This window comes from Nicotiana sylvestris, chromosome 2 (genome assembly GCF_000393655.2).
Source record: "Nicotiana sylvestris chromosome 2, ASM39365v2, whole genome shotgun sequence".
In the NCBI taxonomy this organism is placed as follows: domain Eukaryota; kingdom Viridiplantae; phylum Streptophyta; class Magnoliopsida; order Solanales; family Solanaceae; genus Nicotiana; species Nicotiana sylvestris.
This window is the reverse complement of record NC_091058.1, coordinates 52,634,025-52,706,113: the sequence shown is the minus strand read 5'-3', so window position 1 is coordinate 52,706,113 and position 72,089 is coordinate 52,634,025. Positions and strand designations below refer to the sequence as shown.

The 72,089-nt window shown below is 36.1% G+C and overlaps 3 protein-coding genes across 3 annotated transcripts; all 3 read left to right on the top strand.

Moving 5' to 3' along the window:
* The first annotated feature begins 16,423 nt into the window (after positions 1 to 16,423).
* Positions 16,424 to 17,146, top strand: LOC104229222 (uncharacterized). Its single transcript, XM_009781821.2, has one exon. It carries the CDS (start codon positions 16,543 to 16,545, stop codon positions 17,002 to 17,004), a length of 462 nt encoding a protein of 153 aa, XP_009780123.1. The 5' UTR covers positions 16,424 to 16,542; the 3' UTR covers positions 17,005 to 17,146.
* Positions 17,147 to 49,083: 31,937 nt separating this feature from the next.
* LOC104246563 (proteasome subunit alpha type-5-like) lies at positions 49,084 to 53,960 on the top strand. The gene is made up of 9 exons (XM_009802376.2): positions 49,084 to 49,279; positions 49,386 to 49,467; positions 49,553 to 49,633; positions 50,059 to 50,172; positions 50,271 to 50,372; positions 51,641 to 51,699; positions 52,684 to 52,786; positions 53,473 to 53,538; positions 53,620 to 53,960. Exons 1-9 carry the CDS (start codon positions 49,266 to 49,268, stop codon positions 53,710 to 53,712), a joined length of 714 nt encoding a protein of 237 aa, XP_009800678.1. The 5' UTR covers positions 49,084 to 49,265; the 3' UTR covers positions 53,713 to 53,960.
* Positions 53,961 to 55,556: 1,596 nt separating this feature from the next.
* Positions 55,557 to 56,009, top strand: LOC104246562 (uncharacterized). Its single transcript, XM_009802375.2, has one exon. The coding sequence runs from the start codon at positions 55,557 to 55,559 to the stop codon at positions 56,007 to 56,009; it is 453 nt and encodes a 150-aa protein (XP_009800677.1).
* Positions 56,010 to 72,089: the final 16,080 nt, after the last annotated feature.

Below are 72,089 nucleotides of genomic sequence, written 5' to 3'. Positions count from 1 at the left end.
TCAGCAGGGTTCTGGCGTAGTTTCAGCAGTGATTTGCCATTTAATTAATTATTAAATAATTAAATAAATTTTGTCCAAAAAATAATCTTATCGATCATTTGACGAAGTCGAGCCGAAGCCGAGCGAGCGACGACGATGGCGCGAGGGTTCATTCTCTTCAACTCCTTTTAAGAGCTTTAAGAAGTGAATCTATATATAAGCACACAAATGTGATTTCCCCTCACCAATGAGGGACAAAATGCAAGACAAAAGTCCACTTCTTCAAATTTTTATTTTCCCTCCATTTTATTTCCCTCCATTTCCAATTCACACTTCTTCTACTTTAAAGCCCAATGGCTTAAAGTCCAACAATCCCCCACATGAATGGGAATGGCTGTATCAAGAAAGATCATAGATGAAAGCTATGTGATTTTGCAAGTAAGGATTAATTGCATCTGGATAAGTAGGTTTCCCTTTGAACTTTCCGTAGTGAACATATGTCGGATATACTCGGTCAATCGGTAGATTTGATATCTTTGAACCGTCGAACTTTAGTGTATACCTAGACAGCCATATGTCACACAACCAACCCTTAACCGTCTTTTGGTTCTCATTGTTGTGTTCGTTTTAGCCATGAACACCGCCTGGTCTCATAAGTGCGTAGAGAATTGGCCTTACAGAATTCTCCTTGAAGCGGCTTACACTTCACACTTACGTAGGTGATTCCTAAACGTGTAATCCTTTAGATTGACACTATTTGATAGATACCTCATCAAACTTTGGTAATCATTAAAGAACGTGTAAAGTTCTATCCTTGTTACTGAACATTGTCTTCATCACGAGAATGGACCAAAGATTTTGTTTTCACAATGTTGAACCGGTCAATCACAACTTTTTTTGAGCTCCTTGAACCTAGATCTCGGAACATCCAAAATTCTAGGTAGAGTTACCGCCATGTTGACTTGTCCTTGGCCATAGTCCCATTCCCTTAGATGATTTCTCAACTCCCTCTCTAGTTAAGCCTTTTGTAAGTGGATCCGCAACATTATCCTTTGATCTTACATAATCAATAGTGATAATTCCACTAGAAAGTAGTTGTCTAACGGTATTATGTCTTCGTCGTATATGACGAGACTTTCCGTTATACATAACGCTCCCTGCCCGTCCTATTGCAGCCTCACTATCGCAATGTATGCAAATAGGAGCCAAAGGTTTTGGCCAGAACGGAATGTCTTCTAAAAAATTCCGAAGCCATTCAGCTTCTTCACCGGCTTTATCCAATGCTATAAACTCTGATTCCATTGTAGAGCGAGCGATACATGTCTGTTTGGAAGACTTCCAAGATACTGCTCATCCACCAACAGTAAACACATATCTACTTGTGGACTTTGTTTCTGATGAGCCGGTTATCCAATTAGCATCACTATATCCTTCAACAACAGCAGGATATTTATTGTAGTGCAAAGCGTAGTCTTGGGTATACTCCAAATATCCCAGAACTCGTTTCATAGCCACCCAGTGATGCTTGTTGGGATTACTTGTGAATCGACTAAGTTTACTTATTGCACAAGCTATATCGGGTCGTGTACAGTTCATGATGTACATTAGACTTCCCAACACACGAGCATACTCCAATTGAGACGTACTTTCGCCTTTATTCTTCATAAGATGATGGTTTAAGTCAATTGGAGTCCTTGCACTTCTAAATTCCAAGTGTTTGAATTTTTCAAGTACCATTTTCACGTAATGTGATTGAGACAAAGCTAGACCTTGAGGAGTCCTCTGGATTTTAATTCCTAGAATTACATCGGCAACTCCTAAGTCTTTCATATCAAACTTACTAGCAAGCATACGCTTAGTAGCTTGAATGTCGGCAATGTCTTTGCTCATTATTAGCATATCATCAACATATAAGCAAACAATGACTACATGATTTTGAACGTTCTTAATGTAAACACACTTATCACATTCATTAATCTTAAAACCATTTGACAACATTGTTTGGTCAAATTTCGCATGCCATTGTTTGGGTGCTTGTTTTAGTCCATAAAGAGACTTAACAAGTCTACACACCTTCTTTTCTTTTCCCGGAACCACAAACCCTTCAGGTTGGTTCATGTAAATTTCTTCCTCAAGATCACCATTTAAGAAGGCTGTTTTTACATCCATTTGATGGATTTGAAGACCATACAAGGCGGCTAACGCTATTAGCATCCGAATAGATGTAATTCTTGTTACCGGCGAGTATGTGTCAAAATAGTCAAGACCTTCTCGTTGTCTAAATCCTTTGACAACAAGTCTTGCCTTGTATTTGTCAATAGTACCATCGTCTTTCATTTTCTTCTTGAAAATCCATTTAGAACCCAACGTTTTGTTACCCGGAGGAAGATCAACCAATTCCCAAGTATGGTTGCTCAATATGGATTCTATTTCACTATTGACAGCTTCTTTCCAATATTGTGCTTCTGAGGAAGACATTGCTTCCTTGAAGGTACGAGGTTCATTTTCTAACAGAAAAGTCAGAAAATCTGGACCGAATGAAGTAGATATCCTTTGACGTTTACTTCTTCTTGGATTTTCTTCATTAGGCATACCATCTGTTATTTCCTCCCGAGGTCGTTTTGACTTTTGGCAGGTCACTTCACTTTCCTTTTTATACGGATAAATAGTTTCAAAGAATTCAGCATTATCTGATTCTATTATCGTATTAATGTGAATCTCAGGATTTTCTGATTTATGAACCAGAAAACGATATGCCTTGCTATTGGTTACATATCCAATAAACACACAATCAACCGTTTTTGGACCTATCTTAACCCTTTTAGGTTTAGGAACTTGTACCTTAGCTAAACACCCCCACACTTTGAAGTATTTCAAGCTAGGCTTCCTTCCTTTCCACTTTTCATAAGGAATGGACTGTGTTTTACTATGAGGTATACGGTTGATTATCTGGTTAGCTGTAAGTATAGCTTCCCCCCACAAGTTCTGTGGTAAGCCAGAACTTATTAGCAATGCATTCATCATCTCCTTCAATGTTCGATTCTTCCTCTCCGCAATTCCATTAGATTGTGGAGAGTAAGGGGAAGTTGTTTGGTGAATAATGCCATTTTCCAAACAAATTTCTTCAAAAGGATATTCATATTCGCCACCCTTATCACTTCTTATCATTTTGATCTTTTTGTTTAGTTGCGTTTCAACTTCATTCTTGTATTGCTTGAAAGCATCAATTGCCTCATCTTTACTATTAAGTAAATAAACATAGCAGTATCTCGTGCTATCGTCAATAAAAGTAATAAAATACTTTTTCCCACCGCGAGATGGTGTTGACTTCATGTCGCAAATATCTGTGTGAATTAAGTCTAAAGGACTTGAATTCCTTTCAACGGACTTATAAGGATGCTTAGCATACTTTGATTCCACACATATTTGACATTTGGAATTAATGCAATCAAATTTTGGCAATACTTCTAGATTTATCATCTTCCGCAATGTTTTGAAGTTTACGTGACCTAAACGCGAATGCCATAAAGTGTTTGACTCAAGTAAGTAAGAAGAAACATTCACTTTATTGATAGGAACTGCTATTACATTTAGCTTAAAAAGGCCCTCATTTAGGTAACCTTTTCCTACATATACATCGTTCTTACTAAGTACAACACTATTAGAAACAAAAATACATTTGAATCCATTCTTGACAAGAAGTGAGGTAGACACAAGATTCTTGCGAATTTCTGGAACATGGAGGACTTGATTTAGAGTCACTATTTTTCCCGACGTCATCTTCAACGCAATCTTGCCAACTCCTTCAATTTTGGCCGTAGATGAATTTCCCATGAAGATTGTCTCGTTGGGACCTGCGGGGGCATAAGAAGAAAATAACTCCTTGTTAGCACAAACATGGCGGGTGGCTCCAGAATCTATCCACCATTCTTTTGGATTTCCTACCAAATTGCATTCAGACAACATGGCACATAAGTCCTCCGTTTCATCTTCAACCATGTTAGCTTGATTCTTTTTCTTCTTATCATTCTTGGGCGCACGACAATCCACGGCCTTATGCCCAGATCTTCCACAGTTGTGGCAATTACCCTTGAACTTTTTCTTGCTTGGGTAATTCTTTTGTCCGGAAGCCTTCTTCCTCTTCTTATTTTGTGGCGCCTCCTCAACAACGTTTTCTCCCATTATTGTCGAGTTTCCACGTTACTTCTTTTCAGCATTTTTGTTGTCTTCTTCTATCCTCAAACGAACAATCAAGTCTTCTAGTGTCATCTCCTTCCGCTTGTGTTTAAGATAGTTCTTAAAATCCTTCCACAACAGAGGTAACTTTTCAATGAAAGCAACGACTTGAAAGGCCTCATTTATGACCATACCTTCAATAACAATCTCATAATTAGTAATAAGATAAATCTTATTAATAAAATTATTGACTCGGGTAATACTTTCAGCAAGGAGGTCATGCACAATGACTTGTAATTCTTGGACTTGGGTTATGACTGGCCTAGTGTCAATCATCTTGAAATCCAAAAACCTTGGAGCCACGAACTTCTTAAGTCCAGCATCCTCAGTCTTGTACTTCTTCTCAAGTGCATTCCATAACGCTTTTGAAGTTTCCATGACATTATAGACATTGTACAAGTCATCTTCCAAACAACTCAATATGTAGTTTTTGCACAAGAAATCAAAATGTTTCCATGCTTCAGTTACAACAAGTCGTTCATCATCCGGAATATTCTCAGCCATGACCGGAGGATCCTCCTTGATGAAACGTTGCAAACTCAACGTAGTAAGATAGAAGAGCATCTTCATTTGCCAGCGTTTGAAGTCAATACCGGAAAACTTTCCGGGTTTTTCTGACGGTGCCATAGCATGAGCAGGAGTAGAACGGCTTGATGAGGCAGCAACACTCGTAACAGTAGCACCCGTTCCCGCAACACTTCCATTAGTTTGGTTTTCATTCGTCATATTTCTGTAAAGTTGAAAACAATACAGAACTTGTTAAATCAGTGAAGTTTTGATATATTCAAACTGAATACCAAACCAAACATAGAACACGTAACAATGGTGAAGTTTTTATATACTTCAAATCCGTACGTTTATTATTCCGACAAAGTTTTTATGTACTTTAAACCGGACAGAAATAATTATAGGAGTAGAAAGCAACAAGGCTTTAGTCTCCAACAAAGTATATAGAAAACAGTTTAATAATCAACATATAAATGTTAGTAAAAGAAAATTCCTTAAGCTTGTGAGCGTAACTGTGTTAAAACAAAAATCAGAAACTGTTAGAAGAATAAAGAAATGTATAAAATAGTAAAGAATCGGAAATATTCCGAGTCCACAATTTTTCTTGTGCGTTCTTAAGGAATTTTAACCCCCTCACACGTTGCCAAGGTAATGGATTAAATCCTCCCAGGATAAAACGGAATAAACTTTCCTGCAACAGTGGCAATACAAACTGCAGGATACCAACGAACTCAAAGAACGGAGCAAAATCACACTTACGAATTTGAGAGAGAGACTGCGAATTAGGATGAAGTATATTCAGAAAGAAAGAAGTTCTGGAGTGTTTTTCGTGTCAAGAAGATGCAGCCTTGCCTCAGAATTTATAGGCAAATATCAGAAGAGGTGTCTGGAAAGGTGCTTTTTCAGAAAATACGCGACCTGCCGCGGTTCTACCGCGATCGCGGCAGAACCGCGGCTAGAGAGGCTCTCTGAATCTGACTGTCGCGATTCTACCGCGGTCGCGGCAGAACCGCGGCCAGCGAGGCCCTCTGAACTTTCAGCAGGGTTCTGGCGTAGTTTCAGCAGTGATTTGGCATTTAATTAATTATTAAATAATTAAATAAATTTTGTCCAAAAAATAATCTTATCGGTCATTTGACGAAGCCGAAGCCGAGCGAGCGACGACGGCGTGAGGGTTCATTCTCTTCAACTCCTTTTAAGAGCTTTAAGAAGTGAATCTATATATAAGCACATAAATGTGATTGTCCCTCACCAATGAGGGACAAAGTGCAAGACAAAAGTTCACTTCTTCAAATTTTCATTTTCCCTCCATTTTATTTCCCTCCATTTTCAATTCACACTTCTTTTACTTTAAAGCTCAATGACTTAAAGTCCAACAGCATAAACTTCTACTATATTAATGATTTGGTATTTCAATTAATTTGGTCACCTAGCAAAAAGGTTCACTAGCAAACCAGATTATCTTGAATAGAACAGATATGTGTTTGACATCATTCCTAGCCACATTACTTCAGGGCAATTGTTGTAACTACTACAAAAATAAATAGACAGCTACCCGTGTGCGAAGCTATAATTTCAAATTTATGGGTTCGAATTTTAATTTTTTTAATTTATGGATTTTAAATTAATATTTGTACATAATTAATGAATTTTTAAAAAATAAATACAAAATTTGAATCAAAATTATTGGGTACTCCCATCCCGTCGTTTACAAGGTTCCAAAATGCATCTTCAAGTGAAAATTGAAAATTTTATGAACAAATATTGATTTCGAAAAAAAAAAATCCAGAAAAAGAGGAAAAATTTTATTATGTCCAAACGGGCTCGTAGTATACTCCCGTCCCGTCGTTTTTTTTTAAACAAAAAAACTGATGATAGGTAGAGAACGACTGAATCTAAGTTGTTTTACTGCTCCTTAATGTTTCTTGCCGGATTAGGCGAAAAGGAAAACGTACCTACTCCAATGATAGGGAGAAACTCTTGAATACTTTTGAATTCTTGGAGTTAGAAACTGATAAGCAAATTCTATATATATTCCAATTTGATTAAAGAAGAAAAAAAACGAGTGAAATAGATACTTGGCTCGCCCACTTACTCGAATGAGTGAAGTAATGAGCAAAAAAGAAATAATGCGTTTTAATACGGAAAAAAAGTTTCAGAATACACTCTCCACTTTTTCTTTAAAGGAAAATAGAGTTATCGGCAATAAACTTTCACTTTAAGTAAAATTTTAGATTTGAGAATAACTATTACTTCAAGAAGCTATACCATAAAGCAACGAATTTATATTTTTGGTAAAGAATACTTATGCGAAACCAAAAGTAAATGTATTTTCGTTCTTTCTCTAAAGGTTCAGCTTCAGCATCTGAAATATTCACATATAAAACGTGTTTGTCTCTAATTGAAGAAATTTGAATAATTTATTAAATAGTTTTCTTCACGTTATATATGCACAGAGCATAACAATTTTCATATAGATTGAATTATGGGAGTAAACTGTCAATTCGATGCGAAGAAACATTTAGATAGTGGAACTACGTACAGCATTTTTCCATGAAAAGAATTAATCTTGAGAATGCTATTATTTTTAACTAAAATAAATTTTACATTCGCACCCATATCATGAAGCAAACATGTGAACTGTCCAACAATTGTGTGGCTTTCTGTAGTTGTTGGATTAGAAAAAGGATTAAAATGTTACAATATTAATATTATAACCTTGAAAATTTCAAATACTATAATATCATAAATTTCAAAAGGTATATTGTCCCTGTTATTTCAAAGTTACAGAATTACTTTTATAAGCTTTTACCCCACTGTTTTTAATTACTTTCGTTGTTGCGCTTGACAGACTGACATCCCATTTGGCCAAGCTGTAAAAATCTGCTTATTTTGAAAAGTATTTTTTTTCAAAAGTACTTTTAATAAAATAGTTTATGTTTGGCCAATTCATTTAAGAAGTACTTTTTGCAATATTTGATAAACAATTTGTGTTTGGCCAATCTTTCTAAAAGTACTTTTGAGCGTCAAATTACCAAAAAAGATATTACCAAGGTCTTATAATTCTCTTAAAGAGAAAAATGAACTCAAATATTTATCATAAGAGACTTTTATTATTTTTTATTTTATTTAATATAAAACATAAAGTAAACAAATATATTAAAGATTTAAATTAATTTTACATATATAGTTATACCAAAGCATATATTATTATATAGTATAATTACTTATTGTTACATGATGATTTGAATAATCAAAATACATCATTCAATTTGAATTAGAAGTCTATTCCACAAATTACTATATATTGATAATCTACCATGAAATAATAAGCAAAGTCACTCACACATGATAATATTTCTCAACAATTTCGTCTTTACGTCTATCACACAACGCCTCCATATTAGTAGAAGACTTGCCTTGCATTTCTAAAGGAATATCAGAAGGCCAACTCCTTCCTCAATCTCTGAAGTAATATTTCATTAGCATAGTTGTCACACCTCCTTTTTGCGCGCCCGGCCCCGAGGGGTTAGATGCGCGGGCGGAGTTTTTCCAATTTAAGTGACAATATTCGAAATGGGATTATTTATTTAATTCAGAGTCGCCACTTGGGAAAGGTTTGGCTTTTGGTGTCCCAAGTCACCGGTTTATCTTGAATCCCAAATCGAGGAAATTTTCGACTTTTCCGAATGAAGTCTGCGAACCAGAAATTCTAAGTAAGGAATTCTGTTGACCCGAGGGAAGGTGTTAGGCACCCTCGAATCCCGTGGTTCTAGCACGGTCGCTTAAATTGTTATAATGGCTAAATATCTGATTTAAATACATGTTATGACTTACGTGCTTTTATTAAGTTTAAACCGCTTTATTATTATTACTTATTTTTTATAGAATTGCAACGTCGTGAAAATGCATCTCGAACCACGTCACAATCAATGCACCCGTGATCGTCGACACATTTGGACTTCGTTGAGATTCGGATTTGGGTCACATCAATGTGCACCCGAATTTAAGAATGTGATTTAATTAAGCCGCGCCAACAGAGTCTAACGCGTTATTATCTTTGTAGAAGGCCATGAAATTTATTAAATGGCCTATCTTGAATTCTAAATAATTATCATGGTTATTTATTGAGGGCCCCGCAATTTTGCATCTTTATTTGGCGAGGCTCATCTCTATTTTAGAAAAGGATATCCTAAAATGGCTACATTTCTAATGCATTTGTCTTTAAAACTAGAAGAAAAGGTACATGCTAATTCAATTATAGGCTTTTGCCTAATCCGGATTTTTGTCAGTTTCTGATTAACTACTTATAAAGTAAAACGCCATGCCTTGCGAGGACGTTTCAGTCGAACAAAAGACTACATATGAGATTGATGAAATGCAATACCTAATCCGAACATTTCTTGAGTTGAACTAAACTGAACTTATTTGGACTAGATTAAAGGATAACTGGCAAAGTAAAATACTTTAGTTTGGCAAGGAATCATGTACGAGCTAAACGAAATACAACACTTAATCCGAACACTTCTCGAGTTGAACTTAACTAAACTTATGTGGACTAGTCTTAACTAAACAAAAAAAAACTAAATGAAACAAGAACAGTATTGTATAAAGTCGAAATATACATGCCCCTACTGACAAACAACTACAGAGTTAAAATACAACAGGGTAAACTCAGTCAAATATCAATACATACTTTCGAACTGTTGAATCATAAACTAAATCAACTTTCACAGGCCTGCTAATGTATTATGAATACTACAACAAATACTTGAACTTCTTCAACCTTTTTTCATTTCATGCTTTCCAACTGTTTTAATTACATCTATATGAGACTTGAAATGTGTACCTGGAAATGCTGAAAATGCAAAGGAGAAGAAGAAGAAGATGTGGAAATCAGCAGCAGAAAGAAGCAGGACTAGAAGTAGCAGCAGGACAGGGCAACAACAACAGTGAGCAGAATAGCAACAACAATCAGAACAGCACAAAAGAAAAGGATTCTGATGCGATGTGGAACTAGAGTTGAAGGAAAATAACAGCCAAACGAAATAGCACACAGTGTGATGGCAACAATGCTCCAGACAATCCAATTCCGGAATATACCAAATGCCACAAAATACTAACAATAATCTCGATTGAATTTTAGAAGAAGCAACACTGCCTAATGTATTGACAATAGATGAAGTTCAGACAAACGAGACCAAATTTCTGATTTCCTAATCTGTTTTCTCTCTTTCTTGCTCTCTTTCTATTCCTGTCAACTCTCTCTTTTCTTTCTATCTTCACAGTGTGTGTGTGTTTCTTTTCTAATCCCTCTGCCTCTAATTCTGTATATCCTCCTCAGTCAGATGCCTGCCCCTTTTATATGCCTTCCTTAAACCTTTAACAGCCTGTTTTTTTAGAGTATCCCAGTACCCTCCCATGTGCCTTTAACCTTTTTTCAGTTCCACTTTAGTTAATTAAGTATTAAACCCCATCATTCCCTGGTAGATTTAACTTTTCCATTTTATTTAACTAAAAGCAAGTATGGGCAGTAGGATATGTTGACAGCATATGCTGTCGAACCATTTTAAAATTAAACAAAAACCTTTATGCAGGCCACAGGCTGTGCACCAATGCACATGAGGTGCACCAATGCACATGCTGTGCAAGAGTGCACATGCCCTCCAATTCAGCATTTAAACCAAACATCCCTTTTACATTACTGATCCAAATCAACAGCTATAAGTAAACAAATTTGGTTTTTAATTGGTTCAACAAATGTTCAACAGAAGCAAGTTGATTTACTATGCTCAGACAGTTGAAACTAATTGACGACTCATGTCGACTCGACTATATTAGCATTAACATACACAATCGTAGCCAAAAATCAGACATTCAGAAGTGTGGGACACATGACTCGACTTATACTGATTAAAACAGAATTGTACTTCGAGGAATTAGTTAGTCAGTACAAATTTGGAATACAACCAATACACATGCCTCATCAGAATAGGAGGGGAGGGATTCAGACAAACACAGAGGTTCAAACAAAGTGGACAAACAAAAGTTGATAAAATTAAAACAAATATGAACAGTCTTTTAAAACAAATCACACGGGCTAAAAACAAATAAAGGAAAAGAAAGCAGACTCACCTTAAACTTGAAAAGTTAAAAGTTTGAACCCGGATTTGGACAGACCTTTCTTAAGGCTGAACGGACTTTAATCGAAGTGTTTCTCAGATGAGAAACACTTCGATTAAGGTCCATTAGACCTTAATCTCTTTGGTTTGAACCGTTTTGAACCAGTGACGAGGGACCTTGTGGTTTCAAAACTCAGATCTAATATTCGTGCTTCCCTGGTTAGATTCGGACCAAACCAAGTATGGTTTGGTCACGAGGAGGGTCCGGGGAGTGTCTGGTATGAAGCTGGGGTTGGTTGGTGTAGATCGAGTTTTGACTCGAATCTTCAAATGAAGATTCGAGGACCTGGGGGGTGATTCGAAGTGTGTGGTTGGTAGATTTAGGTTCAGGATGGCATGGGGGTTCTATGGTGTTCAGGTGGAGGTCACCGGCGTTCAGGCCGCCGGGTTTCTGGTGAAGGTGTGCAGGGGCGGCTAGGGTTTGAAGGGGATGGGTTTGGTGAAGACGAAGGCGGGGGTGTTGGCTAGGGGGGGCAGGGTAAGGATCTAGGCTTATATAGTTAGTGGGTGGGTTGATCTCAACCGTTAGATCAATCTAGATCTACGGTTTGGATCTGATGGTCTTAAATGAAACGGTGTCGTTTTGAGGGTTGAGGGTTGGGGTCGGTCCGGGTGAGACGGGTCGGGTTTATTGGTGGGTTATGGGGAATTGATCTTGGCCGTTGATCAATTTGAGATCAACGGCCCAGATCAGGCACGACTCAAACGACGTCGTTTGGACACCCTGGGTATCAGGTGGTCTGGACCGGGCAGGCCTGGGTCTTGGGCTGTTCGTTTGGGCCAATTTTGTTAAAATTGGCCCAAGTCCGGAAGGGAAGGGGTCCTTTTTTTTTTTTTTTTTATTTCTTTTTCTCTTTTTTTTTCTTATTTATTTTAAAACAAAACTAAGCCAAAAAATCAAATTAAAATTAAATACACACTCAATACAATTATTTGCACACACACTAAAATATTTCAAAACAGGTAAAGTCAAACAAAATAAAATCACGGACGAAGATGCCTATTCATGATTTTCTATTTAACGACCGGATTACGGTTCGAATTATGCAGGACACATATTTTTTAAATTTTGTTTTAATAAAGTAAATAAATAAAAACGGGCCGAAGTCACAAACAAATCAACAAGGTGCCGCACAGAAATCCAAAAATTGTGCAGCAGGGCCAATTATTATTATTTTTTATTTCTTTTTGGAGCGATTGTCGTGCGAAACAAAAATCACGTGCTCACAATAGTAATTGAATTCCTTATCGGTAGAAGAATATCATCGGATGGAATTATGTATAGCCATGATAATTGTAACTAGATGATTCTGAGTGTCAAACTTGAAAGATGGCATTGAGCGTAAAATAAAAATAATTTTAAATATATAAAAATAAATAGTTAAGTATGTTTAAATTCAGATTCAAAAAGAGTAACTAATTATTAACAACACATAATGTATAATTTAAGTTTTTTTAAAATTTAAATTCAACTAATTAGTATTACCTAACCTTACTAACTTTGTCCTAAATTGCCAAGTGGTCTACTGTCACTTGGCTTAATGTGTGATGTTTTTTCTTCTTCTTTTAATAATATATAAATAGACTATACGATGCAATTGTGAATTTATTATCTATTTATAGGTAATTTTCACAAATTAAGTTTGATAACTGTTTTAAAGATTCGGGAACTAATAACATATAACAAAAGAAATTATAAATGATTATTTGTAGGAAGAGAATTGATAATCCAAAAAGTATGTAGATATTTGCTTTAGTGTGAAAAAAGAAGACGATAATTTGGAAAGTTACAAGACATTACATAAAAAAAATTAAAAACAAAAAGTGTCAATAAAGAATTTAGAAGGTTACAATATGATTCATGTATGTGATATCTTTAATTCTAAAAGAATGATAAAAACTAGAAACAAAAATGAAAAAAAAAAACTTAAATTAATAAGGGATAATTTGGAAAATATAAATGCATGGTGAGGATAGTTTTGTCTTGAATAAATTAATTTTCCATTTCTGCTTTTGCTTCTTGGAAGAAGCTAGAATTTTCTGCTTCTTCCCAAAAACAGAAAGACTGCTTCTGTTGCTGGTCAAAAGTATTTCTTTATATTGGCCAAACATTTTAAATTTATTAAAAAGATTTTTTTTGGAGAAAAAAAGTATTTTTGGCCTCTCAGTAGCAAATTCCATCTTCATTGCATCGTGTTGGGGGAACACGTGTTGACCACGTGACATGCTTAAATAAATGTTCACTTGTAAGTGGTTGGCAGACCTAAAATATAATTAAATCACTATTGAATATTGACAAATAAAAGCGGGCAAGTTCCATAAATATCAATCTTCTCCACCAGCCTGCTCCCAACCTCCTACTCCTCCCTCTTCAAAAATCCAACGGTTTTCATTTTTCTTTTTACTTTTGGAAGGGGAGAGTGGGGTAGAGCACACAAAGCAATTTCAGATTCTAAAGCATGCAATTATTGGTAAATACTGATACAATATTTATTGATTGTTTGTCTAAGCTTTTAAAATCAATTTATTTTAAGAAGTATTTTTAATGAGAAACAGTTTGTATTTGACAAATTAATTTGAAAAGTACTTCTGAGCAGCAATTAGTGTTTGACCAAATATTTAAAAAATATACTCGAAAGTACTTCTCAAAAAATGCTTTCGGGGAGAAGATGTTTTTTCCCGATTATCCAAAACTGCTTTTGCTTCTATTCAAAAATATTTTTTTTCCTTCTAAACGCTTGGCCAAACACTTCAACTTTGAAAAAAATATATATTTTGGACTAGGAGAAGCTTGGCCAAACAAGCTACTATTAATATTTACACGAAATAAAATAATTCAAATATAAAATTAAAAATTAAAATTAAAATACATGTCATTTAATTATAATTAAGTGACAAATATTTATAAGAAATATGCATATCTTGTACTTAGGCCTCATTTGTTTTTTCAAAGATTAAGACGTCTAAATTTGAACACACATCTGAATATCAAGATGTGTATTAAGATTAAGACATCTGAATCTGAATACACATCTGAATATATTAAGATGTGTACTAAGATCTGAATAGAAATAAATAAGACTGTTTGATTTTTAACATCTAAATGTATAAAATTTATTTTTATTTGAAAATTAATAAACATAAAATTCAAATGAAATACTAACCAATCTAATATTCTATCAATAAAATATATAGTTTTCTAAAATACAATAGTTGTTGGTGGTGATGGCTAACATGTGAATGCCGACTAGAGACGGTGGTTGGTGGTAGTTTTGATTGATGATGGTGGTTCATGCTATAGCTAGTACTGATTGGTAGTGGTGGCGATTATAATTAAGGATGGTGATGGTGGGTGGTGATAGTTAATAATGGTGGGTGGTGATAGTAGTTGTGACTGAGGAAGGTGGTGGGTGGGTGGTGGTAGGTTATAATGATGGGCCGACTGTGGTTGTTGATGGTGATGAGGTGGTCAGTTGTGGTAGTTGAGGTGGATGAGTGTTGATTGTGGGTGAGAATGATATATGGTAGTCGGAGTGGTGGGGATAGTAGGTGGTGATGGTCGATAATAATAGCGGCTATGATTGAGGATGATAGTGGCGTGGTAGTGGTGGTGGTGGAGGTGGAGGTGGTGATGGTGGGGATGGTGGTGGTAGTGGTGGTTGAGTATGGTGGTGGTGGTGGTTGAGTATGGTGTTGGTGGTGGCATAGTGCTAGTTGATAATGGTAGGCGGCGTCGACAGTTAATAATGAATATGTGATAGCATCTTAATGAAATTAAGTTTCTGTTATAGATCTTGATCATACATACCTATTCAGACCCAATAAGTGGTTGTGAAGTAAAAAAATAAACACACTTAATGATTAAGATCTGAATAATTAAGATTCAGGCGTTAAAAACAAAAAATACTTAATATCTGAAATCTAAATAATTAAGATTCAGACCTCCATTAAGCCCAAACAAATGAGGCCTCAGTATTTTTATGCAAACATTAAACACGGAGAAATATTACTTTAACTTGCAAACGTCCTCCTTCATGTCTTAAAATCTTGTGGTACATAACGATGTGTAGGCCTTAGCTATAACACTTTCGGTTGTTGTCAAGAACAATAAATATATCATTATGTCTAGGGACACATTCGATTCGGACAGTCTAATAATTTGAGTAATGATTTATTAAACATGAAATTGCTAAAAGAAAACACTACTCCATATATATTAATAACAACTCCACGGTAATCAAATAATAGAGTAAATATAAGAACATAATAGGCTTTTCAAATAAAAGTATTATAAAATTTGGCTTATATGACTTTTGTAATAAATAAAGTAAAGTAAAATAATTTTTATATAACAAAAAATAATAATTTGGGTAATAAACATAAAATTGAATATTTTTTACGTAATAAAAGAAAGAAAAATAACTTTTGTATAAGAACATAAATTGAATGACCACTCGTTAAATTTACTCCAAAATATACTACAAATCGCACAAGTTTCGAAACAAAAAAAAGATGTTGCACTTCTAGTCGTGGACGCTAAACTAAAGAGAGTTAGGCTAGTGTGTCGAAATTTTTATGTATCATTGTCGATATAAAGAAATATACTTTTTGGAAAATTGAAAATTCACCTGCTTGAGGATTAAAATAGGAGAAAAAAGAGCTACGTATTGGATAACAGGGTTTCTCATTGAAAGGGGACATAAGACGACCATTTCAAAGCACATCACGATCTATAAATATGAGGCAACACCGACAAGACCTGAAAAGGTTAACTTCAACTACTTTAATGTCATATAATTTAAAAGAAGATGAAGTAAGCGGGTAATCGGGACAGACTCCTCGAGAAAAGTAGTAACCTGTATACTCTTCCAACCGTATCATATTAACGATCGTGATTATTAAAAATAATTATCTTAAATTATAATAAAATTAAATTTTTTTTTACCCTAAGTAATGATTATTTTTAAAAATGAAGATAATATATAAATAGAATAAATATTCAATGAACAGAAATTATATCTTATGACATAAATAAGAGTAGAATAGTCCAATCTCTTTCCTAATTAACACTCCCTCCGTTCACTTTTATTTATCCACTATACTAAGAATACATTTTCACTTTTATTTGTCCACTATACTAAATCAAGAGAAAGACAATTTTTTTCTTGTTTTACCATTGTCATTAATTGTTCATTTTCAAAATTATTTCCTAAGATTTTTTGAAATGCTATCATTATTAAGGGTTATATGGTAAAATACATACTACAATTATTATTTTTTAAGGGGCGTAAAAAGTACAAAGTGAACACCTAAAAATGAACGGAAAGAGTATTTCTTAAGGAGCGTATAAAAGAAAAACACGACACATAATATGAGACGGATGGAGTAGTATAGTTAAAGACTTTCTTGATTTCATAAAATTTCTAAGAGTTTATTACTCAATTACGTAAATACTTGTCACAAGATCCAAAAAATAAACAAATAAATAGTCCAAAGGCAATTCAGTAATTTAATATCATATCTTCCCTATAAATATTACCCCCATCCATCCCCAATTCCTCACAGCCCCCACCCCTCAATTAGTATTACACTCTCAGTCGCTAAGAATTCAATTCTCTTTCATTTTTCTGGTGAAAACATGGCGACTCAGCTAGTTATCGAAAACCAAAGGGAAAATGCTGAAGTGTACACCGATCCAGTGATTTGCAAGCAGAAATCGCTTGAACTTCTAAAGGAAATCAACATGCCAAATGGTCTACTCCCTTTAGATGACATCTTAGAGGTTGGCCGCAACAAAGAAACCGGTTTCGTTTGGCTGAAACAGAAGAAGGCGAAAGAGCACAAGTTTAAGAAGATCGGTAAGCTCGTCTGGTACGACACTGAGGTGACGGCGATCGTTCAGGATCGTCGGATGAAGAAGCTCACTGGTGTTAAAAGCAAGGAGCTTCTCATCTGGGTTACCCTTTCTGATATTTCAATTCAAGACCCGGAGTGTAAGAAAATTACCTTTGCTACCCCTGCTGGACTTTCTAGGGCTTATCCTGTGTCTGCTTTCGAGGAGGAGGAGGAGGAGGTGGAGAAGGAGGAAGTGAAGAATTGAATTGGTGGAGATTTCAGGGGTATTCTGGGGAATTAATAATTTCGAATATGTGTTCTTCTTTGTTGTTTTTATTTATTTAAGTTACTGTCTTATGTAACCGTAAGTTAAAATGTGAAAGTGGAACTATAGTTATGGCGGATAATCTTCTCCTTTTTAGTAATTTTATTATAAAGAGAAAAATTATATATAAGCGCTAATTAACTAACAACTCATTCACAAGATCCCCATTTTGATGTGGCGCTTGAAGCCATTATGCTCCTCCAATACTCCGAATCACATCAAAAGGCTTGTCTATGATGATAGAGTTTGACCGAAACCAAATAGGTAAAAGCAACATTCTTATATAATAGTCGAAACTAAAGAATGATTTAAATTTCGTGAACAAGCTAAAAATTTCGCTAAAAATATTTAAGATTTAACATACATGCACAAGAAATAATGTTTGATTTATATATACAATACCCCCATTGTGTCAGTTTATATACTTTTCTTATTAATTCATTCCGCAGAGAAAGGGAGTACTTATAATTTCTCGATTCAATTGATCACTCCTATGGTAGCTCCTGCCCTATCACCGTTAAGATATTCGTTGTTCCCATCCCAAATCACACAAAAAAGGAAAATGTTAAAAAGTAAGAGAAGCCATGAATTTGAAAATCAAACAGCTAAATATTTATTCTTGAAAAAAAAATATAGCTAGCAATAAAGAGAGACAATGGTAGGTGACCTAGAATTTAAAGTAGAAGCACCACGTTGAATCACATGACTATGTAGGCACCGCTAAATAGCCTCCTAAACTACCGCGTGTGAGCGTTGGGTAACAGACCTCTGGGGTATGGAAAGAGGATTGGTTTCCAGTTTTATTTGGCATTCCTTGGGCTGTCCTGCATTATTATTTATTACTATTAAGGGTACGGGTGTTCAAGGAAAATATTGAAAATTATAATTGATTCAAGCCGACTTGAAGAACAACATTCCTGCGATTTGGCTTGATACGGTATCGAGAAAAATATCATCAGTTTAAATCAACATTAAATATAATTTTTTTCATAGAAGATTTTAAAATTTACATAATATTTTCTTTATAGTTTCTGAATATATTCATGATCCTTACTTGGGATATGATAGTTAATCTGAATGCTTAATTTTAATGTGTACGATTACTTTCTCAAGTGTTCTTTGAATACTTTAATCTCTTTATTCTTTCGTTCGTAAGCCAATATATATCTATCTTTTATGAGGTGAATATATATATATATATATATATATATATATATATATATATATATATATATATATATATATATATATATATATTTTTAAGATAAATGGAGCATATGTTGTTAGATTTCATATTGAGTTATGTATTTCATATTGATTAGAAGTCATCTATTTATTCTATCTAATTACTAATTTTTGGATAAGTTTGAAGGGTTATATGAATATAAGGATTTTGGTTAGATTACTGAAAAGGGGAGAATTATCGTGATAACGTGACTTTTCGCATAAGGATATTTTTAATGAATCATAAGTTCGTCCATTTCATCACTTCTTGCTGCATATATTGGCTTATGAAAAAGTCTATCTACAACTCTATTATATTCATAGCCTCTTTGACCAATCTTCTTTTTTGTTAAAAGTACTTTTTTTTGGTCAAAAATTTTTTTGACCAAAAATTGAGGTGTTTGGCCAAGTTTTTGGAAAGAAAAAAGTGTTTTTGAGGAGAAGCAGAAGCAGTTTTGGAGAAGCTGAAAAAGTAGCTTCTCTCCAAAAGCACTTTTTTGAGAATCATTTTTGAGAAAAATACACTTAGAAGTAGTTTTTAAAAGCTTGGCCAACACTAATTGTTGTTCAGAAGTGCTTTTCAAACTAATTAGCCAAACACAAGCTGCTTCTTATCAAAAGTACTTTTGAGAAAAACACTTTTGAAAAAAAGCACTTCTCAAAATAAGCTGATTTTTGTAGTTTTGCCAAACTGGCTTGTATTGGGAAAAATTACATTTATATAAAGATGACGTGTTGAGACACGGGTCAAATAGTCAAAGAATTATAATTAGTCAAGAGGCACGAGCAGCAATAGAAACGAGCAAGGACAAAGGAAGAGGCATGGGTGACCATACCTGTTTAAGTCATTTATATCCAAGAATCAAAAGGAATGGATCTGACCATAGTAAAGAGCGCAGATACAGAATTGACAGGCATTAAATACTAGATACGTTAGAGAGTTTGTATTGATTATAATGATTATGTAACGTAGCATTCAATGTCTTTAATTATTCATAATAGCCTCATTATGATTTGGGGAAAACGCATATCTTCAAGATACCTATAAAAGGGAGGTATCTGATCAATTGTAGGGACAAGAGATATTATCGGAATATACTTTGATTTACTTGTTTTTTCTCCTGATTATACTCTAATTACCCCAAATTACTTTCCTTTGCATATTCTTTTGATTATCAGTAACCCGTGTTCTTCTAAATTCTAGCTTTGACTGAAATTCTATTTTTTGGTTAAACAAATTGGTTCCGTTACCGGGAATCTGATAATCTATTTTCTTTTCACTTAACCTTCCTTGTTGCATCAATTATGTCGTCGCCTTACCTTTAAATTCGGTGTCGAGTCTCGACCAATGTAAACCTTCCTATTTGGGAAGTCAATGATAATTTCTAGTTCTTCAGCATTTGACCTCGTGGCTTCTAATGCCTTCAGTTCAATGATTGCTTCCGAAAATATTTGTATAATTGTCCAAAGTTATTAATGAACCTTCCTTCCTCGCGTCTATTCCATCCCGCAACTATCTCTTCTTTTTCAGTTGTTAGGTGTGGTGTCCTTGTAAGCAATCTCGTGGGTGTTTTACCCATGTTCTTCCTAATCTTCATTCTTCTCCTGTGAAATTTTACAATTTAGCAGGGTAATTCCTTGCATGTTCGGGTAGAGCCGGATCTTTTCCAGCCCGTGAAGAAAATCTCGTATCTCTTTGCTCGGACCTATTTTTTAGATTTTTGCATTTAGATTCGAATCACCCAAGAATCACATCCACTTGATCTCCAGACCTGTTTTGACTTTCAATTGAATGAACGTGTCTTCCTCCATTCGAAGCTTTGTATTATATCGAATGTAAATTTTACTCCTCAGTTCCGGGAAGGTCCGGCATTATTCTTCTGACTCCTTCAATCATATCCGGAATCTCCTCGGTTTGGACATTTATATAAAAGTGACGTGTTGAGACACGTGGACTGGTCAAATAGTCAAAGAATTATAATTAGTCAAGAGGCATGAGCAGCAATAGAAACGAGCAAGGACAAAGGAAGAGGCACATGTGACCATACCTATTTAAGTCATATATATCCAAGAATCAAAAGGAATGGATCTGACCATAGTAAAGAGCGCAGATACAAAATTTGACAGGCATTAAATACTGGATACATTAGAGAATTTGTATTGATTATAATGATTATGTAACGTAACATTCAATGTCTTTACTTATTCATAATAGCCTCATTATGATTTGGGGAAAACGCATATCTTCAAGATACCTATAAAAGGGAGGTATCTGATCAATTGTACGGACAAGAGATATTATCGGAATATACTTTGATTTACTTGTTTTTTCTCCTAATTATACTCTAATTACCCCAAATTACTTTCCTTTGCATATTCTTTTGATTATCAGTAACCCGTGTTCTTCTAAATTCTAGCTTTGACTGAAATTCTATTTTTTGGTTGAACAAATTGGTTCCATTACCGGAAATCTGATAATTTATTTTCTTTTCACTTAACCTTCCTTGTTGTATCAATTATGTCGAATAACAATGACAACACCCCAAGAAACCAAGAGAACCAACAAAATCAGGGAGGTCCACAGAATATTAACATTCAAGTTCCTACTCCGCAAGACTCTCCACGACAATCTCGTGAGGGTTCTCCTAATGGGTCTCAAATAAACGAGTATGCTCAATTTGAAAATGTTGAAGCCATTAATGAAGCGTTGCATAAATTAATTGTTGCTCAAGTCAACAAAGCTGTTAAGGCACTTGTTAACCAGTTACCTGTTATAACACCCACACCTACTCCAAATAATAACACTGTGGAAAACCCTCGTTCTGGGCTTGTTAATTCAGGTAGCGGTGGAACTCCCAGTAAATCACAGGAGAGAGAACCAGGTAATGTAATTAATTCTGATTTACAAAATTTAGTACTAACATTGCAGAAACAGCTCAAGGAGCAAAATGAGCGCATAGAGCAGATACCCGGGGTGCCGCCCATAATCAAAAGGGTAGATATGGATAGATATTCGCAACAGCCCTAGAGGCCAAGTGCTGCTCCACTCCCAATACCAAAAAATTTCAACATGCCTGATATTTCAAAGTATGATGGAACAACAGACCCACGAGATCACGTGACTGCGTTCACAATGGGTGTAAAAGGCAACGATTTGACTAAGCAGGAGATTGAATCAGTTCTAGTCAAAAAATTTGGCGAAACACTCACCAAAGAAGAGTTAACATGGTATTCTCTTTTACCCGAAAATTCTATAAATTCTGTTGCTGAGCTTGCAGATTCTTTCATCAAAGCACACTCGGGAGCTCAAAAAGTAGAGAAAAGAATGGAGGATATTTTTAAAATCAAGCAAGGGGACTCTGAACTGCTTAGAGAATTTGTGGACAGATTTCAACGTGAAAGAATGACATTGCCACGCGTACCTGACAACTGGGCAGTGATAGCTTTCACAAGTAATTTGAATGAAAAGAGTTCGGAAGCTATGAGGAGACTTAAGGAAAGCCTTCGAGAATTCCCAGCTACAACGTGGAATGATGTTTATAACAGGTATAGCACGAAGTTGAGGATTGAGGAAGATACTGTTCCGCGATTCCAAAAAGAAGAAAAGATAAGTTTGAGACTGGCGGAGACCGAAGAAAGGTCCGGTAAAAATAGGTACGAGCCTTGTATGGGACCTTCGGGAAAAGACTCACGGTCAAAACAGGATAATCAAAGGTACGATCATAGATCAAGAAACACAGAATTAGGTTCTTCATCAAAATTCAGGAACGAGCGAAACAACAAAGAGTCACGAGATGATGATAGAAATTTAAAAGCAAGATTCGGTGGTTATAACTTCAACATCAGCACCTCTGAACTCGTGGCTGTTTTGAGAAGCATGGGAGATAAGGTTCGGTGGCTAAAGGAAATAAGATCAAATCCAAACAGGCGCAACCCTGACCATTGGTGCGAGTTTCATAATGAACACAGGCATAAAACAGCAGATTGTAGATTCTTACAAAGTGAAGTTGATCATTTATTAAAACAAGGATATCTTACTGAGTTGTTCAGTGAGAAAGGCAAGCAGACTTACATGAAGAACAGGCAGGAGCCTTCAAAACCACCTTCTCCCAAAAGAACTGTTAACGTTATAAGTAGGGGTGAAGACGTCAATGGTATATCATATACTGCAGCTAACAAAATTTCCAGAGTAACAATTACCCAAGGAAAACGAGTGCGACATGTTTTAGAGGAAGACAGTATTACATTCAATGATGCAGATGTAGATGGCGTATTAACCCCTCATAACGATGCACTGGTAATATCTTTAATTGTACATGATACTAATGTGAAACGGGTTTTGATTGATCCAGGTAGTTTCGTCAACATTATTTTGCTAAGAGTATTACGTGAGATGCAAGCTGAAGATAGATTAATACCAAAGGCGCATACTCTATCTAGATTTGATAATTCCAGTGTTGTCATGAAATGAGAGGTAATACTTACCACATTTGCTGAAGGGGTCGTCAAAGATACAAAGTTCCAGGTAATAGACATGGAGATGGCTTACAACATGATTCTTGGGAGACCCTGGATCCACGAAATGGATGATGTTCCTTCGACCTTGCATCAAGTTATTAAATTTCCATCACCATGGGGAATCTGTCAAATTCGTGGAGATCAACATATATCCAGGGCTATCAACTCCGTTACAAATACAAGCATGAGAAGTGAAGGTAAATAGCAATCACAGAAGGCAGTTGAGGACTTCACAACACAAACCTCGACTGAACAAGGGCAAACAGATGTAGACTCAAGGCCTGATACCATCCAAGAACCAGAAGAGAATGAAAATATCAAAATAACGATAGAGGAATTAGAGCCTGTCGTGTTATTTGCTCAATGGCCTGATAAAAAAGTCTATGTAGGAGCCAATCTTGACCAAGGAATAAAAGGTAAGTTAATTGAATTTTTGAAAACTAACATGAACTGCTTTGCTTGGTCCCACTCTGACATGACAGGAATACCACCAAAGGTTATGACTCATAAACTAAATGAAGATCCATCATACCCCCATGTGAAGCAAAAGAAAAGAAAGCAAGGAGCTTTCAAGAATTAGGTGATTCAAGAAGAAGTCCAAAAATTGCTAAAAATTGGTTCCATTCGAGAGCTAAAGTATCCTAACTAGAACACAGCTCTCTTGAACTTAACACCTCATACTTATATTGGAACAGCTGCAGATTTGGCTAAGAACATAAATGAGGCCATAAATCTAGAGAATGGAGCTCAAATCTTTTGAAATGAGAGTCGAGAACATTCACAGCCCTCTGCATCGGTGGCGGATGGAGCATACAATCAACAGGGAATATAAGATGCGAGGAAGCAACATGAAGTGTTTAGAGGCAATAACGTGAAGAAAACACCCACTCAAGAAGTACCCAAACACAAAGAGCAAAAAGAGAAGGAACGCGGAGACAAAAAGGCTCAGCATACTCACCGCGGTCCGCGCCGCGGTTGGAGTCAGTGTTCTCCGCGGTCGACGCGGCGGCCGCGGCGGCAGGTTCACAGTCCAGAAAGCTAAGGGGCCAAAGTGTCAATTCAGGAAAACTTTTGTAAAACCCTTATAGGATGTAGGAAACTCGCCGAAGAGAGGAGGGAGCTTATTTTGGCAAGAAGAACAAGTGTGAGAGATCACCCAAAACATCATAGCTCTTATTCTCTTCTACTTTTCTTGCGATTTTCCATTATGAATATTTTCGTAGTTTATTCTTACGTTGACATGAGTAGCTAAATGCTTTAATCTAAAGTTTTGGCGAAACCCGTTGGGGATGACTTGGTTGTTATATTAATATAGTTTGAATTGGTTGTTAAAAAAAAGTATCCTAACTAGTTAGCTAACACTGTTGTGGTTCCAAAGAAGAATGGTAAGTGGCAGGTTTGTGTAGATTACACAGATCTTAACAAAGCCTGCCCTAAAGATTCTTTTCCACTACCACATATAGATCAATTAATTGATGCAACTGCAGGTCACGAGCTGTTAAGTTTTTTAGATGCATATTCAGGTTATAATCAGATTAAAATGGATCCGGGAGATGAAGAAAAAACTTCATTCACAACAGACATGGGGACTTACTGTTATAAAGTAATGCCCTTTGGTCTAAAGAATGCAGGTGCAATGTATCAGAGGTTAGTTACCAAAATGTTTCAAGAGCATTTAGGGAAGACCATGGAGGTATATATAGATGATATGCTTGTTAAAACTCAGTACTCAAAAGATCACATATCACACTTATCTGACACATTTTCGATTTTGCGCAAATTTAATATGAAACTAAATCCCGAAAAATGTGCATTTGGCATTGCTTCAGGTAAGTTTTTGGGTTTTCTTGTTTCTAACCATGGTATTGAAGTGAATCCTATACAGATTAAAGCTATTGAGGAAATTCCTGACATACTTTCAAACAAGAAAGAAGTTCAAAGATTAATAGGAAGAATTGCAGCCTTGGGAAGATTCATTTCTAGATCATCAGAGAAGTGTTTTAAATTCTTCTTGGCCCTTATGAAGCACGATCATTTTGAATGGAATGAGGAATGTCAATAGGCACTTAGGAATTTGAAAACGTACTTATCAAATCCACCTTTGCTGGCAAAACCAAAGGCTGGGGAAAAACTACTCATTTACCTTGCTGTTTCGGAAGTGGCGGTAAGCGCTATTTTGGTCCGAGAAGAACAAGGTAAACAATTCCCTATCTATTACGTAAGTAAATCTTTGTTAGATGCGGAGATGAGGTATCCTCAGTTAGAAAAACTTGCACTTGCATTAATCATGGCATCTAGAAAGCTAAGACCCTACTTTCAGTGTCATCCTATCGTTGTAGTAACCGCCTTCCCTTTACGTAACATATTACATAAGCATGAGTTATCAGGTAGGTTAGCTAAGTGGGCAATAGAGTTAAGTGAATATGAAATTGAATACCAACCTAGAACTGCTATAAAATCACAAGTATTAGCTGATTTCGTGGCTGATTTTAGCCAGGGAATGCAGTCAGAAGCAGAAAAAGAATTGCAGGTGTTCAATGGAGCTAACCCAGGAACTTGGACTTTATTCACTGATGGCTCATCTAACGTAAAAGGAGCAGGTTTAGGGGTCGTATTGGTACCACCTACGGGTGAAACCATTTGGCAAGCTATCAAATGTCATTCCATAACTAACAATGAGGCAAAATATGAGGCTATGATTGCAGGTTTAGAACTGGCACGGGAACTTGGCATAAATCAGATTATAATCAAGAGTGATTCACAACTCGTAGTCAATCAGATGCTGGGGACTTATACGGCCAGGGAAGTAAGGATGCAACAGTACTTGGAAAAGGTACGGGAATTGATAAAACAATTTCAAAATTGGAAAGTTAGAAAAATACCCAGGGACAAAAATCTTGAAGCAGACGCCCTAGCTAATCTCGCATCTGCAGCTGACGTGGCAAATGATGCAAATGCCTCAGTGATACATTTATTTCATTCAGTTCTTGTTCCTGATGTGAATGAGGTAAATTTTAATAACTTAACCTGGGATTGGAGGAACAAAATTATTACTTTTTTGCAGTATGGAACCGTCCCTAATAACAAGAAAAAAGCTTATACGCTTCGAAGAAAGACTGCTCGGTACTGCTTAAAATAAGGCAATCTATATCGTAAAATGTTCGGTGGTCCCTTAGCAAGATGCCTTGGACCTTCACAAATAGAGTATGTAATGAGAGAAATACACGAGGGACATTGCGGGAATCACACAGGTGGAAGATCACTGGTAAGAACCTTAATTAGGACAGGTTATTACTGGCCTAAAATGGAAGAAGAGGCGGAAGGTTTCGTGGCCAAATGTGATAAAATGCCAAAGGTACGGTAACAATATACATAGACTTGCGGAATTATTACATCCGGTCATTGCGCCATGGCCATTTATGAAATGAGGAATGGATATCGTGGGTCCATTACCACAAGTAAAACGACAGGTAAAGTTTTTGCTTGTTCTCACTGATTATTTTACTAAATGGGTGGAGGCAGGTGCATTCAAACAGGTGCGAGAAAAGGAAGTCAGAGATTTTATTTGGCGGAATATCATATGTCGATTCAGCGTACCAAAGGAGATCGTATGTGATAATGACCCTCAATTTATAGGAGCTCAGATCACAGAATTCCTTCAAAGTTGGCAAATTAAAAGGATAACGTCTACGCCTTATCATCCGGTGGGTAATGGGCAAGCAGAATCAACAAATAAAGTCATTATCAACAATTTAAAGAAACGATTAGAAGAGTCAAAAGGGAGTTGGCCAGAAGTGCTACCTGGTGTTTTATGGGCATATCGTACAACGACGAAAACTAGTACGGGAGAAACACCGTTTTCATTAGTTTATGGAACTGAAGCTTTAATTCCAGTCGAGATAGGAGAACCGAGTACTCGATTCACGCAGGTGACACAAGAATCTAATGACGAGGAGATGCGGGTCAATCTAGATTTACTCGAAGCAAGGAGAGAAGTTGCACTAATAAGAATGGCAGCACAAAAACAGGTCATAGAACGATACTACAATAGAAAAGCACGCCTCAGGTTCTTCAAAATTGGAGACTTCGTGCTTAAAAAGGTTTTTCAATCTACAAAAGCAGCTAACGCAGGAAAATTAAGTCCAACATGGGAAGGACCCTACAGAGTTCGTGATGTTGCAGGAAAATGAGCATATGAACTGGAAACAATGGATGGCAGGGTACTACCTTCATATTGGAATGTTGTTCATTTGAAGAGATACTATTTCTAAGGGAAACCCACGGTCAGGTATAACCATTTTATATTTCATTTTTGAATTGTTAAAATTTTACAAACGATTTTAGATGATAGGCAAAAAGCTATCCCGTACTAAATGATGAGTCATGACCTGTAAGACACACAGAGTAACCTAAAATTCTTGGCCTAGGGTTACAACTATTCTGATAGAAATAAATACGGGGTATGCAGTCTTCATCTATAATCGCCCCTCCGAGTCCCGTATGTTTTTCTTTTCAGGAAAAGGACCAAATGAGAGGAACTATCAAGTGCTCGAGGCTTCATACTTCAACACTCAAACACTTGAGGGACTACATAATATACATATACATGTGTATAAAGAAGGTAAAGAAGATTGAGGGAAAGTCAAGCCTAAAAGAGTCAAGTACATAGTAAAAGTTACGAGATGGAGCCACGAGCTGAGGCTAAAGAGAAAAGAAAAACCTCATTATAGTTACGGTATTAGGGTAAAGGCCATACACTAAAACGGATTGTAAGGAAAAACCCCGTACCTATTATTCCTCTTTTGTAAAAATCTGTTACAAGAAAAACAGTTACGAGAAAGTTATAGATGTACTTCAAATACATGTAAAGTATTATAAGTTCCAATAACAACTTGTCAAAGTTATTTCAAAGAAACATGTGTGTTCCTATTTCTTTTATCGTATGTTAACACTATTATGAAGTTGAGACGTCTACTTCATTAAGTGTCGAAATATATAAGGGTCCTCTTTTATAAAACTCATGTTCAAATTAATTAGTCATGAGGATAACAGAAGCATTTTCGAAGAATAAAAACGCAAATTATTCTGTAAGTCCTTAAAAATTAAGGCAAGAATAAAGAAAACAGAAGTTTATAATAATAACACGAAGAACTTCTTAATATGTAAAAATCTAAGACTAAGGACAAACTTAGTCATAAAACTACGAGATTGTTTATATAGATTTCCCCATAAAAGACTTGGGGACTTACCACTTCAAAATCAACCCTCAAATAAAGTTAACGGTCTTATTATAGTTTTCCAAAACAAAAGTAAAATCACTAGAATGTTCAAAATCGGTCAGTGAGAAGTTTGAGGAACCGAAGCAGGAGCATCAACAACAGTGGGTCAATTTGGGCAGCTACATCAACAGATGCAGTTTCAATTTGTCTTGTAGCAACAGATTCGATTGGGCTTGAAAGAATTGGGATACCCATATCAGCTTCAACATTCACGGGAGCTTCAGCCACGGGAGAAGGGAAGTCCTGAGTTTGTTGAGCCTTTTCAATGGTTTCGTTGATCTTAGCTAACTCCAACTCCAGGTTGAAGTTTTCTTGACCAGCTTCAAGTAGGGTATCACGATGAGAATTCAAAAACGCCCAACTTGTCTCGACAACAGATTTTTCTTCAAGGATCTCATAATCCTTTTCCCAAGCAGCGATCTCATTCTTTAGCTCTTCATTTTCAGCCAAGGTGGAGTTGTGGGAAGCTTGAAGAGAGGCATGGGAGCATTCTAAAGCACGCACCTTATCAGCAGAGATTCTAAGGTCCTCTTGTGCTTGAGACAAGTTTTGCATGAGCTCCCCAGCGTAAACTTCCTTTTGGTCCAAAAGAGCTTTTAACTCTCTAATCTCTTCACTAGCTTTAGATAGTTGCTCTGAGAAGGAGGACTCGAGACGTTCTTTTTCTTTTTCTGCTTGGCTTGAAGAAGCTTTTGTAACCTCCAATTCTGAAGTTAAAGCCCGCACTCGCTGCTCTAAGGTACTCTTGCTCTCTTGTAAGTCTTCTATATCAATCTGTGCACTCTCAAATTGCCCCTTCCAATTGATTGCTTCCAACTGAGAGTCACGTGCTATCTTCTCCAAGGGGGCGATTCTTTTCATCGTTTCTGTGCCAATAAGGTTGGCCTAAAAAGGGGAAAAGAAAGTAAGAATCCTCAAAGATAGTCGAATTATAAAGCAAAAAAGGAAGAGAAGGAAAGTACCTTCAAAGTAGCATGTACGATATCATTCATTAAAGTCAGGGAACTATGACTCTCCAACTTGGCTTTTTCAATTGGGCCGATTAAAGGCTCCAACCATACATCTGCCTGACCTGACTTTCTCAAAAGGCTGCTCTCAGCAGGAACTTCAATAGTTACCCGCCTCATAGCGGCACTTCTACTTGAAGAGCCCGCTTCTGTATGATGAACGATAGGAGGGATAATAGTCAAAGGAGGAGCTGGAGAAGAGGTGAAAGTAGTAGAAGAATGAACGGAAATAGCTGGGGCCGGTAAGGAAGGAACCACAAGCACGAGAGTTGGAAAAGAAGATAAGGGTACTTCGTCTAAAACAGGTCCTACATCTTCACGGCCAAATCCGCTGATGAAAAGTTGGTCAATAGACTCACGAGTATCGTGGGGAGTGATGTCATCGTCAGGAATTGTTATTGGAGTTTCAACAGGTTCGGTAAGAGAAACCGACACTTCAGCTTCGTCATCAGAAATGATGCGTCTCCTAACTCGAGGCCTTGTCACCAGGGAGCCCTCATCTCCTTCTTCTTCAGAGTCTTCCTCTTCTGCAGCTTTCCTTTTTGCAGAAGAAGAACCCAAAACTATTTCCCGGGCTCTTTCTAGAGAGATACGGGTTCCTAAAGGAGTACGGGTTCCCGAGGAAATACGAGAAGCCGCAACTGCTTTAGCAGTAACTCCTCGAATAGCAAATTCTGACGAAAAGAAGGATAGAAATTAGAGCAATAAAAGAGAATATAGACACGAAAGGCACAAAAAATATAAATTCTTACCATAAGTCTTTACCTTCCAACCAAAATGGTTAGAAAGTGTTTTCCAAGACCTACCGTCCATCGGTGCGATCTTCAGCAATTTATCTATCCAACCACAGAAGTTGGGAACATCCCCCACAACTCCCATGGTAGCTAAAATAACAACAAAAGCAAAATTAGAGAAGTTGGCAAACTTGAAGGAAAAAGGTACGAGAAGGTTAAAAGACTTACGTGCAAAATTCCACTTCTCAGGGAAGAGAACATTATCCTCACCCACTAAACCAACAGTGGGGGCAGCAACAAATCGGGTATACCAGCCGCGGTCTTTGTTATCTTCGGGACTCACCAAAACCCTCTTACTCTTGGCTACTAGTGTAAAAATACCATTGCAAAAAAGCCTAGGTGAGTAAAGATGAATCAAGTGGGGGAAAGTAAAAGGAACTTCGGCTTTAATGGCTAAATGACTTAAACAAGCAATAGCCCTCCATATGATCGGACCAATTTGGCCCAAACAAACGTTGAAGAAATGACAAAATTCGAGAATGACTAGGTCAATCGCTGGTCTGAACCCTAAAGTAAAAGGGTATGTGTAAACAAAAGAAAACCCAGTTAAATAAGAAGTTATTCTCTGATTCGGATTAGGGATAATAATGAGAAAATTGTTACTCCAATGACAGTCCTTACGAACCACAAAAGTCAAAACTTCTGTAATTTGAGTGGGGTAAGTATCGACACGATCTAAAGCGGAAATTGGTTTCTAAGAGATTCCCTATCGTGGTAAAAAGATAATTCTGTAGGGACTATCTCTTCTACTAAAGGCTCACATAATGGTTCAGAAGGTTCTTTACTCTTAGAAGATGATTTGTGAGAAAGGGAACCTCTGGTTCTGGAAGAAGGACCAGAACTAGAAGAAGGCATAGACGAACCACCTCGAGTAGATCCTAAGCTACGAAGCCTACCTCCCCTTCTATGCCTAACAGGGGCATTGGGGAAAGAATCAACAATGGAGACTTCTCGAGAGTGAGGATTTGGTGAAGACATAGAGAAGGGGAATGATGTAAAGAAGAAGTAAATAAAGAATTAAGAAATTAAGTGTTCAATAAAACTTTATGAGGTAAAAGACAAGGGAAGGAGTTATATTTATATTGATAATCGACCACCAAAGGTAAAAGTGCAGTGAAGGAAGGATCACAATTATGATAATTGGCACTTCGTAAATAGTGGAACCGTAAAAACCTTGAAAAAGGCTGCAAAAACTGCAGAACCAATGGAAAATTGATACGTGTACGGAGTATTAAATGGAAGTGACAATTGAAGCGTCAATTTTGTCATAGCATTAATGGTGACAAAAATTCTCGTTTTAATGAAATCCACTTCCCAAATATTCAACTGATGAATAAATGAAAAGTGGGGGGACTATCTGTATTGGGAAAAATTATATTTATATAAAGATGACGTGTTGAGATACGTGGACTGGTCAAATAGTCAAAGAATTATAATTAGGCACGAGCAGCAATAGAAACGAGTAAGGACAAAGGAAGAGGCACGAGTGGTCATACCTGTTTAAGTCATTTATATTCAAGAATCAAAAGGAATGGATCTGACCATAGTAAAGAGCGCAAATACAGAATTTGACATGCATTAAATACTGGATACGTTAGAGAATTTGTATTGATTATAATGATTATGTAACGTAACATTCAATGTCATTAATTATTCATAATAGCCTCATTATGATTTAGGGAAAACGCATATCTTCAAGATACCTATAAAAGGGAGGTATCTGATCAATTGTAGGGACAAGAGATATTATCAGAATATACTTTGATTTACTTGTTTTTTCTCCTGATTATACTCTAATTACCCCAAATTACTTTCCTTTGCATATTCTTTTGCTTATCAGTAACCCGTGTTCTTCTAAATTCTAGCTTTGACTGAAATTCTATTTTTTGGTTAAATAGGTCTATCAAAAGATTGCACAAAAAAAGAAAAAGATTGAACGAATTGAAAACCCTAACCGAAGAATGAACGAAGAAAAACCCTAACCGAATAAGTGGATATAGTCAGTCTGGTTTCCTCTTTGATGAAGACTAAACCATGAACAACCCTAATTAGAGATGTTTGCAATATGCTTTTGGTCAATTTTATCTAAGAAGCCAAACCTAATATGTTTGTTACTTTACTATATATGTAAAATCAGACTGAAAAAATAAGATTTCAAACTGCCTTTTTCGATTTCTTCAAATATTTTAATTTGTCACTTGAAACAATTCATTCAGTCCGCCCAACAAAATTTGTAAAAATGTAATTTTCTGTTCTTCCTTCCGATATAACTTGTGAAAATCTTATTTTTACAAAAATAATTGAAGAATTAATCTAAATAGTCATTCACCCAACAGCTTAAAATAGCCAGTATAGGTATAATATATGCATAATTATTATATTATATATTTATAATCGTATATAATTAACAGAAAAAGACCAAAAATACCCTTTTACTATGCGAAATTGAGGGCATTTGCCCTCCATTAAAACTTTGGTCGTAGCCTACCCCTCCCGTTAATACCGTGGGCCAAAAATGGCCCTTTTTCGTTCCCACCCAACAGAAAATATTTAGGGACTTTTTATACTAATTAATGTACCAACCCCCTCCCCTCTCTCCAACTCGTCGCTTTTTTAAGAGACCCGAACCTATTCTTCTTCTTCTATTAACATTTCTTTCTCTCATTCTTCAAAACCCTAGTCCCTCTTCTAAATTTCCCGATTCTACTAAAGTGAGTATTATTTTTCCTTTAATTCGAGTAAATTTCGCAATATCTAGAGCTTAGGGGTAAGATTAAAGTCATTTTATTTATTTATTTCTGTCCATTGTTCATGAAATCTCTCAATCTTCTAGTTCTTCATACGGGTATAAGAGGATGTGCTGTTGTGAAATTGTAACTCTGCATCTCACGTCCAAGATTCCTGAGAATCCTAGAAGATATTTTTTTAGGTGTCCAAAACCTGATGTAATTGGCCGTTTGTTTCATGTGAAATCTTGTGAATTTTGTGTCTAATTTTGAACATATTTATATGGATGATTTCTTCTGATGTTTATAATTTTTTTCTTGTAAAATAAGGGGTCATGTGGTTATTGGAAATGGGAAGATGATGGATTTTCTTCAAGAGCTTTAGTTGTCATCAATAAATTGAAGAGAGAAAATGAGGCTTTTGTGAGGAAAATAGATTTTCTGCAGAAAAAATCAGATGATCTTCATATTGAAATCAATATATTAAAGGGAAAAGTTGCTGCCTTTGAAGCTACTTCTATTGATCATGATAGAGTAGTTGCAAAGTTGAAGGAAAAATTATTTTGGCAGTGGATTCTCATTCTTATGTTGTTGGGTTGCTTTATTGGAATATTCAGATTGAATCCAATGTATTAAATGCATTGTTGTTGTTCGATCGATGTAATGGAATTAGGATGTTTGACGAAATGGAAAGTATGTAATGTATTTTCTTATGGTAAAAGACATTAGCAATGTTGTTTGAGCCTATAAGAAATGGACTTAACTACTACTGTTGTGATGCATTTTCAAGTTAATGTATAATTACAGTGCAATAAAGCTTGCTGAAAAGCTATTTTGGCAGTGGATTCATGTTAATGTTTGAGCCTAATACCTTTACATAAGTGTTAAGGTTAAGAAAAGGGACTCCATCGATTGATTCCTCTAGAATATCTAATAAGCCAATGCATTAAACACTTCATAACATTGTAAACAACAAGCCTAAAATGTAACAACTGTTTCATAAGCCGTGAGTTGATTACAGAAGCAAATACTAAGCACTAGTAGTCTCAACTTCATAACAGCACAAATAGAACAAACACTATAATCCCACAAAATATTTTAAAACTTTTCCATAAGGTAAAATAAATAACGAAATAGAGATTCCACAACAAATATTAGGATTTCACATCCTGAACTGAACATTAACAAGCCAAAAGTAGTCAAGATGCACATTAATCCATTACAAATTCTGCATGTAATCTTGTCAACAAGATAAATTGTGAAAGTGAGTTCATAAAAGATCAACCAAACACTTGAGAGTTTTCACAAGTTAGTTTCCAAGTACATCTAAGCAAAAACTAATTGATCTTCCCAGATAAGCAAAAAAGAAGCTACGATTAAACTAATCTTCAAATTCCTCCTCATCAATTGATTCATCAGTTGGTACTCCTTTTCCATTTCTGCCAATCATCTTAATTTTCTTCTTTCTTCCTTCATCCTGTAGTTATTTGAGTGTCATTGCTGCCTTACCCTTCCAAGCAGTCTTAGTTGGTGAATAAGGAAAGTCCGATGGTATTGATACCCCATTAGCATCTCCAGTAAATGCAATTTTTCTTGACCCAGTTGGTGGCTTTGCCTTTGTCATCCTCTCTTTCAGCCTTGTCATTGTCTCAAAAACAATCTTTGGCCTAAGTGGTGGGTCTTCTTCAGTACCAACTTCGGGACCATAAGGCTGTGATTGTTGTGTTACAGCTTGAGTTGAATAAACTGATTGTTGTGTTCCAGATTCAGTTGAATAAACTGACTGTTATGTCTCAGCTTCAGTTTGAAATTCTCCTCTGACTGTTGTGTCTCAGTTTCAGTTTGAAATTCTCCTCCTCCTCCCCCCTCTTCTTCTTCTTCTTCTTCTTCTTCTTCTTCTTCTTCTTCTTCTTCTTCTTCATGTGTGCCACTTGAAACTAGTACAATTGAAGTTGATGTTTGTCCATAATTTTTCCTTTTCCTCGAGCTTGATCCTTGTCCATGAGTAGTGTCCTATCATCAAAAGAAAACAGACAATGATTTAGTCGAGTCTCAAAATAAAAAGGAATGATTAGAAAATAAATGATTACATTGTAACAAGCCCTTGCATTATGGTCAGCTTCACCATATTTGCTGCAATGCATGGTAGCTCCCTTCCTAAAAACACTCCATTCACCCTTCCTTTTGCCTACTTCATATGGTACTCTATTCCTCTTAACTCTGGGTCTGCCTACAGTTTTCACAACTTTTGGTGGCTCAATAGCTTGTGCAGGATTGATCTTCCAGAATTTAACCCCCCTACAGGTTGTATTTTGCTCTTATAGGTCATCAAATATGCCTCTTTACTGTGGTACCAGTGTATTTGTGTTACTGGATCAACCTTAGATATAAGCAAGGCAAAATAAAATACATCAAAAATTAAACAATTGCATCAGTAACAAAAAAAGTTTCAACTCAAGACAATATAATTTATCATACTACAAAGCCTTGATAGCATGTGGGCATGGGATCCCAGATAAGTCCCAAAGCCTACAGGTGCACCGTTTTGTCTCAAGATTAACTGTATGTCTATCATCTCCCTCGTTGATTTCATAGCTAAATTCACCATTGAAGTGTATATAGCAACCATGAGCTATTTTTTTGTAAGAATTGTATAGCTTCATGTAAGTTGGACTGAATTGTCCATTTCAGCTCCTAGCTTTGACTTCATTATCAACCAATAACTTCATAACCTTCAACCTTCAGTCTTGCACTATAGACACTAACAACTGCCCTTTATATCTTCCTTTCAGAAATGTACCATCCAAACCAATTAGTGGTCTCAAATCACTTTTTCTGCCATCCTTCATTGCTTTCAAATAAATGTACATCCTCAAGAACTTCCTTTTACCTAGTTTAAGAGCATCCTTTGATATGTTGATAACTACATCACTTCTTGGATTAGAAGTTCTAATTTTAATGCCATATGCTTCAAGTTTCTTGTAGTTATCAAGGAAACTACCTTCAAGCTTCTCAAGAGCAAACCTATTAGCTCTTTTCACCATAGTCTTAGACACATTTAGGTCATAACTATTCTCCAACTCTCCTCTCATATCTTTTACCTTGTATTGAGTATTATACTGAACCCTACTCTTAAATATATGAGCTAATGTTTTGGCACCTGCCCTAAGGTTTTTAAACATAGGGTCACATGTGTGATTATGATTTAAGGTTTTGATTCTGTAGAGATTTAGGAAAATTTCCTTTTCTTATTTCCCACATATGTTGTACAGAATGCAAATTTATACACCTAAAAAATAGGAATGATGACTATGGACAATTACAGCTATACTAAGTACAAGTGTGTCATTCTTTAATATGTTATCCTACTCATTGTTTCCACTATGACATGTGCATCTATAATTACATTTGGATATTGATGTTCTGGAAGGAACAAGTGCCTTCCAGCTGTATCCACTGTGCTACAAAAATGGACTGGATGTGTTAATAAATTGGGCTAGACCTTATGATATATTTGGGCTTCCAGTATTTTGTTTATTTGGACCAATATGTTATATTGGCCCAGTTTCTTGTTTGAGCCCGATAGCCCCTGAATCATATGTGCTGGTCTTCCATTCTCTAGGTCATTTGAGACACTTCTGCTTTCATCTCTTCTTCATCTTTTTCTTTGATTGCAGCTGCTCTATGTCGACCAGCTCTTGATTTAGGGGCCAGGTTGTGGATTTCCAGTCCAACACCCCCCCTCAAGTTGGAGGTTTGAGAAAACAGACCCAACTTGGAGACGATGACCCTGTGTAGAGGTACGGAAAGGGGTTTTGTAAGGATGTCGGCTAGCTGCGATTTGGTCGGAACAAAAGGCAAAGAAATGAGTCCGGCGAGGTACTATTGGCTGACAAAATGACAGTCAATTTCCATGTGCTTTGTGCGTTCGTGGAAAATGGGATTTTTTGCGATGTGAATAGCCGCTTGGCTATCTGAGTGAAGGGAGACTGGCAATGAGAGGGAAAATGAAAGATCTGTGAGGAGGAGTACAAGCCATGTAAGTTCTGAAACAACCTTCTTCATAGACAGATATTCGGCTTTAGTAGAGGAAAGGGATATTGAAGATTGTTTCTTTGATTTCCATAAAATAGGGGATCCTCCGAGGTTGATGTAGAAACCACTGATTGAGCGACGAGATTCCGGACAAGTTCCCCAATCAGAATCACAAAAGCGGTTAATTGTAAAGAAAAGGTCTGAATTCATGAAAAGCCCAAGTGATGTGAAGACAACAGATAACGAAGACAGTGTAAACCAGCATTGAAATGAGGTGTACGGGGACTTTGCATATACTGGCTTAGATGCTGAACTGCGAAGGAGAGGTCAGGGCGAGTATGAGTTAAAAAATTGAGTTTTCCGATCAGTCATCTGTAGATGGTTGGGTCTTGAAGAGGTTCGCCAATATCAGCTCGAAGCTTGCAACTGGGGTCTAGCAGAGATGAGACTAGCCGTGAATCAAGAATACCAAATTCAGAAAGAAGCTCCCAGGTGAACTTTCTTTGATTGATAATTAGTCCATTTTGTTCCCTTAGTAGCTCCATGCCAAGAAAATAATTAGTTTCTCCAAGATCTTTAATTTGACTTCCAAATTGAGGAATTCTTTGAGATTAGAAAGCTCTGTAGGGTCATCTCCTATTATAAGTATGTCATCGACATAAACAGCAATAATAGAAATTCCAGCAGTTGTCTTCTTGAAAAATAGAGAATAGTCGTTAAGAGAATGAGAATATCCTTTGAAATTGAGTGCACCAGTAAGTCGTGCATACCATTGTCGGGAAGCCTGTTTAAGTCCGTATAAGGACTTTTCTAACCTGCAAACATGATTATTAGAAGGTGAAGGCAATCTTGGGGGGAATCTCATATATACTTCTTCCTGTAGATCACCATGAAGAAAAGCGTTATTGACATCTAATTGAAACAGTTTCCAGTGTCGTTTAACTGCAACTGCTAAAATACATCTAAAAATTGTCATTTTTACCACTGGACTAAAAGTTTCAGTATAGTCTATTCCTTCTCTTTGAATGTCCCCGCGGATAACTAGGCGAGCTTTAAATCTTTCAATGTTTCCATCAGATTTGTATTTAACTTTATAAACCCATTTACAAGGTAAAGATTTCTTGCCTCTCGGTAGTTCAACCACGTCCCAGGTTTGATTAGTTTCCAAAGCTAGAAATTCTTGTGTCATTGCTTCCTGCCACCTGGGATGTAAAACTGTCTGGGAGAAACTTGTAGGTTCAACGATGTGAGAGATAGAGTTAAAAAAAGACTGGTTTGTAGGAGAGAGGTCAGTGAAATTCATAGTAGTAGGTGAGATTGGTGCTGCAAGACAAAATTTGGTTAGATCAGTCAAGTGCACAACATTGCACACATAATCTGCCAGATATGATGGTGGATTGTGGTCCCTAGTAGACCGCCTTAGTTCAGGTGGAAGGGGTAGGGAAGATGGAGAGGAAATACCCTTGGAGATAGGAGATGAGGTAGGAGCGTTGTGAGGTGAAGTTATGGAAGGTTGTATAGGGGAGTTAGAATCTGACTCTGTGGATAAATGGATATCTGAGGGAGAGAAAATGTGATTCGGGTCTTGAATAGTAGAAACTTCTTTAGGAAATATTGGTTGTTCAGATGAAGGATACAAGAATGGAAATATGTCCTCATAAAAAATAACATCTCGTGAAATAAAAATGGCTTTAGATTGAAGATCCAACAATTTGTAGCCTTTCTTTCCAAAAGGATAACCTATAAAAACACACTTGACAGATCCAGATTCAAGTTTTGCTCTGTGATGAGGTAAAGTAGATGTATAACATAGACAACCAAAACATTTGAGAAAATCATAAGATGGAACTTTTCCAAAAAGAATTTCGAAAGGTGTTTTGAAATTAAGAACTCTAGAGGGAAATCAATTTATTAGAAAAGTAGCAGTTAACAAACAATCACCCCAATAGATGGTGGGGAGATTAGGTTGAAAGAATAGAGCCCTGCATGTCTCTAAAAGATGTTTGTGTTTTCGCTCAACCACTCCATTTTGTTGTGGTGTGGCAACACAAGAGGTTTGACGAAGAATTCCATTAGAGGAATTTTTTTTGGAAAGAATAGATCCTGATCCTAATTCTAAAGCATTATCGGAACGAATGATTTTAATTTTTGTGAAAAACTGTCTTTCTACCATTATTAGAAAAGATTTTAAAACTGAAAAAGCATTACTTTTTATTCATAATAGATAGGTCCAAGTTGCTCTACTATAGTCATCCACTATAGTCAAAAAATATCTATAACCGTCATGTGTTGGGAGCTTGTAAGTCCCCAAGTATCAACATGAATTAGTTGAAAAATGGAATTTGTGTTTATATGACTTGAAATGAAAAGGCAACTTTGCCTGCCTAGCTTGAGAACATACATCACAGGGATGATTAAATGAGGCAAGAGAAGAAAAATGAAAATTTGATAGATTTTGCATGCTAGATATGGGCATGTGCCCCAATCTTTTGTTCCATAGGCTTACATTAGAGTTGACTCTAGCTGAACAAGAAACTGAATGAGACACAATGTGCTTCTTAAAGTTGTTGCAAGAAAAAAAGACTTAAAAAATGATTGATTTCCATGAACTAGTTTGGAACTTAGAGAAACTGGATTAAGTAGATATAAACCTTCCTTCACTTCACCAACTACCACTGGCCTCTTCAGTGAAGGGCCCTGCAAGAATGTACCAAAAGATGAGAAAATCAAGGTACACATGAGTTGTTTAGTGAGTTTGTGAACTAAAATTAGATTAAACTTGAAATATGGAACATACAACTCATTATTTAGGATTAAATCTGGCAGAACATGGACACTACCAACTTGACTGAACTTAAGCTTATATGAATTCGACAGATTGACGTATAGAGATTTGGTTAGAGGCTTTATATTAAATAAATTGAAATGATCAAAAGTCATATGTTCTGAAGCTCCTGAATCTATTATCCAGGAGGTAGAATTCATGTAAGGAAAACAGGAAAGACAATATAGATTAGGGGCATTGATGGTTTTACCAGCACAGTTGGCACTAGCATTTGCATTAGAACTCTGCTCACCCTGTTGTACCTTTACTTGTTGAAGAAGTTGATAAAGCTGACTGAATTGTTCTTCAGTTATAACTTTACCTGCTGTATTTTCTACCATTGTGTTTGCTGACAAAGCTGTGTTTTCTTCATACATGATTGCTGCATTGCTGTGAGTTCCTCCATGATATTTTCTGGATTTGGTGAACTTGAAAGTGGAGGTAAAACCAATGATTCTATAGCATTTATCAATGGAATGACCAGGTTTCTTGCAATAGTTGCACATCAGGTTACTCTTCTTTCCTTCAAGGTTTGCTTTGAATTTTCCTTCCCCATAAGCATACTTTTGAAATAGGTTTGCTAATTTCCTGCCAGAAAAGCAGTTTCGACAGGGTGTTGTGCAACATGAATTTCCCTTTGTTTCTCATCTTGAATGAGAAGAGAGTAGGCTTGATTGACACTAGGCAGAGGGGGTAAGCATTAGAATGTTACTCCTTACAGCTGAATAGATATCATTAAGTCTCATGAGGAATTGGATGAGCCTGCCATCTTGAAGGGATTTGAAAGTCTTTGATTTTCCTCCACAGTTGCATTCACATGTACAATGCACACAAGTATTCAAGGTATCTAACTCATCCTAAATCCTTTTCACCTTTGTATAGTAACCTGCTATATCAGAGGTTCCCTGTACTATATCACTCAACTCCTTTTGTAACTGATAAAGTTGAGCACCATTACATTGCCCAAATCTAACTTCAAGTTCTTTCCAAATCCCATTTGCAGTTTTAGAATAAAGGACACTTTCAGCTATGTCCTTAGATAGAGAGTTCAAAATCCATGATATAACCATATCATTGCAGCGATTCCAATGCTTAAAATCAGTGGAAGTCACATCTGATTGATAAAATGTTCCATCGATGAAACCAAATTTGTTCTTGACAGAAAGTGCAATAATTATGGCTCTACGCCATCCTCCATATTCTTTTCCATCAAAAACTAAGTTGACAAGAACCATTCCTGGTGAATCAGATGAATGAAGGTAATAGAGGTGAGTGGAATCGATGATGATAGCAGCTGGTTGGTTAATTGTTCTAGCTGCAGAAATATTTAAGGAGTCATCTGTGGAGTTTAGTGCCATTTCAATAAAAGAGAAAGAAAAAAAAGCTTCAGATAGCTATTGCTCTGATACCATGTAGAGATTTAGGAAAATTTCCTTTTCTTATTATCCCACATATGCTGTACAGAATGCAAATTTATACACCTAAAAAATAGGAATGATGACTACGGACAATTACAGCTATACTAAGTACAAGTGTGCCATTCTTTAATAGTTATCCTACTCATTGTTTCCACTTTGACATGTGCATCTATAATTGCATTTGGATATTGATGTTCTGGAAGGAACAAGTGCCTTCCAGCTGTATCCACTATGCTACAAAAATGGACTGGATGTGTTAATAAATTGGGCCAGACCTTATGACATATTTGGGCTTCCAATATTTTGTTTATTTGGACCAATATGTTATATTGGCCCAGTTTCTTGTTTGAGCCCGATAGACCCTGAATCATATGTGTTGGTCTTCCATTCTCTAGGTCATTTGAGACACTTCTGCTTTCATCTCTTCTTCATCTTCTTCTTCGATTGCAACTGCTCTATGTCGACCAACTCTTGATTTAGGGGCCAGGTTGTTGATTTCCAGTCCAACAGATTCTAAAGGTGCCATTCCTGCCATCTTTTGATATGAAACAAACAAAGGGGCATTCATCTTGGCACTTATATCTGACCCTAGTGGTATCACTTTTTTTAACCCTCAAACCTTTACGATTAGCTATTGCATAGAAGTTTATCATCTTTCTGGCCTCAGTCATATCCTTAAATGTTTGACCCTTCTCTAATTTCTTATAGTTCTCCAATTTATAGCTCATATCCCTCCTTCTTTCTTGGCTAAAAGCCTCAAGTTCTTCATAATTATAATCAAATGAAATTGAATCATCAGACTCACAATCACTTATACTACTTTCTTGGTGAGAATCTACATCGACATTTACAATGTATGTTTCAGTATGGTATTTGATATCTTGAGCAAAAACCCTCAAATCTCAATCATCTACAACAAAGAAATTTATAACTCTAAAATCCTTACTGAATAAATACTGCAAGATCCTCATACCATCATCATCTGTTACCAAGTAATATCTTCCAGAAGGTCCAGTTACTAAAAACTGTTTGGTTTTTGTAAACCCTAAATTCTTTGTAAACTCATCACAAATAACAGCAAATCGAACACCACAAGATTCATAACCAGACAAAACATGCAACAGATTCTGATTATGTAGAAGTTCATGTGAAATTATCTGGTTACCCCCATAGTGGAAAACCAGGTCAACATTCTCAATCATCTTCAATAGCTTTCACATGAAAAGGAATAGAAAAAAGGGACAAAAGATGGACCACATCCATAACTACACAACAACAATTATCAATTAAAAATCATAATAAATCCTAAAAGACAAGAAGCTGGCTACCGGGACCATAAAATATTCCAATAAAGACATCAAAAAACTAAACTTTAGATATAAAACCAAGTTTTTAAATCATTTCCTCTTACAACAACACCAAAAAGAAAATATTTCTTTAAATAGAAAAGGGCCAACAAACCCTAACTCCACAATAAAAAATTATAACAATGATTAGTAGTATACCTTGATTTTCCAGATTTCACTATCAAAAACTTAATTTATGTTCCACTTTCGACTAGCAAAACCCTCACAAACAAAGTCCTAGAATGAATAGCCTAGAGAAGTATAATATTCTTGTTATAAAATAAAGACTGTAAAGTAAAGACAAGCATAAAGAGAAACTGTTATATTATTCGAATTCAAACTGATGTACATAATGAACTGAAATCTCTTCTATTTATAGAAGAAAGGAAGTTGCTGTGTAAGCTGCTACTATACCAGATATGGATAATCTTCTACTGAGAGAAATGTTGATCCATAACGGAGTGCTGAAAGGATAAGCTTAGTATATCCGATATGGATAATCTTCTACCGGGGGTAATGTTTATCCATAACTGGTTACTGAAAGGATAAGCTTATTATACCCGGTATGGATAATCTTCTATCGGGGGTAATGTTTATCCATAATTGGGTACTGAAAGGATAAGCTTATTATACCCGGTATGGATAATCTACTACCGGGGGTAATATTTATCCATAACCGGGTACCGAAGTGATAAGCTTCTTCAGGAAGCTTATTTCCAATAGAGTACTAAATAGATAAACATATTTACGGTGGAGTCCCATATGGATAAGCTTCTTCAGGAAGCTTATTTACAACAGAGTACTAAATGAACATCCATAATATAATATATTTATAACACTCCGCCTTGGATGTTCATTAAAAGATAATGTGCCTCATTAAAACCTTACTAGGAAAAATCACGTGGGAAAAATTTCCAGTGAAGGAAAAAGAGTACACATATTTAGTAAGATGCATTGCTAGGTGCCTCATTAAAAACCTTATAAGGAAAACCCCATGGGAAAAAACCTTAGTAAGGGAAAAAGAGTGCATCGCGTATTTTACTCCCCCTGATGAAAACCTTGTTTCAAATATTTGAGTCTCCGCATTCCAATCTTGTATACCATCTTCTCAAAAGTTGAAGTTGGCAAAGATTTAGTGAATAAATCTGCTGGATTATCACTTGAACGGATTTGTTGCACATCAATGTCACCACTTTTCTGAAGATCGTGTGTGTAGAATAATTTTGGTGAAATGTGCTTCGTTCTATCTCCTTTTATAAATCCTCCCTTCAATTGGGCTATGCATGCAGCATTGTCTTCGTATAAAATTGTGGGTCTTTTCTCACATTCCAAACCACATTTTTCTCGAATAAAATGAATTATTGATCTCAACCATACGCATTCCCTACTTGCTTCATGAATAGCTATTATCTCAGCGTGATTTGAAGAAGTAGCAACAATAGATTGCTTTGTGGAGCGCCATGATATGATAGTACCTCCATATGTAAATACGTAGCCGGTTTGAGATCGAGCTTTATGGGGATCAGATAAATAACCTGCATCTGCATAACCAACAAGGTCTGCACTATCTTTGTTAGCATAAAACAAACCCATATCAAGAGTTCCCTTTAAATATCGCAATATATGCTTAATCCCGTTCCAATGTCTCCGTGTAGGAGAAGAACTATATCTTGCTAGTAAATTAACAGAAAATGCTATGTCAGGCCTTGTAGCATTAGCAAGATACATTAGTGCACCAATTGCACTGAGATAGGGTACTTCGGGACCAAGGAGTTCCTCGTCCTCTTCTGGAGGTCGGAACAAATCCTTATTCACTTCAAGTGATCGAACAACCATTGGTGTACTCAATGGGTGCGCTTTGTCCATGTAAAAGCGTTTTAAGACCCTTTCTGTATAGGCAGATTGATGGATAAAGATCCCGTCTGCTAAATGTTCAATTTGCAGACCAAGACAAAGTTTTGTCTTTCCAAGATCTTTCATCTCAAATTCTTTCTTAAGATATTCAATTGCCTTTTGGAGCTCTTCTGGAGTTCCAACAAGATTTATGTCATCAACATAAACAGCAAGTATAACAAATTCTGATGCCATTTTCTTTATAAAAATACATGGACAAATAACATCATTTATGTAACCTTCTTTCAGCAAATATTCACTAAGGCGATTATACCACATGCGCCCAGATTGCTTTAAACCGTACAAAGATCTTTGTAATCTGATTGAATACATTTCCTGAGATTTTGCTTCAGGCATTTTAAATCCTTCAGGGATTTTCATATAAATTTCATTATCAAGTGAACCGTACAGATAAGCTGTAACTACATCCATTAGATGTATTTCAAGCTTTTCATGTAGTGCTAAACTGATGAGATATCGAAATGTTATGGCATCCATAACAGGTGAATATGTTTCATCAAAATCGACTCCAGGTCGTTGTGAGAATCCTTGTGCAACAAGGCGAGCTTTGTATCTTTCAACTTCATTTTTATCATTCCTTTTTCGCACAAAAACCCATTTATGACCAACTGGTTTTATACCAGCAGGTGTTTGGACTACTGGTCCAAAGACCTCTCTTTTAGCAAGTGACTTCAATTCCGATTGAATTGCCTCTTGCCATTTTGGCCAATCAGATCTTTGTCGACATTCTTCGACAGATCGAGGTTCAAGATCCTCACTATCTTGCATAATATTAAGTGCAACATTATATGCAAAAATATTATCCACCACTATTTCAGATCGATTTAAATTAATCCCATCACCGATCGAACTTATTAAAAGTTCCTCACTCACATGAGCTTCGGGTTCATTGATTTCTTCAGGAATCTCAGAACTAATCATTTTGGGTCTCTTCAGGAGATCCCTTAATAGTATCATTTTGATCATTTGTCAATTTTCTTTTTCGAGGATTTCGATCCTTAGAACCCAAAGGCCCCTACCACGTTTCAGTTGTGCTTTAGGTTCACTAGCTCTCATGCTAGTAGATGGTCTTACTGGGACATCAATTCGGATAGGCACATTCTCTGCTGGGATATGTGACTTAGTTATCCTTTTCAAATCAGTAAATGCGTCTGGCATTTGATTTGCTATATTCTATAAATGGATGATCTTCTAGACCTCCTGATTACATATAGGGGTACGGGGATCAAAGTGAGATAATGATGAAATTTTCCACACAATTTCTCTTTTGATTTCCTTTTTCTCTCCCCCTAATTGTGAAAAATTTGTTTCATCAAACCGACAATCTGCAAATCGAGCAGTAAATAAATCTCATGTCAATGGTTCAAGATAGCGAATAATAGAGGGTGATTCAAACCCAACATATATTCCTATCCTTCTTTGTGGTCCCATCTTACTACGTTGTAGTGGTGCTACTGGCACATATACAGCACATCCGAAAATTCGTAGATGGGCAATATTTGGTTCATGACCAAAAACTAATTGTGACGGAGAATATTTATTATAATGTGTCGGTCTAAGACGGATAAGTGATGCTGCATGCAAGATAGCATGGCCCCAAGTAGTAGTGGGTAATTTTTTTTCATAAGTAGTGGTCTTGCTATCAATTGTAGGCGTTTAATAAATGACTCTGCAAGGCCATTTTGAGTATGAACATAAGCCACATGATGCTCAACTTTTATCCCAACGGATAGATAATAATCATCAAAAGCTTGAGATGAGAATTCTCCTGCATTATCAAGGCGAATAGCCTTTATAGGATAATCTGGGAATTGTGCCCTTAATCGAATTATTTGGGCTAATAGCTTTGCAAACTCCAGGTTGCAAACGCCAGGTTGCGAGATGATAGTACATGAGACCATCTTGAAGATGCATCTATTAGGACCATAAAATATCTAAACAACCCACTTGGTGGGTGAATAGGTCCACATATATCCCCATGTATACGCTCTAAAAAGGCAGGGGATTCAATACCAACCTTCATTGGTGATGGTCTAGTGATCATTTTTCCTTGATAACAAGCATCACAAGAAAATTCGTCATTTGTAAGAATCTTCAAGTTCTTTAATGGATGCCCACTCGAATTTTCAGTAATTCGTCTCATCATTATTGATCCGGGATGGCCCAAACGGCCATGCCAAAGCACAAAAGTATTTGAATCCGTAAACTTCTGGTTTACGATAGAGTGTGCTTCAATTGTACTAATTTTTGAATAGTATAAGCCAGAAGATAAAGTTGGTAACTTTTCTACAATGCATTTCTGGCCAGAAATATTCTTTGTAATACAAAGATATTCCCTGTTCATTTCATCTATTGTCTCAACATGATACCCATTTCGGCGGATATCTATAAAACTCAACAAGTTTCTTCGGGACTTGGAGGAGAACAATGCATTGTCTATAATAAGTTTTGTTCCCTTAGACAGAAATATTATGGCTCTTCCGGAGCCTTCAATCAAACTTATATTACCAGAAATTGTTGAAACATTTGCTTTTTCCTTATGCAAATAAGAAAAGTATTTCTGATCGTTGAATATGGCATGAGTTGTTCCACTATCAATAACACAAATATCTTCATGATTTGTCTTTGATCCAAACATAATTTGAGGGTTATCCATATTCTTCAAAATAACATAAATAAAATATATTATAGTAAACATCATTATCAAAGCATAACTTTTATTTATGTACAACAATTACATAACCATACTATCTATTACAAACAACAAAAATTAAAATATTTACATTTCTACAGATTCACTACCGATTACATGACTTGTTTCTCCTTCTGGGAGTGCAAAGTAATCAGCTACATCCAAATGCATGAAGTCTAAATTATCTTCAGAAATAAAATTTGCTTCAACATTTTTCTCTGTCTTCTTCAGGGAGGCTTGATAAAGCTCAACCAGGTGCTTTGGCGTACGACAGGTACGTGACCAGTGCCTTTTTCCTCCACATCTGTAGCATGCATTTTCTGCATTTGGCGCTTGCACCGCTTCATGCTTTTGTTCCTTCCTTTTCCACTACTGGTGGTGAGGAGGCTTCTTTGGTGCATTATTATTACCATGATTGGGGTTTCTTCCCCGACCACGGCCATGACCACAACTGGGGCCACGACCTCTTCCACTTTAGCTTGGTGGAAGTTCGTCTCATTCACTTCAGGGAATGGACAAGAACCAGTAGGTCGGCTTTCATGATTTTTCATTAATAGCCCATTATGTTGCTCTGCTATAAGAAGATGTGAGATAAGTTCAAAATACTTTTTAAATCCCATCTCTCGATATTGCTGCTGCAGGAGCATATTCAAGGCATGAAAAATGGTGAAAGTTTTCTCCAACATATCATGATCAGTAATATTATCACCACATAATTTCAATTGGGAAATAATTCTGAACATAGCAGAATTATACTCACTGATAGATTTAAAATCTTGTAGCCTTAGATGAGTCCAATCATAACGTGCCTGTGGAAGAACGACCATCTTCAGGTGGTCATATCTATCTTTCAAATTATTCCACAGTATGACTGGATCTTTAATAGTGAGATATTCCATTTTCAGGCCCTCATCAAGGTGATGGCGTAGGAATATCATTGCTTTGGCACGGTCTTGGTTTGATGCCTGATTTTTATCCTTGATGGTGTCTGCCAGACCCATCGCATCAAGATGAATTTCAGCATCAAACACCCAAGACATATAGCTTTTGCCCGATATATCCAGGGCTACAAATTCAAGTTTAGAAAGATTTGACATTATTTAGGAAAAGAAAGTTCTTACCTCTAATACTTTCAAAGTATTTGCTCGAGATGTCAGAGTCTCGTGCTGATAACGTGTTATAAAATAAAGACTGTAAAGTAAAGACAAGTATAGAGAGAAACTGTTATATTATTCGAATTCAAACTGATGTACATAATGAACTGAAATCTCTTCTATTTATAGAAGAAAAGAAGTTGCTGTGTAAGCTGCTACTATACCAGATATGGATAATCTTCTACTGAGAGCAATGTTTATCCATAACAGAGTACTGAAAGGATAAGCTTATTATACCCGATATGGATAATCTTCTACCGGGGGGGGGTAATGTTTATCCATAACTGGGTACTGAAAGGACAAGCTTATTGTATCCGGTATGGATAATCTTCTACCGGGGGTAATGTTTATCCATAACTAGGTACTGAAAGGATAAGCTTATTATACCCGATATGGATAATCTTCTACCGGGGGTAATATTTATCCATAACCGGGTACCGAAGTGATCAGGAAGCTTATTTCCAATAGAGTACTAAATAGATAAACATATTTACGGTGGAGTCCCATATGGATAAGTTTCTTCAGAAAGCTTATTTACAACGGAGTACTAAATGAACATCAATAATATAATATATTTATAACAATTCCGAGAGTTATGAGATAAAAACGAGGATAGATTGTGGTTAAAAGAGCAGGATTGGGTCGGGTCCACTTAGATTATAATGGGTCAGGTTAAAAAGTAATTTAAAATATTAATTAAAAAGTCAAATAGTCAAATCTTATTAATTGATAATATAATTAACTCTAATGTATCCCTAAATTATTTTCTGTTGGGTAGGGAACGAAAAAGGGGCATTTTTGGCCCAAGGTATTAATAGGAGGGGTAGGCCAGGGTCAAAGTTTTAACGGAGGGCAAATCCCCTCAATGTCGCGTAGTAGAGGGGCATTTTTGGTCCTTTTCCATATAACTAATGCATAATCTATATGTATGGCTAAAAAATAAATAGTGAATTTGACCGACTATTTGTGTAAATCTTCTTTCAATGTGTTCTCACTTTGAGCCCAAGGCATTTCTTGGGCCCAAGACTTTTATCTCCTCCTTCCCAAGTTAATGGGCTTATATCCATTCAGAATACGGAGTAAAAAGTAAAGCAACAGTCCAAATTCCAAAAAAATAGACCTTTGCTTGCAACTATGGCTTGCTAATCAAGTTTAAAGAAGAAGAAAAAAGTAATCTTCAGTTCAAACAGAACTCGGCTTAACTGGGCAAAGCTATTACAGTACTTCTCTGCATAGAGATTCTGAATCTGTGACAGATATCAACAGAGAGATGTTTCTCACTAGGTAAAATTTGCATTTTGTTTGGGGCTTAATTCTTGATCTTGTTTTTTCAACTAAATCGGAATGAATGATTTTGTGTTTTCTTGTGTTTTGGGAATTGGGTGTGAAGAACTGAGTACGATAGAGGTGTTAACACCTTCTCTCCTGAAGGCCGGTTGTTTCAAGTTGAATATGCTATTGAAGCCATCAAGGTAAGATATTTTCTGAGTGTAAACTTTTTTTGTGTGGCTGAAATAGCTGATGGATATTGTTGTTATTTTATTCTAATTTTTGAAGCTGGGTTCAACTGCAATTGGATTAAAGACTAAGGAAGGAGTCGTTCTTGCTGTGGAGAAGCGTATTACTTCACCCCTTCTGGTTTGTAACCCTTGTTTTCTCTATTATTTTTTAATTGTTATTATTATTTGAGGTCGGTTATATGTTAGTACTTCTATATTGTTTTGATGATTAGGTTCATGTTTTTGTGCATTGGACTTCACAAGTCGTCGTGGTATCGAGAACTGATTTTTACTTCTTCCTGGACTGTAATTGAGTGAAAGTTAAATTTTTTAGCAATAGTTCACCAATTAGAAGTGCTGGTAGAGCTTCACCTAGTAAAGTGAATTATGGATTTGTGGAATATAGGATTGGGTATCTTCCTGATGATGAATGATAATCTTTTTGTTTATTGCTTGCTTGACTATGATTCAAATTCCTGCGCTCAAAAATAGGTAACATGCTAGTCGCCTGATATTTTATTCTGTGTATTCCTCGTTCATGGAACAGTTTTGATATTCTTATAGGAGCCAAGCAGTGTGGAGAAAATTATGGAAATTGATGAGCATGTTGGTTGTGCAATGAGTGGATTGATAGCTGATGCACGGACTCTTGTGGAACATGCACGAGTTGAAACTCAGGTATTTAGGTCATCTTTCTCGACCTTCAAGTATTTGTATGCTAGTGGTAAATTGCTGACTTGGCCTTGTTGTTTTTCCCTCCCTTCCCCTTTCAATAGAACCATAGATTCTCTTATGGTGAGCCCATGACTGTTGAGTCCACTACACAAGCTCTCTGTGATTTGGCCTTGCGGTTCGGTGAGGGCGATGAAGAATCTATGGTGAGATTCTTTTTACTTTGGTGTAGTACTTTTTTTAAGTTAAGAATTCGTGGTGCCTAATTTTTTAGAAAGCATAGTTCAATTCCCAATATTATCTTTTGTGTTCCCTATTTATTTTGATTAAAATGTGTTGGAGCTAAATGGCTGACCTTATATGAATTGGAATTTAGATTTTTAAGCTATTTATAGTCATTTGATCGAGTGAATAAGCAGGTGCTTTTGTGTTTTGACTGTGATGTTTCTTTTATGTAATTTAAGAAAACCATCAAGTACTTCATGTGACACAAGGTGAAAATAAATAAATAATCAGTCATAATCTTGTTCTCTCCTCTTTGTGTCTTACCAAAGGACTTGTGCATGTACCACAAGTGCTTTTGGACATTGCCTGTGCTGATTTTAGAATGAAAAAAAAAAGAGGTTGGTGATCATTGTGAAGATTGTTAGGTAGCGCTCATCTCTCTATTTGTCTGTATCTCAATTTACAAATTTATTTCAAATGCTCCTGCACTATATAAAAATATGCCAGCTGGGTAGTGATAGATCTCGAGGCTTGTTGTGGGTTATGAGATCTTCCATGGTGCTAGGATTGTTATGATAATTCATTAACTATATAAGTGCATGCACTCTTCTCTTTACATTCTATATCCTAAGGAAAAAGGATGCAAGATACTAATAAACTTTGCCTGTAAAGAATTCATGAAGTTAAAATGGTGTAAAATAGCTGTTTAATTTGGTTCTACATAGTGTAGGCTGGACGAAGATAAGCTCACTCTAAGACGAACTTTTTGTTACAGGGAGGTAAGAGCGGCTGGCATTGATTTATTTTTGGAACTTAGCCCGTTTGTTATCATGGAAAAAGAAGGGAAAGGGGTGAAAAGCGGCAAAAGGGTTGTTTATGATGTAATTATTTTGTTAACTGATTATCTTATTTATGGATAAGTTATAATGGTTGAGTATGAATTAATCTGATTGAAGTTACCTGGTTAATTCTAATTTTATTCTGCTGCGTGCATTTTCTCTAATGACTTTATCTAGTTTCTTCGTTCCCTTTTTATTTCATAATACATTCTGAAAAATTGGATGTCTGGTGAATCTTAGTGCTGTTGAAAAAGCTTATCGGCAGAAATAGACAGTCTTCCATAGGTTTTATAAATGACTTACACATCAGCAGGAATAGACAAGCTTCTGTTATTGTTATCTTTTGAGTACTCTAAATTCAGATTTCCCACCTTTATGTGTTAACGGTCTATCTCGTTTGTTTTATGCAGTCCAGACCTTTTGGTGTATCCCTTCTCATTGCTGGTCATGATGAGAATGGTCCTAGCTTGTAAGTCTTTGCCTCTCTTGGATAGTATGGGAAACTATGATATTTTGTTTACTATATTTCTTCTCTCTTTTGGTATTGAATTGAAATCTGATAGAGTTGCCAGGATATCATCTTTCAGAAACTTCCTTCTTTTCCCAAATTTGCTTTTGAATATGTCTGCTTTGACTTTGTCTAAGTTGGACTGGATTTCGAGAAACAATACAATATTTAAACCAGCAGTTCTATCACATCTCAGATGCATTAATGCTTAATCTCGTGGACTTACAAGTTACAATGTCCATGAAGTTAATAAAATTCACTTAATTTGCTATGACAATTAAGCCTCATGCTTATTACTTAATAGGCAAAATTGCATTTTTGGTGCCTCATTTTTAGGGGTCCTACGTTCTGTCTTACTTTTTTTTTAGTTGTGCATGTAATACCTTAACTTTAACATTTACGAGCAAATATGAGACCTCGTCATGACAATGTCAACTTTTGGATGGGAAAAGTCATATGCCTGCACCTATAATGGCTCAAAACTCCTTCTCCCTTATTTGCTCGTGTTCTCTAAAATCTCATCAAGTCACTATAGCATGCATACAAATCATCTTAATATAGTATGAACATCACTTGTTTAATTATAGAAACATTTTCAATAGATATTGAGGGGTTTTAATGTAAAATGAATTCTATCTCAATTAGTTGAAAAGTTCTTGAATTTTAATTGAATATTAAGTACTCAAGAAGTCAACAAATCACATTCTTGGAAATGATGTTACCAACTAGCCATGATAAATTGGGCTTTTGTGGTATGAACTGCTAAAATCCGACATCTGACTATATTTTTTTTCCTAAGAGAATGGGATTCAGAATTTCATAAACATACTATTAACAGTACATAGTTTATCCAAGTACTCGGCTGCCATTACTTCCTAAACCCTGGTTGTGGGTACCAATGGACATAATTTCTAGATACTGAATATAGACCAATTTTATGTGCAGGTACTACACTGATCCTTCTGGTACGTTCTGGCAATGCAATGCTAAAGCTATTGGGTCAGGTTCTGAAGGTGCTGACAGTTCTTTGCAGGAGCAATATAACAAGGTACCTAAATTTCCTATTTTTCTAGTGAAATCATGCCCTATCGTCATAATTTTGGTCCAGTCTGCAGCAGCTTGAGGTTGAATAGAACGCTACTAATGGAACATTTAGGAGTTAGCAATGGAACGTGTAGGAATAACTGGTCCTATTCTTTTTTTCATTCATCCTCGTTTAAATTGATTGGATGCTTGAGCGCTTAGAGACTTTCATGAGTTCCTCATACATGAAGTATCTTCCGTGGAAGCCCGAGAAGTAGAGGGTTTTTGTGATTTTCTTTATTTCCCCCCTAAATATCTCAGGTTCAAACTGGATGACCTTATTAGGTCGAGTAGCTAGTTGGGATGGTGATGGGCTCGCCCACTTGTACGCTTCCAAACAAGCACACTATCCTTCCGTGTCTGAAAATAGATGTGTAGAACTGAACATTCAAGAAATCTCATTTCCCATCTTAATAATTTTGGTCCAGTATGCAGCAGCGTGAGGTTGTTTGATGCTATCAACCACCTTCAACTCCTAAGCCACACTCTCTTCTCTTCCTCTGATAGAGAAATGTATAAAATCATTAACCTTCTACTCAAAAATCCTAATTGTAGGTGGCAGGTGGCTACTCCTGGAACAGAAACGCTAGTGTTTAGCTTTCATATGCTTCTCAAATCTGATCTAAAGTCCATTATCTGCTTTTTCTGCAGGACCTTACCCTTAAAGAGGCTGAAACCATAGCCCTGTGTATTCTTAAGCAAGTGATGGAAGAGAAGGTAAGCTTCGTGATTTTCTTATTTTCATGATTTTATTCTTGGTTTCTGTATTTGCTGAAAAGCTCCAACTGTTTGATGCAGGTGACTCCCAATAATGTTGATATTGCAAGGATATCTCCAACTTACCATCTGTACTCACCATCTGAGGTGGAAGAGGTTATCAGCCGCCTATAAGAAAGAATGCTATAATGCTCACCTGGAGTTCTTTTATTGTATTTTCCCTTCTTCCAGGGCTGGAGATTGATTGAGACAGTGTTTTCTGTATGTTCATTACATTATTTGCTCAAGGATTTAAGAGTTTTTTGGTCCATCCCTTGTTGCTTATGAAGTGGGATTGGTTTTTACATCCTGAAGAACATAAACGATCTTTTCTGATGATCGTTTATAGAAATGCATATTTGGGTTTCCATTTCTGTTTTTAATATGCTTCCTCTTTGGTCTCTTTTTGCTTTCATATCCCTTTGTTTTTGTGGTTGGTTTTGCTGCCCCTCGTCAGGAAAGTGAGAGGAAGTTTCTTATTGTAACATAAATGTATATGGTAAACCTTTCTCCTAACATGCCTTGATTGCCAAAAGGAAAGGCGATAAAACTCTTCACATCGGGTGTTTATACTAAATCAACAAAATATGTAAACATGTGTTTGTATATACATATTGTTGGCTTTTCATGGTTAATTAGTATATATATTCATATTATATGAAATTACTTAACCATGATAGGTTAATTTAATTTGGGGTAAACATTTGGTACGGATAAGTTATTACCGGAAACAGTCTACAATTCTCCTAGTTTTCATTTAGTTCCTTCAATCAAATGCAATCCTAACATCTAGTATTTTGGCTAGTAATGCTCAAGAATACATTTCTAGCTCTGCAAGTTATAGGTAGAGTAAATCAAGGGGTACTCCATCAAATTAATTCTAGCATGGGCGAGTAATTGCAAGTCCTAGGACACATACTTTTGACTTTCGTGCAATGAGGGCGTGAGACCCATTTATGCTTTTGCTATAGTTAAAACAAAAAATCTGTGTGTTTTCTTCCGATGAATGATGAGAGGAGAGCTAATACTAACTCTACTATGTAATAAGTAATGAATAATTATTCAGATTTTGAGTAGAAAATCCTCTTTCGCTATCAAAATATATATCCAATATTTGCTACGAGTGAAATAATAGAAGATCATTGAGTATGTAATAAGAAGTTCAAGAGAGAAAAGAAGATGCAAACCAGAGTGAAAAGCCAGATATATCTGAAAAACACAGGTATTATATCCAGTATTTTAGGCCTACAACATTTTAATAAAAGGTCAGCTGCATCGAGAAGCACAAGTTAAGCGAGTTTACTACGTAAAACAGTGCACATAGGAAAAGTTCCTGTGTCATATACTCACCGTCCAATAATTACTTTATGGTTTTAACCCTTTCTTCATCAATAAATTCCCTCTGTCTTACTTAGAGATTTTAGAGATTTCAGATTCAAGCTTTAAAAATGGAGAAATTCTAGATAAGGAATATTTTTTTTAATGGACCCCATACGACCCGAATATGAATTAGTCGGATCAATAAGACTTAAATATCAGATAGCTAAGCGAAAGAGATTTCACCAATAAAAAACTTAACGACCCACGTCACTAGAAAAATTAAAGAAAAATGTTTTTGAAATTAAGGGGAGGAAATAAAAGAAAAGGAGGGGTAGGTGGGAGGGAGTTGAAAATCATTGGTTATGTAAATCTGAAGTCTTACATTTCGGATCTAATTGCATGAATGTTCCACGGAATGTTAACATTACCACGAGGCAAGAATTGTGAACTGTGTATTCTTTCCCATAATATAATCTCCACTAGAAGTCTATTCTTCCCTATTCCCTAAAACTAATACTATCCCACAAAAGGATTAATACTCCAAACTCCAACAATATAATCCCCTCTTTGATTCTCTCGTTTCATCACCATTTCCAAACGCAGTAGAGAAAAACAAACCATTACTACTACTACTACTACAACTTCACTTCAAAATCTTTATGGGTAATCTCAAGAATCTTTTGATCACCCTTCTCCTCCTTTCCTTCTTTCTCCTCTCTTCCTCTTCTTCTTCTTCTTCTTCTTCTTCTTCAAACAAATTCCAACCCAGGAATCTTGGGTCATCACTATCAGATAATAATAAAGCTCCATCTCCATATGATCAGTATGATCATATCAAGAATTCAGAACCATTTAACTTCTTGAAAAAACAAGCAGGAGAAGGAGAAGGGCTACAGTTAAGTACTAAGGATAAACGGAAGAAAAAGAAGAAGGCGAGACTAAACATGAAGAGGAAAAGAGACAATAAAAATTCAGAATATTATTCCAGCAGAAGCTTTTCAGCTATGCTTCCTAAAGGTTTTGTGCCTCCTTCTGGAAATTCCCCTTGTCATAATACCTATCCCAATTCCGTCACCTTTTTCTGTGATCTTTCCACTCCTAAAGTACCCTAAACATCTCTCTTTAGGGTTTATATAAATATATATATATATATATACACGTACTCTGCATTTTAATGCTTTCTTGAAGAAGAATATATAGAGGAAAAGTCACTTGAAAATGATGAGTTTCTTGATCATCACAGTGAAAGATTTGAAGATGATTTTTATCCCATTATTACTTAAGCCGAGTTTCTTAAACGTCGACATGTCCATATATTTACAGGTTAATTTTCTTGCTACTGTATCTTCTTGAGAATATACTGTGTAAACGGCAAAATCTTGTAAAAATAGAGGGAGAGTTACGTTTTGCAATGGTGGATCAATTATTCTGAGAGTTAGCTAGCTGTTTACTGAGTAGTACTAGTACTATATTTTCATTTCATTAACATTACGGAAACTTGTTGAGTACAGTATAGTACACTAGCATATTTTTCCATTTCTGTTGAGATTGAAAAATTACATTGAAATTAGGTATACCCATGTCTTCTAATTATGCGATTATTACGAGAATAAAGTAGGCATGTATTTTTCTTTTTGTATTATTTCTGAGAATACGTATTCTCTCATCATGTTGAACAGTTGATGTCTATTATTGATTGGTTGATCAAGTATAGCACGTACTGTAGAACGCAAAATGTCTAATTTTGTAAAACAAGCAGCATATTTCTGCAATTGTTAAGTAAATGTATTTTTTTTTTGACGATTTTACTGAATTTAGTTGAGAAATATTTTATTCATCGTAATACACGGAAATAAAATTAAGAACTAACTTGCAGATAAATACTTGGACCTTTTTATATTGGGTCTAATTAGGAGTCAACTATGAACATGACTAAATCCCTAGTTTTTATTGTTTTTCCACTAATTAATCACCTATAAAATTTCAACTTATTTACTATTCTTACATGTGAGTGTGCTATCATATTAAGAAAGATGTTTGCTGTTTTGACTTCTAAGTATGTTTCGTACGTGTAGGTATTTCTTGTTTGACTAGAGAGTCGAATAGTAACTAAAACATAAAATTTAGTTAAATATATAGCAGTGAAATAGGAAGAAAAGCATATGGAAATTCCATCAATTGAGGGACTTTGCTTGCTTCATGGCTCATGGGGGGTTAAAATTTGTTACTTTCCGTTTACTCCATGCATGCATGATAGTCTAACTCTGCTCTCGATGTTACAGAATCCTATACCATAGAGTTTGTACTTATAAATACCAAAATTCTACCTTATAAATATAGTTTAACGCATATGCCGTCAATAATTGTACTTTACATAATATGCCAAAAAGCTAAAAAATAACACAATTATTATTGGTGAAGTTAGAATTTCGCAAAGAGTGTTCAGCGTTTAAAATATAATATTGATCTATATATATGCACAGTAACCGACGAAGGTTGCTCAACTAATAGCTTCGTCCCCGATGGTCAAAAATTTCCTTGAAGAACTTACTTATCAACAATGTTTAAAATTAGCAGGACATATAATTGTGTCAATTGGATATATATCAGCGATTAGATATCTATGGAAAGTCTCTCTATAAAGTTGCATTGTCACTGAAAATTGTAACATAATAATTCAACTATAAAAAGTCACGACTAAAAATCCGGAAAAAAGCGACCAAAATTGGTCTGTCAAAAAAAGTGACCAAAGTTGGTCGCTAAATTGGAAAAAATAATTAAATAATTATTCTAAATATATTAGCGACCAAGGTTGGTCGCTTTTTGGTCGATAATGTGATCAAAATGTTGACCGGACTGGTCAGACTTGCTTGGTCAAAGAAATACTGAAATTAGCGACCAACTTTGGTCGCTAAAGTGGGACTCAGTTATCAAATTTTAATAATTATATTATTATTAAAAAAAATATAAAATATAAATAAATATAATTTAAAATTAGCGACCAAAGTTGGTCGCTTACCAAAGGGGAAGCAGATAGAGACCAACTTTGGTCGCTAATCTGGGACACAGTTATAAAATTTTAATAATTATATTATTATTTTAAAAAAATTATAAAATATAAATAAATATAATACAAAATTAGCGACCAAAGTTGGTCGCGTACGAAAGGGGAAGCAGATAGAGACCAACTTTGATCGCTAATCTGGGACTCAGTTCTAACATTTAACAATTATATTATTATTTTAAATATTATATAAAATATGATTTAAATCTGATTTAAATTTAGCGACCAACTTTGGTCGCTAATTTTAACTTCTGGATAATTAGCGATCAAAGTTGGTATCTTTTCAGGTCAACATTGGTCAAAATTAAAAATTACTTTTATATTTACTATCTAAATAATATAAATATAATCCGTTAACACTTTTGTAATACAAGGGATAAATACACTAAAATATATCTAACATGCTATATATGTAGTTAAAGTAGTACAACGCGTGTTTTATATATATATATATATATATATAAATTGATTCATCGACTTATAACCTACTCAGATTTATATCAATTAATATGCTATAATTGATTCATCGACACAGGTGTGTATTTATTTTCTTGCGGAGTTTGTTAGGGAAATAGCTGCAAGTACATCCCCGTAAAAATTCCCAAGTGCATGTGTCGAAATTTTTAGACCGAAAATTTAAAATTGCCATGTTTTTTTTATATGTTTGTATTAAGTCAACGTATATTTTATTATACACCTTCCCCCACATACTGTGTTTACTACTTAGCTAGTCAGTAATTATTATTAGTAATTTTCCTAAATGGATATGTAGCCCACCCCTACATATTCACGGTTTTCTCAAGTCTTACATGTACGGTTGTTTCAATATGCTCAATTTATAAAGTGCAAATATTCACTACTCTTGATCGATGTGGGAGAGGAATATCTCAACTGCAACTTCCCCATATAGTACTATTTACTTACTAATGCTTACCACCATTTTTTTTCTTATGCATTAATTAAGAATTTCATAAATCAAATGAAACAGTCTTTTCCTAGTAATAGCAAATTACATTTATATTACTTTTAAATTTAAGGTATCCTTAGTTAATTATTTTTCCAATTTTCATTTATATTTCTCTAATAACATATTAATTTCCTTTTTCTATAAAAATACATTAATTAACAAGAATTAAATACATTGTACATGATAATTAGTAAGAATTATTTCACTAATCCTAAGAAAATACACATGATTAAATTATTTTAATAATAGTAGGATTTAATCAAGATATGATGTTAAAAAGTAGAATTATAAGATCAATCAATATTAAGTTTCAATATTCAAACTATATCATTTTAAAAATGTATAATTGAATTTCAACTAATCAAATACATGTGAAAAAATGACAAGATAGAAAGTTAATAAAACTTATTTATATTTTTATAAATATAACATAATTTTTCTCTGCTTAGAAATTAAACTTAAATAGGTATCAATCATTTAATTATATTTAGTATATTTTCTAATGATATTAGTTGAAATATGTCAAATGCAGTCGTATCTTAGCTTAATTATGTCTGTTATATCAACCATATTGAATTTTTAATTCTTAAAATAATTTGCTTTGTGATAATTATCTTGTTATTGAATTTGCTGAAAAAAGTAATAACCAACTATATTATGCCTCATGACTTATAATGCCCAATCCAAACATATATACATCATTAAGTTTTATATAAGATCAAAAATTTTACATTTACCTACACATAAATCAATAAATTATAATAGATAAAATTAATTCCAATGGATATTTTTTACATATCAAGTTTTTGTAACTTTCAGAAAAATATGAATTTTAAATTAAAAAGTAACATCTTCTTAGAAATTCAAATAATATTTAAAAAGCATTTAAATAAATTTAAACTTAAATATGTAGTTATAAAGTCCTCATGTAAATTCTCAAGTATTATATATCAAATTAAAACAATAATAATAAAAAATTTATTTAAATCCCAAGAACAAATCTCCAATCAAAACCGTACAATGACATTCTCAAGAAACAATTTTTGTTTAAAACCACACGAATAATCTCTAATTAATTTCTTAGGTAATAAAATTTCTAGGTAAATTCTAAGCTATATTACCAAGAATAAATTTCTAGTAAAAATTATAATAATATAATCCCCATGTAATTCCATCAAATAAGTAAATCCTAAGAAAAAATATTCTAACTAAATTCACATCAACTAAATCTCTAGGTAATTCCCAAGGTTAGAAAATTCACAGGTAAATCTCCAAGAAAAAATCTCCAGTTAAATTTGCAGCAATAATATCCCTATGTAATTTCCCGAATAAGCAAATCCCCAGGTAAATCCCAAGAAAATATCACCAACTAAATTCGCATGTAGAGTTACTTAGGGATTTTCCTTCGATTTTTTTTTTCATTTTCTTTATTTTTTTACCTGCAGATTTTCTTACGTAAATGTACTTGCCGAATTATTTTCGCAGGTAATTCCCCAGGTAATATTTTGGCGCATAATGGCTCCAAAGTTACTTACGAATTTTCTTAGGAAAATATTTATCGTAGGTAAAATATTTTAAATTTAGAAATTTTAATATTTTCCATGAAAATCCGTAGGTATTATCTGCGAATAAAATCTCCAGGTAAAATCCCCACGTAATTAGCACTTTTCTTGTAGTGATATATATACACACACACTAACATATACTATAACAAGTTATATATATATATATAAGAACATGAAGCGCTAGGAACACAGGGCCGGGTTCTTTTAGATATTGATACACTTGTAAATTGATTCATCGACTTATAACCTAGTGATGAATGAATGTAATTCATTAACTCTGTTATAATACAAATAATGAATACAGTAGCATATACTATAACATGCTATATATGTAGTTAAAGTAGCACGAAATGTGTGTGTGTTATATATATACACACACTAACATATACTATAACAAGTTATATATACGTTATAGTATTACAGTGAAGTGTCTGTGTGTGTCTCTCTCTCTCTCTCTCTCTCTATATATATATTTAGGTATTGATACACTTGTAAATTGATGCATCGACTTATAACCTACTTAGATGCATCGTTGAATATTAAAAACAAAACGTCTCGACTTATATCAATTACTCTGTTATAATTGATTCATCGACTTATAACCTAGTGATGAATGAACGTAATTCATTAATTCTGTTACAATACAAATAATGAATATAGTATCATGTACTATAACATGCTATATATGTAGTTAAAGTAGCACGAATTGTGTGTGTTATATATATACACACACTAACATATACTATAACAAGTTATATATATATAAACATGAAGCGCTAGGAACACAGGGCCAGGTTCTTTTAGGTATTGATACACTTGTAAATTGATTCATCAACTTATAACCTACTCAGATGCATCTTTGAATATTAAAAACAAAACGTCTCGACTTATATCAAATAATATGTTATAATTGATCCATCGACTTATAACCTAGTGATGAATGAATGTAATTCATTAACTCTGTTATAATACAAATAATGAATACAGTAGCATATACTATAACATGCTATATATATAGTTAAAGTAGCACGAAGTGTGTGTTATATATACACACACACTAACATATACTATACCAAATTATATATATGTTATAGTATTACAGTGAAGTGTGTGTGTGTATATATATATATATATATATATATATATATGAAGCGCTAGGAACACAGGGTCAGGTTCTTTTAGGGATTGCTTAAATAGTAAATTGATTCATCGACTTATAACCTACTCAGATGCATCGTTGAATATTAAAAACAAAACGTCTCGACTTATATCAATTAATCTATTATAATTGATTCATCGACTTATAACCTAGTGATGAATGACTGTAATTCATTAACTCTGTTATAATACAAATAATGAATACTATTATATCAATTAATAGAATAACATTATATTGGTTTATCAATTCATTAATTATTCGTATGTAGTAAAGTATAAGATTGATCATCAATTACAATATAGTTTATGCGTGTGTATGAAATTACTCATATACTTAAATATAACTTAAAAAATTCCTTTACATAAATGCTATTATATTTTATTAAAAGTAGTTACCTAGTTAATATAATTTTTTTAAAAGATTATGCTTATAGTTTTTAATTATTTATAATAATTGTAGTTAAATAAAATAAATATTTATAGCTAATAAGATTTTTTTATAGCTTATAATATTTAAAAACCAAAATAGAAAAAAAAGTTATTTAATTTTTTTTTAAAGAAATAGCGACCAATGTTGGTCACTATTTTGGTCTAACAGTCAAAAAATAGTGACCAACATTGTAGTTTTTGTTTCAATCATTTCAATATTGTAGTTTTAGGATAAGAATTAGTGTTTAAATTCTTTGAACATTGTATTTTATTGAGGATTAGGGTTTAGGTCTTGTTTTAGTTAGCTTTGTTAATTAATTTTATTAATTAATTAGTTTAATAGGTGTTGAATTTAGTTTAGTTAGATTTGAATTATACTTTGTATTGTCTTGATAGTTTAGTTAGAATCTCGGGTTTAGGATATGAATTGGACTTTTGGGATATGAATTGAAATTTTAGGATATGAATTGAACTTCTAGGATATGAATTGAACTTCTAGGATATGAATTGAAATTTTAGGATATGAATTGAACCTTTAAGATATGAATTGAAATTTTTGTGTATGAATTGAACTTTTAGGATATGAATTGAGCCTTTAGGATATGAATTGAACCTTTAGGATATGAATTGAACTTTTAGTTTATGTATTGGAATTTTAGTTTATAAATTGAAATTTTAGGATATGAATTGAAATTTTAGGATATGAATTGAACTTTTAGGATATGAATTAAAATTTTTGTGTCTGAATTGAACTTTTAGGATATGAATTGAGCCTTTAGGATATGAATTGGACTTTTAGGATATGAATTGGACTTTTAGTTTATGTATTGGAATTTTAGTTTATAAATTGAAATTTTAGGATATGAATTGAACTTTTGTGGATATGAATTGAAATTTTAGGATATGAATTGAACCTTTAGGATATGAATTGAAATTTTTGTGTATGAATTGAACTTTTAGGATATGAATTGAGCCTTTAGGATATGAATTGAACCTTTAGGATATGAATTGGACTTTTAGTTTATGTATTGGAATTTTAGTTTATAAATTGAAATTTTAGGATATGAATTAAACTTTTGTGGATATGAATTGAAATTTTAGGATAAGAATTGAAATTTTTGTGCATGAATTGAACCTTTAGGATATGAATTGAACCTTTAGGATATGAATTGGACTTTTAATTTATGTAATGGAATTTTAGTTTATAAATTAAAATTTTAGGATAAGAATTGAACTTTTGTGGATATGAGTTGAACCTTTAGGATAGTCACGACTCGGATTCCCACCCTTGGGAGTCGTGATGGCGCCTACTAGTACAAGTTAGAAAAGCCAATTAATTGCACAATTTACCTTTTTACCCATTTTATATTCATTAACAATTTCGAAATAATAACATTTAAACAGCGGAATTTAACACGAGCGGAAGAAAGAAACAATAAGTTATCTGAACATGAATATCTAATACAACTGTTTGAGTCTTGACTACCCAGAACTGGTGTCACAGTTTCACAGACGGTCTAAGAATACTACAAATAAAGGGTCTGAAAAGAATAAATACAATACTGTCTCTAGAAATGCAAGAAAGAAACATGAATAGTAGATAGAAGGAGACGCCAAGGCCTGCGGACGCTGGCAGGACTACCTCGGGTCGCCTGATGATCATGAATTAGCAATCTCACTGCGGTCCGAAGTCCACAACACTAGGGTCTACACAAAAGAGTGCAGAATGTAGTATCAGCACAACCGACCCCATGTGCTGGCAAATGCCTAGCCTAACCTCGGCGAAGTAGTGACGAGGCTAGGACTAGACTACCAAATAACCTGTGCAGTTTAAATATATACAGCGGAATAGAAATAAACAATTTAAGATAGGAGGGGGAAACATGCTTCGGGGACTAACAGGTAAAACAGAATATCAAGAGAATCATAAAGGAATCAAAATCAACCACTAACAAGAATAAGGAAAACAAAGGCAGATTTCACTCTCTTTTCACATCTTGTTGCAGGCGTGCAACCCGATCCTATTTCCTGTATCTCGTGGCAGGCATGCCACCCGCTCCCATTTCATGTATCTCGTGGCAGGCGTGCCACCCGCTCCCATTTCATTTATCTCGTGGTTGGCGTACCACTCGCTCCCATTTCATTTATCTTGTGGTAGGCGTACCACCCGCTCCCTTTTTATTATATCTTGTGGTAGGCATAACACCCTCTCCCTTTTCATTAAATCTTGTGGTAGACGTACCACCCGCTCCCATTTACAAGCCAACAATAATCACAAGGAATCTCGGAAAGGGAGCAAGAGCAATATAACAACTTCTCGGCAAGGGAACAATGATATTTCAACAACATCCCGGTAAGGGAACAATAATATCAAAACAAACATCCCGGCAAGGGAACAATAATATCAAAACAAATATCCCGGCAAGGGAACAATACTATCAAAACAAACATCCCGACAAGGGAACAATGATGATAATAACATATGAAGCGCAATAAACCATAACGGAGTCATAACAATTATAATACAAGACTCACGGGCATGCTTGACACCAACGTATATATACTCGTCACCATGCCTATACGTCATACTCCACAATTAACATGTAGAAAATAATACACAACTCTTAATCCCTCAAGCTAAGGTTAGACCAAACACTTACCTCGATGCCCCGAACACAACTCAAGTTTCAATTATAGCTTTACCCCTTGATTCCACCACCAATTCGCTCGTATCTAGTCACAAGTTACATAATTACATCAATAAACGCTAAATGAATCAATTTGAATGCATGAAAATGAGTTTTCTAAAGTTTACCCAAAAAGCCAAAAATCGCCCCGGGCCCACATGGTCAAAACCCGAAGTTCGAACCAAACCCGATTACCCATTCCACCCACGAACTCAAATATATAATTTATTTTGAAATCGCACCTCAAATCGAGATCCAAATCCCCAATTTTTGAAAAATCCAGGTTCTACCCAAAACACCCAATCTCTCCCATGAAAATCATTGATTTTGAGTTGAAATTATGTTAAAAGATGTTAAGGAGTGAAGAAAATGAGTTCGAAATCACTTACCAACGTTTTGGAGAAGAAAGGTCGTTTGAAAAATTGCCTCTTATGTTTTTGGGGTTTTGAAAAATGAAAAGTAACTGAAAATCCCGTCTAAATATACCCCTCTCAGACCCCCTGTGCGGACCGCACAAAATCGACTGCCGCCGCACAGCTCTTCCTGTGGGCTGCAGTGATATACTTTAGTATTTTGGCCATAACATTCTCTACAGATGTCCAAATTGTGATTTCTTTATCTTTCTGGAAACTAGACACGAAGAGATACAACTTTCAATTTTAAAACATCTCAAAATTCCTTTTAGATCAAAAGATATAGGCTCCCGAAGTCGGACCAGTGAAATATTCTTCACCGCGGACCGCACAGAATCTAGTGCGATCGCACAAGCCCCTCCGCGGCAGCACTCCATTTTGTGCGGATCGCGCTGGTTTGTTCAGAGGCCTTCCACTTTCCTGAGCCTGCAATAGCTATGTTTTAGGTCTAAGACACCCCGGAACCTACCTGAAACTCACTCGAGCCCTCGGAACTCCAAACCAAGTGTGTATACTAACTCAAAAACATCATATGGACCTACTCGTGCGATCACATCATCAAAATAACTTGTAAAATCATGAATTAAACCTCAAAACTCAATATTTTCATCAAGAACTCTCAAAGTTTATAACTCTTCAATCGGAAGTCCAACTCACGTCAAATAAACTCCGTTTTTCACCAAATTTCATAGTTATCTTTCAAATACTATAACAAGTTTGTACCGGGCTCCGGAACCAAAATACGGGCCCGATAACAATGGTTTCAAACATTAATTTTTTTCTTTATTTCTTAGATAATTCAGTAAAATAATTTCTTTCAAAAATTGATTTCTAAGGCTTGGGACCTCGGAATTCATTTCCGGGCATACTTCCAAGTCCCATATTTTACTGTGGACCTCCCGGGATCGTCGGAACACGGATCCGAGTCCGTTTGCTTAAAATGTTGACCAAATTCAACCATAATTAAATTTTAACTCTAGAATTTCTATTTCTCTTATTTTCACATAGAAGGATTTTCGGATATAGGTCCGAACCACGCACTCAAATCAATGTGGGGTAAAAGGGAGGTTTTTAGGCCTCAGAAAATTGAATGCACTTGCAACACAAGTGATGAACTTTTGGTTCATCACATTCTCCACCTCTAAAACAACCGTTCGTCCTCGAACAGACATAAGAAGGAAGTACCTGAGTCGGGAAAAAGATGGTGATAACGGCTCCGCATATCGGACTCGGACTCCCAGGTCGATGCCTCAGTGGGCTGACCTCTCCACTAAACACGAACAGAAGGAAAACTCTTCGATCTCAATTGACGAACCTGCTGGTCTAGAATAGCTACTGGCTCTTCCTCATAAGACAAGTCCTTGTCCAACTGGACAGTGCTGAAATATAACATGTGAGATGGATCGCCGTGATACTTCCGAAGCATGGATACATAAAACACTGGATGTTGATAAACTCGGCGGCAACACAAGTCTATAAGCCACCTCTCCCACTCGATCAAGAATCTAAAATGGGCCAATGAACCTATGGCTAAGCTTGCCCTTCTTCCCGAATCGCATCACGCCCTTCATAGGCGACACTCGAAGCAATACCCGCTCACCGACCATGAATGCCAAATCACGAACCTTGCGGTTGGCATAACTCTTTTGCTTGGACTGAGCTATACGAAGCCTATTCTGAATAATCCTAACTTTTTCCAAAGCCTCCTGAACCAGATCCGTACCCAACAACCTAGCCTCTCCCCGCTCAAACCATCCAACCGGAGACCGACACCGGCTACCATATAAAGCCTCATAAGGAGCTTTTTGGATACTCGACTGGTAGCTCTTGTTGTAGGGAAACTTTGCTAAAGGCAAAAACTGATCCCACGGGCCTCCAAAGTCAATAACACAAGCTCGGAGCATATCCTCCAAAATCTGAATAGTCCGCTCGGATTGCCCGTCTGTCTGAGGATGAAACGCTGTGCTCAACTCAACCCGCGTGCCCAACTCTTGCTGAACTGATCTCCAGAAATGGGAGGTAAACTGCGTACCTCGATCCGAAATGATAGACTCGGGCACACCATGAAGGCGAACAATCTCCCGAATATAGATCTCAGCTAACCTCTCGGAAGAATAAGAGACTGCCACAGGAATGAAATGCGCTGACTTGGTCAGCCTATCAACAATAACCCACACTGCATCAAACTTCCTCTGAGTCCGTGGGAGTCCAACAACAAAGTCCATAGCGATCCGCTCCCACTTCCACTCAGGAATCTCAATCTTCTGGAACAAACCGTCAGGCCTCTGATGCTCATACTTAACCTGCTGACAATTTAAACACCGAGCCACAAATGCTACAATATCCTTCTTCATTCTCCGCCACCAATAATGCTGCCACAAATCGTGATACATCTTTGCGATGCCCGAATGAATAGAGTACCGGGATCTATGGGCCTCCTCTAAAATTAACTCCCGAAGCCCATCCACATTTGGCACACAAACTCAACCCTGCAATCTCAAAACCCCATCGTTACCTAAGGTAACCTACTTGGCACCTCCGTGCTGCACCGTGTCTCTAAGGACACACAAATGGGGATCATCATATTGCCGATCACGGATACTCTCCAATAAAGAAGAACAAGCAACCGTGCAAGCCAACATACGACTGGGCTCAGAAACATCCAACCTCACAAACTGATTGGCCAAAGCCTGAACATCCAAAGCAAGCGGTCTCTCACCGACCGGAATATAAGCAAGACTACCCATACTGGTTGACTTCCTACTCAAAGCATCGGCCACCACATTGACCTTTCTCGGATGATATAAGATAGTGATATCATAGTCTTTCAACAACTCCAACCACCTCCTCTACCTCAAATTCAACTCTTTTTGCTTGAACAAGTACTGCAGACTCTTGTGATCCGTGAACACCTCACATGCCACACCATACAGATAATGCCTCCAAATCTTCAACGCGTAAACAATGGCTACCAACTCTAAATCATGTACTGGATAATTCTTCTCATGAATCTTCAACTGTCACGAAGCATAAGCGATGACCTTGCCATCCTGCATCAACACAACACCAAGTCCAATGTGAGATGCGTCACAATAAACTGTATAAGGCCCTGAACCTGTGGGCAAAACCAATACCAGTGCCGTAGTCAGAGCTATATTGAGCTTCTGAAAGCTCGCCTCACACTCATCCGACCATCTGAATGGGGCATCCTTCTGGGTCAACCTGGATACCTTCTGCTGATACAACATGACCTAGGAATGCAACTGAACTCAACCAGAACACACACTTCGAGAACTTAGCATATGACTGACTATCCCTCAAGGTCTGAAGAACCACTCTAAGATGTTGCTCGTGCTCCTCCCAGCTACGGGAATAAATCAAAATATCATCAATGAAGACTATCACGAACAAATCCAAGTAAGGCCTGAACACTCGGTTCATCAAATCCATAAAAGCTGTTGGGGCATTTGTCAACCTGAATGACATCACCAAGAACTCATAATGTCCGCACTGAGTGCGGAAAGCTGTCTTAGGGACATCAGATGCCCTAATCCTCAACTCATGGTAGCCATATCTAAAGTCAATCTTTGAAAATAACTTGGCACCCTGAAGCTGATCAAACAAATCATCAATTCTCGGCAATAGATACTTATTCTTGATTGTAACCTTATTCAACTGCCGATAATCAATACACATCCTCATCGATCCATCCTTCTTCTTAACAAACAACACCGGCGCACCCTAAGACGAAACACTAGGCCTAATGAAACCTTTTTCAAGCTAGTCTTGCAATAACTCCTTCAACTCTTTTAACTTAGGTGGGGCCATACGATATGGTAGGATAGAAATGGGCTGAGTGCCCGAAGCCAAATCAATGCAAAAGTCAATATCCCTGTCTGGTGGCATACCTGACAGGTCTGAAGGAAATACCTCAGGAAACTCATGAACTACGGGCACAGAATCAATAGAAAGAACCTCAGCACTAAAATCACGAACATATGCCAAATAGGCCAAACACCCCTTCTCGACCATACGTCGAGCCTTCACATAAGAGATAACACTACGGGTAGAATGAGTAGAAGTCCCTGTCCACTCTAAATGAGGTAAACCCGGCAAGGCTAAGGTCACAGTCTTGGCATGACAGTCCAAGATAGTGTGGTAAGGTGATAACCAGTCCATCCCCAATATAACATCGAAATCAACAATGTCTAGAAGAAGCAAATCTACACGAGTCTCAAGATCCCCAATCACAACTATACATGAAAGATGGACTTGGTCTACCATAATAAAATCACCCACCAGTGTAGACACATAAACAAGGGCACTCAAAGAACCACTAGGCATGACCCGATGCGGCGCAAAATAAATCAAAGCTTCTCTGCTACAAACCAAAACAGTACCTGCACCTCCACCTCTAATACCGCTACCTCCACCTCTAGCATCTCTACCTCTACCTCTAATACCACTACCTCCGCCTCTAGCTAACTGAGCGGGCTGGACGAGTCCCTCAATGAATCTCCTTGCTCTCTCCCTCACTGGGAAGCATGATTAGAGCATGACGAGCCAAGTCGATGAATCTGACCTCGTACTGAGTAACAGTCATAGAACCCTGCTGGAGACGCTCAAACTGCCTCTGATAGGCCTCTCTCTGAGTGATGGGGAGGAACTTCTCCAGAAATAGCTGAGTAAACTGCTCCCAAGTCAAAGATGGCGATCCGGCTGGTCTAGCCAAACAGAAATCCCTCCACCAAGTCTTGGCAGATCCAGACAAGCGAAAAGTGGCAAAATCGACCCCATTGGTCTCAACTATCCCCATGTTCCTGAGAACCTCATAATAGCTGTCTAGATAATCATGGGGATCTTCAGTAGATGCACAGCTGAAAGTAGTAGTAAAGAGCTTGGTGAACCTATCCAGCCTCCACAAAGCATCGGCAGACATAGCTGCTCCATCACCGGTCTGAGCTACCATACCCAACTAAACTGCTCCAACTGGTTGAACCACTGGAGTCTGAATCTGGGGAGCTACCTGCTCCAGAGTGCGAGTAGCAGGAGTCTAGACTCCTCCTCCAGCCTGAGAGACAGCTGGTGCTACAGGAAGCAAGCCTGCCTGGGTGACATTTTCCATAAGGCCCACTAGACATACTAGAGCATCCTAGAGTACGGGTGCAACGATAAACCCCTCTGGGACCTGAGCTGGGCCCACCGGAACTACCGGGGGCCGAAATCTCATCATCAAATTTAACCTGAGGCTCCGCTACTGGTGCTGCTACTCTGGGCTGAGCTCTGCCCCTACCTCGGCCTCTAGCACGGCCTCGGCCTCGCCCTCTAGCATGGCCTCGGCCTTGCCCTCTAGCACGGCCTCGGCCTCGCCCTTTGCCCCTCGTGGGAGCTACTGTTGGGGGCTCGGGCTGCTGGTCAGTGGATGAGTAAGCGCGTGTTCTCGCCATCCATGAAAGAACAGAGTAGAAATTCAATTAGCTTTGAGAAACCAAATTGCAAGACAGGAAAGAATAAATGTGAGGTTTTTCCTAACTCTGTAGCCTCTGGGGGATAAGTACAGACGTCTCCGTACCGATTCCTCAAATTCTACTAAGCTTGTCTGTGAACTGTGAGACCCATGTAACCTAGAGCTCTGATACCAACTTGTCACGACTCGGATTCCCACCCTCAAGAGTCGTGATGGCGCCTACTAGTACGAGCTAGGCAAGCCAATTAATTGTACAATTTACCTTTTTACCCATTTTATATTCATTAACAATTGCAAAATAATAACATTTAAATAGCGAAATTTAACACGAGCGGAAGAAAGAAACAATAAGTTATCTGAACATGAATATCTAAAATAACTGTTTGAGTCTCGACTACCAAGAACTGATGTCACAGTTTCACAGACGGTCTAAGAATACTACAAATAAAGGGTCTGAAAATAATAAATACAACAATATCTCTAGAAATACAAGAAAGAAATAGGAATAGTAGATAGAAAGAGACGCCAAGGCCTGCGGACGCCAGAAAGACTATCTGGGGTTGCCTGATGATCAAGAATCTGCAATCTCACTGCGGTCTCAAGTCCACAACACTGGGGTATGCACAAAAGAGTGTAGAGTGTAGTATCAGCACAACCGACCCCATGTGCTGTTAAGTGCCAAGCCTAACCTCGGCGAAGTAGTGACGAGGCTAGGACCAGACTACCAAATAAACCAGTGCAGTTCAAATATATACAACGGAAATGAAATAAACAATTAAAGATAGGAGGGGGAAACATGCTTCGGGGACTAACAGGTAAAACAGAATATCAACTGAACCATAAAGGAATCAAAATCAACCACTAACAAGAATAAGGAAAACAAAGGCAGATTTCACTCTCTGTTCACATCTTGTTGCAGGCGTGCAACCCGATCCCATTTCCTGTATCTCGTGGCAGGCGTGCCACCTACTCCCATTTCATGTATCTCGTGGCAGGCGTACCTCCCGCTCCCATTTCATTTATCTCGTGGTAGGCATACCACCCGCTCCCATTTCATTTATCTTGTGGTAGGCGTACCACCCGCTCCCATTTCATTATATCTTATGGTAGGCGTACCTTCCCATTTACAAGCTAACAATAATCACAAGGAATCCCGACAAGGGAACAAGAGAAATATAACAACTTCTCGGTAAGGGAACAATGATATATCAACAACATGCCGGCAAGGGAACAATAATATCAAAACAAACATCCCGGCAAGGGAACAATAATATTAAAACAAACATCCCGGCAAGGGAACAATACTATCAAAACAAACATCCCAGCAAGGGAACAATGGTAATAAACCATAACAGAGTCATAACAATTATAATACAAGACTCACAGGCATGCTTGACACCAACGTATAGATACTCATCACCATGCCTATACATCGTACTCCA

Excerpts from the sequence above, each read along its gene's own strand:
- LOC104229222 (XM_009781821.2), top strand. The coding sequence starts at position 16,543 with ATGGCGACTCAGCTAGTTATCGAAAACCAAAGGGAAAATGCTGAAGTG.
- LOC104246562 (XM_009802375.2), top strand. The coding sequence starts at position 55,557 with ATGGGTAATCTCAAGAATCTTTTGATCACCCTTCTCCTCCTTTCCTTC.
- LOC104246563 (XM_009802376.2), top strand. Across the intron at positions 51,700-52,683 it reads GATGAGAATGGTCCTAGCTT|GTACTACACTGATCCTTCTG; the intron begins GTAAGTCTTTGC and ends TTTTATGTGCAG. Across the intron at positions 52,787-53,472 it reads TGCAGGAGCAATATAACAAG|GACCTTACCCTTAAAGAGGC; the intron begins GTACCTAAATTT and ends CTTTTTCTGCAG.